Raw genomic sequence first — 72089 nt, 5'->3', positions numbered from 1 at the left:
TATTAGGTTTTAAACTTTCAATCAAAGCCGAATAGCTAAGGGCTACTGTTGGGGTGTATTTTATGTTGGTGACCCCACTATCATTTTTTGAGACCAATTACAGGGCATAGGGATTACAAAATAATGTTTGGGGCCCTTTGTAGCCTTTAATGGTATTTTTGTAAATACAAACCCCATCAGGGGTCCATTTGTAGCCCCTAGTGGCATTTCTGTAAATGCTAACCCCACCGGGGGTATAAAGAGAACCTCCTCTCCCACCTCCCCTTTAAAAGGGGGAGAAGGGGAGGTGGAGGGGGCGCGGGCTGATGTCTCGGCTCTTTTTCTCTTCCATTTGCTCTCTCACTTCGCTCTCCCAAGCTTTGTTGGCTAAACCAACACTAGTTTATCCAAATTCACCCATGACTAAGAAAATAAATTCTTTCCTACTTCACTTTCAAGGTCTTGGAATAGATGATGTTATATTAATTCAAAAAACTAGTTTTACTTTAGCATTTACATTTATGAACTCATGTTTTCTTCATTGACATTTTATTGAGAGGTTTCAAGGTTTAGTACACTCAATTTTAAAATCTTATGTCTGCCACTGCATTTTTTTTTAAAAAGGAAGCATTATATATTATCTTAACATATCGTTACAGAGGGTCTGAATTGCATCCGGAGCCTCATTACAACAAACTAAACTAGAGAACGGATCAGCTAGCCTAGCCATTACATGAGCTGCCTCATTGCAACTTCTCTGAATGTACATGAAAGAGACAGAAACTTCATGTACTAAGTTTTTGACATCACACACAATGGCTCCAACATGAGATCTATCTAGATGCGGTGATTGTATTTTTTTGATGATGTTTTGATAGTCAGAAGCCATAATGATATGCTGAAGATTTCGTTCTTTTGCAAACAAAACACCACATCTAATTGCTAAAATTTCAGCCAACTCAGGATCTTCAACTCTGTGCATCTTCTTACAAAATGCCATTTTGAAATCCCCGAGATGATCACGAATCACTCCACCTATTTCGATTTGAGAGGATCTTTAAAGGTGGCTACATCTACATTGAACATCAACCAGCCATCTGGCGGTGGAGTCCATTTAGGGACCAAGCAATTAGACTCGCACCTGTGGGGGTGGATTCTTTTATAGATTGCATCAATACCATCTCTATGTAAGCTTTTGTTCGTTCAGCAATGGAATGAGGATGCAACAATTTCTCTCCATTCCTAACTGCATTTCTTGCCTCCCAAATGTGCCACACAGTAATTGTAAATGCGGTGGCTTCATCATCCTTTACTCTATCTAAGAAATCAAAAAGGCATTGTTTGATGTGTAGAAAAGCATGAGTCTTGCCATTTATAACGAAACACTTTCTAATTTGATGCCATACCTCTAAAGCATATTGGCACATTAAAATGGCATGCTCCACTATTTCTTCTCTTCCACAATAGCAAAAAGCATCAGATGCATGAACATGTCTGTACTTTAGTTGTGCTCCTGTTGGCAAACAATCATGAACCATTCTCCGTAGGATTATTTTCATTTTTGGTGGTGCTTTAATTGCCCATAGTCGCTTCCATAATTTAGATGTCTCATGTTGATCTGAAGATTCACCTCTGCCATTTTTGCTTAAAAAGTGATGAAGGCTTTCCAATCTTATGAGTGAGTTTGTTGATTTGATAGCTGTCGGGGACCTAATACCGGGGTACCCAATGAGGTGGGACTAATAACCATCGAACGTTGACACTTCCGGACAGATAAGAATGCTACAACGCTTCTTGCTCGAACGACAGAAGATTGGTTCCGCCTTGCCCGACCCCCAAGGGCTGGCTCCTCCTCACCCAACCCCCGAGGGTTGTTTCCGCCTTGTCCGACCCCCGAGGGCGGGCTTCGCCTCGCCCGATGGCTGAGGGCCGGCTCCACATCGCCCAAACGTCCGAGGGTGGGCTTCGCCTCGCTCGACGACTGAGGGTTGGCTCTGCCTCACCTAATGACTGCACCCTGCTCCTTCATGCTGACAAGCACAGGGTACGATAGGACATTCGAGTCAACCACCATACCGAGGACCATGTCCTGCACGCCTATGGGAAGGTACCGTCAGGATATGATGGGATGGGCGCTTTAAGCCCTATCTAACCTAATAGTACTTGAATAGTATTATAGGCGCTGACTTTTGTCCCACAGTGTTGTAGGCGCCGCCACCAGCCCTCGGGCGCGGATACTAACATCGGCATACGACAACCACTACGGCCAGGAAGAGACTCGCGCCATCTATAGTGACAGACGTATTGTTACCGTGCTGCCTGCTCCCCATGGGGCCATAGGTCAACACCCTTGTCCGACACGCCGCCCAGAGGGGTGGGACATGACGTGGCCACTTGCTGATCTGGTAAGGGCATGGTGTTGCCAGGACATGGGCACCCGGTGAACGTACCAGGCCATGTCAGCAAGGCTGGCTCAGCAAAAAAGGAGGGCTCACACCTTTGGCAGAGCTTCTTGGCCTCTGGTTTTTCTCCTTTCTTCTATCTATAACCCCTGCTCCTCCCTTGGTCTATAAAAGGGAGGGCAGGGCCCCCCACTAAAGGGGAGGACTCTTGACAGATAAGTTGAACACACAATGCTTCACACACAACTGAGCAGCGACCAAGCTCTCGGCGACCTTTTCGATCATTCCATCAGAGACTTGGGACTCGTCCCTCTCTCGACTGTTTGTACCCCTACTACGAACCATTTTCGCTATTAATAACACGAGCAACAGCAACAAACTGGATGTAGGGATGTTCAGCCCGAACTAGTATAAACTTTGTGTCCTTTAGTGCACCATCCGGGCCTAACGCGCAATAATCATAAATTTACTAGCCGGTGTTTGTTCGAAACACCGACAATAGTATATATTCTTGATTTGGTGTGAGGCCAAGATGGAAAGTCCTCACATGAAGTATAGCATAATGGTATCTGTAGGATCTTTTCAGCATCATCTTCACTGAAATATGATCGGACGATGTCCTCATTCCATCTGCCAGCAACCTCATCTATAAGAGAACGCACCTTCAAATTTTCTGGCAAATGAACATCAGATTTAATAGTAGTTGTGCTTTGAATCCAATTATCCTTAATTATACGAATAGTTTTTCCATTTCCCACTCTCCATAGGATATCTTTCATCAAGATTTCCTTACCATACATAAGACTACACCATATGAACGAAGAGCTTCTAGGCAGAGGCGCATCCCAAAATGTGCAGTTTGGAAAATAGCGCCCTTTGAGTACTCTGGCACAAAGTGAATCAGGTATTGTAAGAATTATCCAACATTGCTTTCCTAACATTACCTGATTGAAGAGTTCCATATCTCAAAATCCCATACCTCCCATGGCTTTCGGTGTTGTTAACCATTCCTAGGATCGCCAATGCAATTTCTTCTTACCATCTTCAATTCCCCACCAGTGGTTCGATATTGTTGTTCTCATTCTATCACAAATTGCAACTGGTAAACGGAAGCAACTCATAACATACAATGGAATAGCTTGGATGACTGACTTTAACATTATTTCCTTACCAGCCCTTGAGAGGGGACGGTCACTCCATCCTCTTATTTTCTTCCACATACGGTCAGGTAGGAAATTAAAAGTATTTGTACGAGATCTTCCTACCCAAGATGGCATGCCCAAGTAATTGGTTTGTATGGCCACACACCGGACATTGAGGCATGTCATTATTCTATCCTTGATATGCTTTAGGCAATGATCACTAAAGAAAACTGAAGATTTTTCAAAATTAATTCGCTGCCCCGATCCTTCACTATAAGTGTGCAGCACCTCATTTAGAGCTTGAAGGTTCTTGGCATCCCCTCGGGTGAAGAAAATACTATCATCCGCAAATAGAAGATGGGATATGGCTGGTCCACTATTGCCATTTTTTACACCTTTAATTTTACCTTCATCTTATTTTTTTTCAATAGGCAAGATAACCCCTCGGTACATAGAAGAAAAAGGTATGGACTGATAGGATCACCTTGCCTTAGGTGGTTAGGCCCCTGGTTGGAACAAAAGGTTGGGAGAGCTCTCCCTTAATCTTTACAGCATACTGCACATTTGTCACGCATCTCATTATAGTTTTGATCCAATCGTCAGAGAAGCCCATCTTGTTCATAACCCCTTCAAGGTATTTCCACTCAACTCGATCATAAGCCTTCATCATGTCTATTTTCAAAGCAAAAAAAGGTGTTTTAGATTTTTGTCTTCTGATGGTATGCATACATTCATACGCAACTAGCACATTATCTGTTATAAGCCTGCCAGGAACAAAAGCACTTTGCTCATTGAAAATAATGTCAGGAAGGAGAGTTTTCAATCTATTTGCTAGGACCTTTGATGCAATTTTATAAAGCACATTGCATAAGCTGATTGGATGGAAAATAAGCAGCCTCTCGGGCTTGGAGGTCTTAGGAATTAAGACAATAGTTGTATGACAAAGACCATCTGAAATAGTGTCACCTTGTAAAAAGCCCCTAACTGCAGAGCAAATATCAGCCTTAAAAAATCCCAATGACACTGATAAAAGAGTGCTGGGAAACCATCCGGGCCAGGCGCTTTGGTCGGACCCATTTGGAATAAGGCTTCATGGATCTCCTCATCTGTGTAGGGCTTACATAACATTATATTGGTATTTTCATCTATCTTGCATGGGATGGCTTCAAGAATACTGTCAATCTGGTCAGTTGGCTCACTAGAATATAAGTTAACAAAGAAATCACAAGCCATACCTTTAATGTCATCTTTATTTTCACACCTTGTACCATCGTCTTTCAATAGATACGTTATTTTATTTGTTTTTCGCCTGGCAGATGCTCTGCCATGGAAAAAAGAAGTATTTTGGTCACCCTCTTGTAGCCAATCCACTCTAGAACGTTGACGAGCCATAATTTCTTCACATTCAAACAAGTGACATAGTTGTCGTTCAATCGCTCTCTCCTCAATTGAGTAGGCTGGAACGGAGCTTGAGGATCGAAGCATTGCTAGTTGTTGTTCCAGTTTTTTTATCTTCTTCTGGATTGATCCAAAAGTACTTTTACTCCACTATTTTAGCGAAGTGGCCATTTTGTTCAGATTAGTCCAATAGAATGAAGATTTCTTGCACCTTCGAAACCATCGTTCCAAATCTTTTCAACAACCTCATTATAATCTGGTGCTCTTGCCCACATTGCTTCATACTTAAATCCAATTTTGAAATAATTTTTCTCACTGTGCCATGCTTTTTTATTAATTGATATTAAAATGGCATAGTGATCTGATGAAGATGTAATGACATTCTCCACGTGACATTCATCAAAAAGCTGGTTAAATTTTCCATTTGCCACCGCTTGGTCCAAGTGTACCTTCACATTATCATTTCCTTCCTGCCTATTATTCCAAGTAAACTTTGGGCCTGAAAATCCTAGATCAACCAAATCACAAAACTCAAGGCATTCCCTAAATAATCTTATTTGTTGTTCACCTCTTTCCCTCCTGCTCAAATGTTCATCTCTGCTCAAGATTTCATTGAAGTCACCAGCACATATCCAAGGTCCAGACCACTCTGTGCGTACCAAACGTAGAAGATCCCATAAATTGTAAATTGTGACGCAATCCCACTTTGGGCTCACCATAAACAAAAGAAAGCTATCCGCATATGCTCTGGGACTGAACCTATTGTCACATCAATAATATTGGAATTATAATGTTTCAAAGAAACTGGGCAATCATGAACCCAAAATCTGCCACTGCATTGAGTTGACTACCCTAATATAATATATTTTTGTGAAGTCAAAGGATATTGAATATGAGCTCTTCTCGAAGTTGCGGCAGAGCTTCGAAATCTGTGGTTGTCATATAAGCCAAGGAATGATCCTTGTGCCTTTTGTAGTGGCTGTGTTTTACTCAACAGTAAGGTTGTCGGTAGAGCTGGTAGAACTCCGGGTGATATATGCCCAACACCATTTATCAATGAGCGCAATTGAATGTTGCAGGTGTGCTTCTTTGATGGGAAGAAGTTACCTTCTGTTTGCTCAGTATACCAAGACACAATGTCTGTGTTGGCATTACTTGGTCGCAGGAGGCTCTTGATCCTAAAAGTGTTTTCATGTTTGTTCCTAAGTCGTCGGATAAGAATGAGCGTAAAGATGCTTATCTCGCTGTTGAATCAGTTGAGGCATATTTATATGACGAGGTGGAGTTTATGGAGATTGGTTCCAATGATTACTTTATGGTATTGTATGATTATTTTATGAAGAATGTTGATGGTGTTAATCGACTTGCCGCTACACCAGTCTTCACGACGTCGGGCAATGCACTTGGTCTCGTACTTAAAAATTGTCGTGCGGAGAAGTCAGGAGTTGAGATGAAGGTTATAATGAAGGCAACCACTGTGAATACAATTCTCCATTTGCTTAACCCATTATTGAGCTAGTTTGAAACCAGATACGGGGGTTGTAATTGAGTTACTCTTAAATATAGTTTATGAATAGTTGGATGTGTATTTTGAAAAAATTGTGAGATGTATGCAACCATTTAGTTTATGAATGGATGGATGTTTATTTATTAATTCAGTGCAGTATCTCCCTCTGACGTGTTTTTCCCTCACGTCAAGTAGTATTATTTTCCTTTTGTGAGTATATTATACTGTTCCCATTTCATTTCTCTCTGACATGGGCTTGAGTGACACGGTGTTGATCAGGTATTCATGTCCGTACGGTTGCGCCGACATTCATTAACTCTTATGAGCAGGGGCGTACCTGCTCGCATGGAAGTGGATGCGGCAGCCACGCCTTTTACAGGCCGCCGGACCTACCACTTTCTCCATAAATCATTTTTTGAGAAATAAAAGCGGTTATAAAATAGCAAAAAAAATCTTGAGAAAAGCCCACTCACTACCGAAATTCATAGGTTTGTTGTGTGCCCAAGACACACGACGAAGGGGAAAAAACACTCGGCAAAAAAAATACTCGGCAAAGCGTTTGCCGAGTGTTATACTTGGCAAATGGCACCTGGCAAAAGAGAACTTGGCAAAGCTGTCTTTGTCGAGTGTTTTTTGTCGAGCACACGGTAAAAACATTGCCGAGTGCTAAACCGACACTCGGCAAAAAATATTTTGAAAAATATATATAAAAAAACACCGCCACCACCACGCCGCCGCCGCCACACTATTGGCCCAAAGAGCAAAAGAACCAAATGCTCACCTAGTACTGAAACCTACGCACAGACAGAGTTTCAAAAGAAAAACACTTTAATTGTGTATAAAGAAAAAAAGTTGGATTCTATTGGTTGGGAGTCTCAGATGCACATGTAGAAAGCATTGCAGCACTTACTATTGGGACTGAAATTCTGAAGACCAAATTTGTACCTTTACTACTAAAGGAACGAACTCGGCTCGATCCACCCGTAATTTCAACCACACCCTTTTCTTCCCCTGCAGCACCAACACCGCAGCAAATCAGCAAATTGATACTACCTTCGTTCAGCACTGAACTGAAACCTTCCGAAGGTTTGTCGATTGGATGGACGAGATGAGAAATGGGGGCCCAGACGTACCACAGACTTCCAGTGAGAGAGCGACGCCGTGAGCGAGCGTGCAAGGCCGGCCTTGTCGGTAGGCAGCCTGTCGGCGTCGATGACGACCCCGCCGTACTCGACGTCGGTGGGCTCCAGCATGAAGTTGTTCTCGAGGGCCATGGATGACAGCAGTAGCGCAGCGGTCAACAGCCACCCGGTGAGAAATCCAAACACAGGGGAGGTCAAATCAAATCTAGAAAGAGAGCAAGACCCAAACCTCCAGTCAGATCAAGAACTTGGAGCTGCGGCCATGGCGGTGCGACGGGAGAGGGAGGGAGGGGAGGGGCGGCGGCGCCGGGAAAGGGAGGGGAGGGTGGGAGGGACAGGGCGGCGACCGGGTGACTTTTATAAGGTGCCTAGTTTGCCGAGTGTCGAACCTAGGACACTTGGCAAACTTATCTTTGTCGAGTGTCTGCACTCGACAAACTTTTTTTTCCCTATTTCTTTCTTTTCCATAGAGTGTCTTTCTCCTTCTTCCCGACGTACTTTGAAAATACCTTGTCAAATTGACTTAACAATATATATATGATTTTTCTACGAATATTACTCCATTATTTTATGCAGTTACAGCTCAAATTTAATTTATATCAATTAAAATTCTATGATTGCACTTAATAAATTAAAATTATCAAACGGATCCATAAAATTACCAAAATTTCACATGAAATAATCTATGTTCTCTATTGCCTATACAAAAAAGTTTTGAAGTCAAACCCCAATTCGACCGTCACTTTGACTCCAAATCTTACCGAATCCTTTTCAACACTACGATTTTTCTTCTGAGATGCTTCGGTTTATAAACATCGTACATGACAAATTGTGCGAAACCTTCTCAGTTTTTTACCACAATCTCCACAGATGATATCATCACATCATGACAAATCTCATGATTTTTAGACTTCGTTTGCTTTTTTTAGAATTTAAAAACCATTCGGCCACACGGTCGTGGTCGTGTTTTCTGAACAAGATGTTCGAAATTTCTTTTCATTTTCCGAGTAAGGCCTCACACTACTCAATAACATGAATATCATTTTTCTACTCATTTTATTCTATTATTTGAATCACTTGCAGTTCAAATTTGACTTATACAAAGAAAAGGTAATTGTTGAAGGAGGGTGTTCTTTTTTCTTCCAATAGCTTTTGAAAGCATCCTAAATATCTTTTAGGCTTTGTGGATTGAACATGTGCATAAAAAGACTTAGGTGTAAGTTTTACCAACTAACTCTATGAATGTGGAAACTGTCTAGAAGTCTCCCGTACTATATATGACATGTGCACACAGATAATAAGATAACCTGGATAGCTGCGAATACTAATCCAAATAGATCCCTTGGATCCTAAACAATCTGAATAGCAATCCTACTTCAAATAAAAAAGGATAAAAATAGAAATTAGTCAAAGCTTATCATAATATGAAAGCACGATGAGTTTTGGGTTTTGGGCCTTTTTATTTATTTTTCCTGTTTTCTTATTAGCGTGAAAAGTTTCTTTGTATTTACCTTTTTTTTTGTCCGCTTTATGGTATGCGATTGGCTTCTGTTTTTCACGGTCCACTTTTTCCACATCCGATTGCATCTGTCCTTAACTTCCTATTGATTTTTGCCATCTTTTTTTCTTTTTTATCATATAAATATTAAAAACAAATATATTTTCCTTGTTTTCTTATTAGCGTCAAAAGATTCTTTGTATTTATCTTTTTTCTGTCCGCTTTACCATATCCGATTGGCTTTTGTTTTTTTAAGGTCTTCTTTTTCCACATCCGACTGCCCAAACAATGAGAGTTGTAGATGAATATTTAAATTTTATAATTTTCAAACGATCTTAGATGTCGATATGGTTAATACCAAAGTTGTAGTGGTCAAGTACAACTTTATAGTTAACAAGTTTTTTATTTGATAAAGTCTTTTAGTGTCTCAAATATTCATCTACAACTCTCATTTTTTGAGATTCAAAATTTTGAAATTTCCGAACAACCTCGAATGAAGACATGGCCTACACCAAAATTGTAGTTCTGCTTGACAATCAGCATGTTCTCCTTATCTAGTCTCAGCTTGTTTTAACTTATTCTCTTTCACAGAACACAATTGAATTAGCCGAAATCAGCCGTCCACATCTTCCAAACTGGATCAGCCGAACTCCCCCAATATCTAAAACTTTGTAGTGGAAGTTTTTCTTTCATTTTAGATATTTTTATGACCAAATTATTCAATATGATATTACTTAATGCTGAAATTTTTGGGCTATGCTGAAATTTTTGTTCTTCCTTGAGGTTTGGTCTGAGTTGCATGTACTTTGTGAAACCAGGTGTTGCGGCACTACACATTATTGGATCGCAGTTAATCTGCGAAGGCCTAACTTGTCAGTTGTCACAGACCAACCAAACGAGGCGGTCGTCGTCATAATCAACGCGTGAGCCCGGTGATAAGCTTTTTGTCCTGAAGGATTATATAAGAATTATTCCAGAGAAGACTGATGAGTTGTTTCGATCAGTGGAGTAGCATGGCTGAAAGAGCCTACAAGAACATGCCTTTCTGAAACTGCTAGTACAAGATTAGTGTCAATACAATGCAAGTGTCGTTAAATACAGCTATTATTTGCGTGCATGTTGTGTGTATAAAAAACTGATCCTGCCATCGTTGGATCGAAGCTGCACAAGTTATTGCTGTAGTCTTTATAATAGGAAGGGTCGCGAATGAAAAGAATAGTCCAAGTACAACATAGAGAAAGTGACAGTGTTAACTGTTAAGTGATTTGTCAACAAGGAATTCTTCTTCCAGTCATAGCAAATATTCGTAAATATAAATAAATGCAGGGATCTCATGTTGAGGTGGCGCGCAACCCGAAATGTTTTTTTTTTGTATGAATGAAAATGAAAATATATTGAAACGCCAGCATTTGAGGCTTCGCATGGTGGGCCGCAGGTTTCGGTCATATTTTGTTGGGTCGGACACCTCCGTATGGGCCGAGGCCTTGGGTTGGGTTCACAAAAGCTATCGGCTATCCCAACGATCCGAACTTCGCTGCAACTGTATTTGATTTTGATTTGAACAGGTTTATTAGAGCCAAATACAGTACAAAGTAGGCAAACAGCCGGTGTCTCCACAAAAGAACATGCATTGTGGTGGCAAAAGGAGGCTTTTGGTGCAGCCTTTGGGGCCGCCCCGGATGGTGAAGAATTCAGCCGGATTTCACTGTTTGAGACTAAAAATCACTGTTTATTCTCTCACAAATTCCTTCATATTCATTCAGATTCCTCCAAATTCCTCCCAACGAACAGGCCCTTTCTTTTTTGATCAAACACGCTCAGTCTTTCATTCAATAATATGAGGTTCAGCAATGTCGCGAACCAACAGATTCAATACAAAACTTGAAAGAGGATCAAGCCAAACATACGACTGATCCGGGTCCTAACCAAGACTCAAGCGAGCTAATTCATGTGCACATATATTACAAGACCGTGGAACATGAACTACGTTGACCGACTCTAAAGACAGGTTAATCAATTCTCGTGCTTCCTTGTAGATAACTGAGGCCCTGTTTGTTTCCGCTTCTCCCAGACACGCTTGGATTATAATCTAAGCGAAGATTTTCTCGCTTCTCGCTTTTCGCTTCTCGTAGTTTAAATCTCTGAAGCGGCTTACAACATAAGCGAGAATCGGTGGAAATAAGCAAAGCGTTTGGTGGGATTCTCGCTTATTTCCACCGATAAGCCGCTTATAAGCTGAAACAAACAAGGCCTGAAGCTGGGCTCCGATCAAGGGCTTCAGAGCATAAGGCCTTCACCATGGTCATAGAATCAGACTCCAGGATTAACCTGTCGATGCCTTGATTTGACGCTGCTTGCAGCGCAGCGAGACAAGCTTGAGCTTCTGCACATTCAGGGGGTGTTTGGCACGGCTCCTCTTGAGAGGCTTCTCCAAAGGAGCCAGAGCCGTTTTAGAGAAGCTACAGTTGCTTTTTCTGGAAAAACAGCTCTTCCAGAAAAACGTTTAGCAGGGCTCCAAATTTGCATGTATATATTCCCATCTATTTTATAGCATTGAAATATCACGACATTCGAAAAATACCATCGAAAGAATGAAATGTTACCTTCAGATAGCATTCACTCATGAAAGACACTGATGCCCGTGAATCCGTCACATAAAATACCATTGAAAAAGTGGAATGTTACCTTCAAATAGCATTCACTCACGGTAGACACTGATGCCCGTGAATCCCTCCGTCAAGCCCTCTTCTTTCTCAGTCCAGCAGCTTCTCCGTTCGCATGCAGGAGGTATAGCAGCTCCGTGCCCCTTGGTCTGGCAAAAGGGTGAGCGCCGTGCCTGTACCCAACACCGCGTGAGAGCGCTGCGTCGCCGACGCGACCAGGGTGATCGAGGCCTGGGACCTGCCCATCGAAGTGCCACAGCGAAGCAGTGCCAGGTCGACGGGGAAGAGGCAGACGACAGCCGCGGGCACAGCGATGGCAAGGAGGACGAAGACGACCTAGGAGCTCATCACCTAGCTAGGAGCGCGCGGCGACTCAGCCATTGGGATTTTCCATGAACCGCTGCAGCGATGCCTACCTCACCATGAATATGGACATGTCTGTGCCATGCATCAGAGGGAGTACCGCCACCGTGCCCGTAGACTATGCCTCCACCGCCACCGTACGCGTACCAGCATGGCAGCATCTGTGCCGTAGTAGTTAGTAACCGCGTGTAGTGATAAATGCCGACATGAACACAAGCACCTTGAACGATTGGTCGCTCATGGTCTGCAAGCACATCCTTGCAGAAGAGTAGTAAAAAAGTAGTGAAAATCAAGGTTTTAAATCTCCGGCTATAGCTGTTTGAGAAGAATTTAACTAAGTTTTTCTATGTATAAGTTAGCCCTTAGCTGCCGCTATAGCCGACTATAGCCTGTTTTCGGCAATGTTTTAAATAGCGGGCTAAGGTGTTTAGCGGTATATCTCTAAAACAACTAATAGCGGGGCTATATCGGGATATAGCGGCTAAATTGTACATAAACACAAATAGCGACACCCCGCATCAAAAGGCTATAGCGGGCTATAGCTGCAGCTATAGCGGGAGATTTAAAACTATGGTTTTCGGACACAAAGCTAAATGGCATAGCCGACTATTTAAAACCTCGGTGAAAATCACGGAGGCCAGTGCAGCCACCATCACCAGCACCGCCGCTTGCATGTTGATTATTTAGCTGTGTTCGTGCGGGATGAAAAATAGTGAAAATCACGCTGGCCGGGGTCTTCACGGTGATGAAGTGTTCCTAGGTTCCGCGGTGACGTAGTCCAGGTTCCTTGCCATGTCCACGGCAAGCAGCATGAAGGAACAGCTGATGCCGGCTGCGGCGGTAAGCAGGACGCAGTGGTCAATTACGATGCCGCCGCCGAGTAGCCCGTGGTAGGGTCCCGCCCAATGTCCGGTGCGGCGAGGAGGGGAGGAAGGTTCGATTCAACATGGCTGCGGTATCGGTGCATGCTACGATCTCCCACACTATGTAAAAAATAATTTTTAGCAATGGGTCGAATTTTTTTGTAGGGACAGCTGGTGATGGAGCCGCCCCTACAGTGCCGTGCTTGGGTGCCCAGACATCAGCCGCCCCTACAAATAGAATAGCAGGGGCGGCTGGTGATACGAGTCGCCCCTACAAATGGGTTTGATTTGTAGGGGCGGCTCACTCACCAGCCGCCCCCGGCGTTGCTATTTGTAGGGGTGGCTGGTGATTGAGCCGCCCCTACAAATGCCCCGTATAAATAGTTCCGATTTGTAGGGGCGGCTCAATCACCAGCCGCCCCTACAAATGACTCACATATAAAACAGCAGCATCGCATTCTTTCTCTTCGGGTCACTCACTACAACCCGTGAAAGAAAGGTGGAGAGACCTTGAGCATCTCCCAAAAATTGCTCTACTAAGGGAGAGAAAGGTTTTGATCTTAAATCATTTGGTGGAGAGGTTGTAGAAGGTAAGAAAGTGTTATTCCACATTTTTTTTAAAGTTTAAATGGTTGATTAGTGAGTAATTAGAGTTTTGTTTTTCTCTCTCTTCTATAGTGCTTGAGCTACTTATGAAGCAAATTAGACCTAAGTTTTAAATGTACTAGGGTAAATTAGGGAGGGGAACAAGATCATACCCTTATTTGATCCATATTTCTTGATTTTAGTGAACAATTAGTTAGTTTTATGGATGTTTCATGTGCATGTGGATCTAGATCTAGGGTTTGGTTTTTTTATTAATTTTGTTTTTGTAAATTTATGTTTGATGAAATTGGACTAGGGTTTATATGAAAGATATTGGGTAAAGTATAATTGTTCTTAATTGTTGTCTTTGAAATTATTTATTGTAATCAATAAATATATATTTTAATTATTTATGGATAAATATGTCATTAATTAATTTTCCTCTACCATAGTGTGTTTGTATGCTTCATGTAATTATATTAGATTATATATTCATATATATCTGAAGTATATACAATTATTCTCAAGTAATTATTAATTTGATTTATTTTTATATATATCTGAATAAGTAGTCCTTTAATGTTTGTTTTGTTGTTGTTGTAAAAGATGGAGTACAGGAACTCTTGAATGTATGGTTCGTTAAGGTTCAAGGAAGGTTTTCGTGAAGAGGTGGATAAATTTATTAAAGCAGCAAAGAAGCATGCAACGACATTGAAAGAGAATAAGGATATAATTATTTGCCCTTGTAAAGATTGTAAGAACCGTATGGCATGGATAAAGATGGCAATGGGGACCCGCGACCCGATACCCGACGGGTATTTACTCCATTAGGGTCTAAATATGGACTAAGCACACTACCCACGGGTACGTAAATGGACCAAACCCTTCACCCATCGGGTACGCGGGTATGGGTATGTTCCAGCAATCCCCGTACCCGTTTACCCATGGGTGAAAATACCCGGCCCAAAACTAAATAAGCCCACCAGCCCATGTTAAACCCTAGGTTCACCCGCCGGTCCCGCCTGGCAACTTGGCCGCTGGAGCCCTTGACCGCCGAAAAAATAGGCGCGTGAGTAAAGCACGTTGTTACCTCGTCTCGGCGCTGGCAGTCTGGCACCGCAATCACCACTTGCCAAAAAAACACAGCCGCCATCGGAAAAAAAAACTACGCTGCCCGCCCGTCCCTCGTGACCTCGTCTTGGCGTCTCGTGTATTCGCATCGCACCGAAGCACCAGGAACTCGCCACGCCATGCCAGCGACGGAGCAACTCGAGCAAGAACGGTGATTGCCCTGTTCCCCTTTCCCTAATCCCCTTCATATCATATTCTTTGCACTTGCAAGCGAGCATCATGTTTGTTGAATTGTTGTCTACATATGTTCACTGCAATGAACTTAGAGATTTATTTATGTACCCATTTTGGCTATGTAATATACTGATTTATGACAGAATGACTTTGTGTGATGGTGTAATGTGACTGTTGGTTGCAGAAGATATTATTATATGTTATTATTTGTCTAATTTTATGTGCTCTGGTTAGTGATGGTTGCTGATGAATTGTTGATTTTCATGTGCGTGAATAAATTATTGGCGGGTATGGGTGACCCACCGGGTATGATTTACCCAGCCAGGTATGGGTCTGGGGAAAATTCCCCACCCATGGCGGGTATGGGTATTCTGGCGGTACCAAATTTTTATGGCGGGGATGGGTCTGGGGTGGCCATACCCGATGGGGATTTACCCATTGCCATCCTTAGGCATGGACAGATGTGACTATCATCATATCACATTTGATTATGCGAGAATTTGTTGAGGACTACACAGTGTGGATTCATTATGGTAAAACGGTTATTGTTAACGATGAGGATAAGAAGGAATACGACGACGAAACTATAGAATCCATGTCCCAATATTCAGCAGAGCTTGTAGGGGCGGCTCTACAAACATGTATTTGTAGGAGCGGCTGGTACTACAGCCGCCCCTACAAATAGATTTGTAGAGGCGGCTGGTAAGACGAGCCGCCCCTACAAATCAATTTGTAGGGGCGGCTTTGGAACCGCCCCTACAAATGCATGCACTAGTACAGAAACAAGCTGTACTCCTGGTTGGGAAACCCCTTTAGTCCTAGTTTCTCAACCGGAAGCACGAATCCGGGACTAAAGAGCCCCTCCTTTAGTCTCGGTTTCTCGCCCGAGACTAAGGGTCCACCTTTAGTCCCGGTTGGTAATACCAACCGAGGCTAAAGAGGCCTCCCGGTCTGGCCACGTGGGCCGGCCCTTTAATCCCAGTTGGTATTACCAACTAGGACTAAAGGTTTTCTTTTTTTTCTTTTTTTGTTTCTATTTTCAATTGATGATTCATTTTGGTTTTTGAATATGCATTCTATGCTGCTAATAATATACGTATTCTATACGCTTATAATGTTCGAACATTTTGTACAAACTAAAGTATGAAACTAACGTATATATTACATACATATACATATATTGTACGTTATTTTATGTACATATTATATATATATATATATATATATATATATATATTACAAATAAAGCTTACATTGTATATTCTATCATATACTTGGGATAACAAATTCACTCCATCTGGTTTGGCTTTCACGTTTCGTTCATGTCATTGTAGAACTCGTTGGCGGGGTTTAAGACCTGGTTATTAAGAAATCCTGCTATGGTCTCTTGAATTGCTTTCAGTTGGTTACGTCGTATGACTTTTTCCTTCAACCATAGAGTCTTCAATAAAAGTTAAAGGGAAAGTATTAATATATATATATATAGGGAGAGGCTATTCATTAGTCGGCTACAAAATAAGTTATTCTGTAGCCACCTCCATTTACGATAATTTTATATACTAATTTACGATAATGTCAATACATATTTACGATAGTTGGGTTACTATAACACATGGGGATATTTACCATAACGTTATAGTAAACCACTTAGTAAGGAGTTACTATAATCTCGTAAATTAACATAGTAATTATCGTAACTCAAAGTGGCTACAGAATAAGTTATTTTATAGCCAGCTATAGGATAGTAGTTATATATATATATATATATATATATATATATATATATATATATATATATATATATATATATATATATATATATATATATATATATATAGGGAGAGGCTATTCAGTAGCCGGCTACAAAATAAGTTATTCTGTAGCCACCTCTATTTACTATAATTTTATATACTAATTTACCGTAATGTCAATACATATTTACGACAGTTGGGTTACTATAACACATAGGGATATTTACCATAACATTATATTAAACCACTTAGTAAGGAGTTACTATAATCTCGTAAATTAACATAGTAATTATCGTAACTCAAAGTGGCTACAGAATAAGTTATTCTGTAGCCAGCTACAGGATAGTAGTTATATATATATATATATATATATATATATATATATATATATATATATATATTGGTCACGTGATTACTTATATATATGAGCAATAAAAGAAATTGTGAATATATGAATATATTTATATAACGTACTTTGATGATCTCTTCAGGAGTTCTTTTTGAGTACGCCATGATGAACTCGCAAACATAGTATCCGCAGTAGTTGGTCCACTGTTCTTGCCTCAGAACCCACTTTTATGAGAAAAAAGATCCGGTGAATTGAAAGCATGCATGGTGTTAATTGAATTATATATATATAAATGTAGCTAGTACTTACTTTATGTGCGATTACATCCAGTGGCGCTTTACAATGTTTCATGTGGTGTTCCTCAATGAAACTTTTCCAAACACTGCGCCCAATAAAATAAAAAATTAATTTGGCCTTTAATAATTGTTGCAGTTAAGAGATCAGGGTATATATAGTTGCTAGAGAGACCAAATTACCCTTGAATAATATCTATCATATCTTGGTACTCTGTTTGCTCTTTTCTTAACGAGTCTAAAATGCTCAACCGACTATTGGCCATATCGATGACCATCAATATCCAGTGATTGCTGTATATATTTTTATACACAAATATGATCGACATTAACTAGAGTCAACATATATATATGGGAGAAGCTTAGCTAGTAAGCAAATAATTGAACAAATGTCCATATGATCGACATTAATTATTTAACACTCACTTGAAGTTGTAGAAGAAGAGTATGTCCTTGTTTTGTTGGTTCACTAAGAACCTCATGAGATTTTTCTCGAGTTCAGCTTTCCATTCAGGCGGAGGATTAGGGTGTTTGAATATGACATTTGGATCAACGAAACCAACATCATTATCCTTTCTCTTTCTGTGTTCTGTCATCTCATATCTGCATATATAAAAATATAGTGTGAGAATATATAATTTATTTATATACATGTAGCTTTATATATATACACTTTAATAGTAGAAAATAATCACACTTATAGACAATAGCAGCTAATGAGATTTTTGTCGAGAGAGTCCGGGTGGCATAGTTGGTGTAATTCTAAAAACTCGACATATATAACGTCATCGTCACGGAAGTAATATTGGTTTATAACTCTGACAGAAACAAAGGTCGTCTCTCCCCATTCACATGCCGCCATGTACCACTTGTTTAGCAAGTACATTTGTGTACCCAGTTCACCTAAGGCCTTAGGGTTGTATAGACTCTTTCCATGTTCAAATTTCTTCCAAGGATCCACTTTCGAAACAGATGGTCCTTCAGCGAGCACTTGGGCAAGGTTCAAACCAGTATCCTCGTAAAACCGAACCAGGTCCTCAAAATCGACGTCCAGTAAGTCTAAGTATGAACCATATTCATTATGAATGACAAGAGGGAGGGCTGGTTATTGCGATTGTTGTCCGAGTTGTGCAATACCTTTTCCTGCTCTAGTCTTTTTCTGCGCCGCTTCAAATGACTTGGTGAGAGAGCGATCGTAGTTCGATTATGGTAGGGTCTTTTGAGATTCCCGCTTTTTCTGGTCCACCTTCTTTCTTAGAAGATCTAGAGGTAGGTAGAAGTATAGTTTCTCCGGGTTCTCCCTTGCTTCTCGTTGCTTTTTTACTTTTTTGAAGAAATTGTTCACATCTTTTTGTACTGTAGCATTTAATTCCTTTTCACTTTTCTCGTAAGACAGTTTTTTGGGAATAACTAGATTAGAGGAGGCTTTCTTCTTTGCCGGCTGGAGGGGCAACAGCTTTATTTGCGGGGCGGACCTCTTAGGAGCTGGCTGCTTCTTGGTCATCAAGGGAGGCGGGGCAGCCGTTGGAGACCTCCTTGGAGGCGTTGGAGACCTCCTTGGAGGTGGCGGCGGTGGCGGTGTTGCATAATCATTGCCCGGAGCACTATGATGATCTGGAGATTGAATAATTGGACTTAGGTTGGCAGAGGCCCTACTGTGTGAGTACAAAAAAGAATAATTAGGTATAAAAAATTGTTATTATTAATCATGCATGTCAATAGCAAATTAATAAAAAATTGTTTCGTTCACTTTTGTCCGCACCTATTGTCTGGTAGTTGAGGAAGCGACGGTGGACTAGAGACCCCGGGAATAATGATGTAGCGCTTGCGCCATAGTCTGAATGTCTTCTCTGCTTCTCCTAGAGTCTTCTCCCCATCACCTCCTAAAATGTCAAGAGCCAGATCACTGAAACCTTTGTTAACTCTATCCACTGAGACGCTAACATATCCAGGTGGTATTATTACCCCATGGATTCTTGGTGTCTTGGTAGGATCTGGAGGAGAAAAAACACCGAGAGCCACTATGATTGTGGCATTCCCTTTTAGAATATGTAGCTCACATGATGTAAATGGTGCAGTGATGTCATCCATGGGGAAACGTAGCATTACGTCATCTTGATTTGGCAACTCTATGGAAGCGCAGCTGCTTTTCAACTAATCAGGGGGGCTAATATTAATGTTGATTCCTGGATCTGATGCCTGCCTTTGGGCACTCATTGCTATTTGCACTTGCTTTATGATTTCCTCCTGCATTCTAGCTTGCATGTCTTTTTTGTGCTCCTATGCTTGAAGCAACGCCTCCCGTGACTCACGAACATATTTCTCCAACCTGTTGATCCACGCTGCTTCCTCATCCTTCCTTCTCTACCGGCTTCTGTAGGTATCTCTGTCGTTAGGGAAACCATGCTCCCAAGAAATGTTTTGTCTTATACCTCTCATTCGACCACTGTGTTCAGCAGTCCCGATGGCATACGTTAGTTTATCCTTCTCTCTATTGGGCCTGAACGCACCAATAGCTTTAGCTTGTAGAGCATAAGAAAATCTTTGTGCTGCTCTTTCGAGTTTTGGGCTATGAACTAGCTTTTCGGTCTCGAGGTCCGGTCTTCCCCCATGAGCGAAAAACCAATTCTTCACGTGTTTGGGCCAATTGAGTGATTCTGGTGTGATACCCTTGACAAGAATGTCCGCTTCTATTTTTTCCCACTTGGGAATGACAGTCGCGTAGCCACCTGATCCCATGCCATGGTGGTATACCTTTTGTCGGGCATTCTCTTGGTTCCTTCTCACCCGTTCCTCACCCTCTTTCGATGTCTTGTACTGTACAAAATCATTCCAGTAGGGCCTCAACTTTGCGAGTGGGCTCCTAGTATTGAAATTGGGCGTTAGGTTCTTCTTGACGTATTTCGTGTGTAGGGATTTCTTCAAAGTCTGGAATTGTGTGGCCATCTTCTTCATAGCCCACTTTCGAACTAGCTCCTTCAATTCATCATCGTTGATATCATCGTAATCATCCGCTTACAACGTGAAATGTTGAAGGATATCATTCCAAATTAAATTTTTATCAAGATTAGAGACAAAACTAACATGAGGCTCGTTGATCTTTTGCTTCCATTCACGGGCACTAATCGGAAGTCTGTCCCTTACAAGGTATCCACAGTGTTGCACGAATTTCCTTGCATGTGGACTAAGTGGTTCACCTGTCTCGATATTGAATTCCGATATTATGTAGCGCCCCTCCAATGGCTTTTTCGGGCCTCGGATATTTTTGCTTTTCGCCGTTGTGGTCATCGATCCAGAGGGCTACGTATAAAAAAGAATAAATAAATATCATGTGTACACATAATAGATGATAGATATTCAAATATATATATAATATTCAAATATATATATATAAATATATATACCTCGCCAGTATTTTCTTGCACAATATTTTTGTAACAACCCAGAAATCCACACACCAAAAATCACAACTACAAAATTTTTCTTAAAACTCCCATGTGATGATGAGTGACATTGTAGGATCCAACCCTAAGAGTTGCATTAGAAGTAACCCAACCTAAATCAACACATAAGCATGGCATATCATTTGTTAATTATGATTATTAAATTTCCAACAAATAACATGTTGCATACAATGTTAACTTAAATTGTGATTTGGGTTTTCATTTGCTTTATGCTATGTTTAACAATTCCATTAAAGTAATAACCCATAAAGTTATTATTAAATGAAATTCCCTAAATTCAACGAATAAGTTACCTCAGTTTTGAATTCAAATTCTAAACCAAATTTGAATTCAAATAATGGAAAAGAAAAGAAAAATGGAAAAAGGCAAAGGAAAAGGAGAAGGCCTCGCAGCCCAGGCCTGCTCGGCTTCTCGGCCTGCCAGCGCGCAGCAGCCCAGCCAGCCCAACCACACCTGTTTTCGCCCGGCACGTGCGCGGCCCAGCTTGCGGCCCAGCATCGCCCGCGCGCCCTCAGCTCGCCAGCAGTGGCTGCCACCTTGGCCCCGCGCGTCAGCCGCGCGCTGCTCACCCGCGCGCCTCTCTTTCCTTCGCTCGCAGCCACTGCCACACGGGCCCCGCATGTCAGCCACCCCGTCCACAGTGTCATCTTCTCCACGCCAACGCCTCAACCGCCCGCCGACCGAACGCCAACAGCGGTGACAGGGGTGGGCTAGGGGGGGTCACGCCTAGAGCATGACCTTGTCCCCTTGTGCCGTGCCCATGCAACCACTAGCAACCGTCAGATGCAAGCTTGTGCTCTGATCACCCTTAATCCCCATCCACCGCTCGTCCATGCCGTGGCCGAAGCTCCAGCTACAAAAGCCTTGGCCGGGAGCCCTAGCGCTTGTCCCGTTGCCCGCCGCCACCTCAGTGGCCATCCACTGCGCACCCAAACCAAGAGAGAAGAGGGAGAAGGGAAAGAAGAGGGGGAAACGCTGAAGTCGCTGTAGGAGGGGAGATCGCCAGAGCCGAGAACGACGCCATCGTCTACATCACCGACGCGGTTCGGCACGGCACTGCACGGCTTCTGGAGCTACACGGCCTCGAATTGACACGGCATCGCCATCCATTCTTCCACGCCACCCACGGTGAGCCCCCTTCTAGTCTCTCTCTGTCGCCGAACCTCACCGTCGGCCATGGCACTCTATACCATGGGCGCATAGGCCAGTGCCTTGTCTCCAGCCACTAGGAACACACGCACCACATGCACAACCGCAACCATGCTGTGACTACCCCACTGGAGCTCCATAGATCACCCGCACGCCTCGCCGTCGTCACCGTTGCCATGGCCGCTGGAGCCCCTACCGGCCACCGGGAAACCGAAGCCCTGCCTTGAGCTCGGGACGCCCTTGCCATGTCCACGCGAATCTGTAGGAGCCAACACACCCCACCGTGATGCTTCACCGTGGCCGTAGCACACCCGCGTGCCTCGCCGTCGTCTTCACCGTCGCTGTGGCCACTAGGATGTCTCTACCGGCCACCTAGGAACCCGTAGCCTCACCATGAGCCTAGGACGCCTTCGTCGTGCACCCACGAAACCATAGAAGCCCCATCTGCCTAGCACTAGCCACCAGAGAGCCAGCATGCACGACCTCACCACCGGCAAGCACTGCCGAGCCACCGCTCTCCATGGCCAGCACCTTGGGAAGCTCTGGTCGCCACCTTGACCCCGCAGACGCAGTCGTCGTGGCTCGAGGAAGCTTTTCCCTACACCAATCGGACACCAGCGCCACCGCGGGGGCTCACGGCAAGATCATCGCCGATAGGAGTACCGCCGCGGGAGAAACAGAGGGCCTCTTCCCTCACTGGCCACCCATGCGTGAACTCAGAGCACGTAAGCCGAGCCAAGGTGAAGAGACGGTGGACTTGGTCCACCATGCGCCTCGCCGTAGGTCCATGAACCATGAACGTTGGTCCACCGTAAGCCACACGGTGTGAGCCGCGCTATGGACACAGCCCAATAGAGGCCCACGGCCATGACATGGCAGCGTCGCAGCGTGCCACGTGTCCGGCCCGGCCCGGCCTAGACCGGCCCAACCCGAAGCCCAACCAGAGCCCAGTACGGACCTAGCCCGTATTGATCGTTGACCGGTCAATGTTGACCGGTCAACGTTGACCATTGACCTGGCCCCACATGTTAGTGACACGGACATTTTGGACCCACACGTCAGGCGCTGACATCATGCTGACGTCACATGGGACCCACATGTTAGCAGCCCCCGCAGCCAGGGTGACATCATGCTGACGTCATGTTAACATCAGCTGCTGACGTCAGTAGCCCAGGCCCCACATGTCAGTTACCCTGACTGTTGACTGTTGACCGTTGACTTTGACCGGACCCACCTGTCAGTGACCCAATGGCCTCTGGCCCCACCTATCGATGTGTATGACGCTGATGACGTCATGCTGACGTCAGTTGGGCCCCACCTATCAGCTCGGAACCGCGATGCTGACATCATGCTGACGTCAGCAAGCCACGTGGACCAACCACAGCGTGACATGTGTCAGCCCAGGATTAATTCAGCCTTTTTCCATTTTCAGAAATAATTTAAACTTCAGAAATTCATAACTAATTCATACGACCTCAGAAAAATATGAAACTAGGACCAAAATTCATCTAAAATCAAGCTCTACGTAATGAACCCATGTTTGAGTGCATTTGGCTCTTTTGAATTTTCATTGCTTCTTTGTGCTATTCTATAGACGTCGTTAACGCGACTATAATGCGATTATTTGCAGACTCAGAGGAGAACCAGACGGACGAGGATCATGAGTACCATGAGGAGTACGGAGACGACTGCACTGAAGGTGCCACATCCCACCCAATCTCATAGCACCTATTACGCATGGCTAACATAGAACTGCTATGGCTTTACTTCATTGATGTAATCACACTGTGATAGGACTTGCATGGTAGTATGCTTGCTTGATGGCCTCTACCTTGACGCAACCTTACCCCTGCTCACCCAGCTGTTAGGCTAGTCACACGCTTGCTACTATACTTCATTGCTTATTACTTCTACTATGCTTGCACTATATTGATGCGTGGTGGAAATTGGTGTTATCTGGAGTATGGGGAGAGTGCTGCGTGTGTGACTTGGGTGCGTGGAGGGTGATGGTTGTGTCGACCAAGTTGGAGTATACAAGAGCCTGGGGCAAGTCTTGCCGTGTGGTGCTACCTGGGCACCCCTAGAATGGATACCTGTGGTGGGTAAATGGTATATGAGGTGGTCCCAAGTGTGAACCTGTGATGGGAGGAGCCTAGGATGGAGGTGCTATGGTGGCACGATAAATGGAAACCCTGATGAAGACATTCTGGCTTGGTCACCCCTAAGGACTTACTAGTACTCAGATTCACTGGGAAGCCTTACGTACCACTCGCCCTATATGATACGGGACGGACGGACTACTTGGTAGGATATTGCCACTACTGCTAGGTTGATAGCAGATAGTGCGAGGGAGGTACAGGGTGCGGAGGATTCCCCACACCCTTCTAAGACTTCATGGAGACCTTGTGGACCCAGCTCATGACTCACAGTTTCAACCATCCCAGACTAGACTTGGGGTGTACCAGGGCTAAATGGTAGAGTGGCATTATCCTAGGCTAGCAAGCGGCCGGAATCAGCCCAGTTGACGACGGTCAGCGAGGAAGGCAGATCTTGTGGTTATGTAAAACCTCTGCAGAGTGTATGGTTGATCGATCGATACATATGCCGACTTGTTGGCTATGGACCTTTCCTAGGTTTCGCTTAAACTAGATAGTGAGATGAGTCCTTCTTTCCCCCCTGGAAGTGAGTGTTCGGTCATAGCCAGGGGCTATGGGCCTTGAGATAGTGCTGAGAGGGAGTTGGCCTATTGACTGAGTGATGGTATGGTTATGGTATAGTGATGGTGTGGAGATGGTGGTATGTCGATCCCAGGATCGAAACCTAGCCCTGGAATGGGAATGGAGTGGAATGTGTGTAGAAATGGTGTTAAAACTTGACTATACTATTATATACTTGATATGCTAAATGCATAGGAAACCCCAGCCTTATAGGTTCCTCTTGACTATATCCAACTTGCATCCAATTTCCACAAAGCAATGCTCATAGGGTTGGGAGTGGCCAGTATAAATCATACTGATAAATTTTGGCATATAGGTTCTGCTGAGGAGTATAGCTCCGAGGAGTTTGACGGTTGAGGGGTTCGTACCTACACTCAAGTTTGGCGATCTTATCATCAAGCTGTTCTAAATGAATGCTACTTTTGATTCTGCCAATGCGGCGATGTGATAATTTATATAATTCCGCACTATTTGTACTCTGATATTATCGTTGTATGGATGTGATATTCGACTGGAATTTGGGTAATATGATCTACCATGGTCTTACTACACTTCAACTCTGTGGATTTCCCTTTGCGGAAATTGGGGTTGTTTTAGTTGGTATCAGAGCTAGACTTGACCATAGGACGAAACCCTCAGATATGGACGATAGAATAGGACGTGGACAACCCTTCCTTCGGTTATATACCGACCCTGCATTTACTTTTATGCAAGGCTTATCTATTTATTGACCTGCTAACACCTGTCCCCTTGAAACATGCAGATGGCAATGAACGTCGACTGGCCGCCTCTAGGACCGCTACCTCTGGACCACGCCAAGCTTGCCTTTGACCTACGTGAGCTCGGGGGTTTTGCACAGACCCTCTGCCGAGTTCTTGTCATGTTAGGAGTCCCTAACGAGCTTGTCAAGGTCACCTGCACCGGGAAGCCAGCTCAGGAAGGAGGAATCGAAGGACCGATTGTCACCTCAGTTGAGTTCCCAGCTAGCACTACCTTACCTTCAGTCCCAGCTTTCACCGAGTTGACTATAGAGGACACAGTCAAGGAGGGACTACAAGCTATCTCACACAAGGCACTTCGTAGAGTGATGAGGGACCACTACGAGCACCTAAAGATGATAGAGTTCCATCTACTTCCCTAGGACCTCGACCTCATCCTTACCCCTAGTGAGTAGAGTTTCGTAGCCGGTAGAGTTATCCTTGCCGAGGAGGATAGATGCCTTCGTGTCTTAGCTATCCACCTACTGGAGCAGGACAGGTACGTGACCCAGCTAGAGCAGAGGAGATGTCAGGACCAGGCCCTCCGGTGGGAGTACCAGGAGCGAGACTCATAGGGAGCACAGGAGTGAGCTAGTCTACTGGAGACAATTGCCAAGCTATAGGATGAGCTCAATCATCGTGAGGAGGACCACAGAGCCAAGGTCGCTGACTTATAGGACAAAGCAGCCGACCTAGGCAATAGGAACTGCTACCTTGACAGCAAGGTCTTGGAGTTGTAGAGAGAGTTGGACGACAAGAAGGCCGAGTTCAACCGTAGAGGAGACAGAGAGAGATCCAAGGGGATTGACATGCTAAAGATCCAATCTTGGAACAAGACCCTGACTCAGGAGCTAGAGGAGTTTAGGAAGAAGGCCGTTTGCAACCAGGGTCACCTAATCAAGGCACTCAGGCAAACCGAGTACCTATAGGACAAGTGTGAGAGGACATGGCAAGCTTAGCAGAAGTCTGACAGGAAGCACCTCAGGGAGATGAAGGGTATGTGGGATCAGCTACCCAAGGAGATTCACAGCAAGACGAAGCCTAGGATAGAGGAGTTTGAGTTAGCCTTGACTCGCCTCAACCTAGACGCCTGCCCTACCCTACCTGGAGCCAAGCCTACTGAGGAGCTTGCCAAGGCCTTAAAGTATGTGTCCCGACTTCACAAGTTTGATGAGGAGATCGAGATCGAGAACAGTAGTATCCCAGCTGCGGTATACGAGTTAGAGTAGAATGACCCTGTGTGGTCATGAGTCATGTCAGTAGCTTCCGTAAGTTGTACCCCATGATGTACCCCTTATGAGATGTATTATGAGACACTATGCATAGTAAGATTCTCACACGTCTTTAAGTGTAGCTACTGGAGATGATGCTATGTAATAAAACCCATGTAATGAATGTTTTGGATCTTATTGCATCTTATGGATCTTATTGCTTCTTTGTAATGAGTGTTGGATAGTGTAAATGTTTTTCTTTAAATCGTCAAAAATCATGTAATCATATGGAATTATAAGCACTTTTGGCACAAGCACTAAAAATCCCTATGACCCGTGTTGCAGATGCTGAACCGCCGTTCTAATCGCCTAATGAATCGAGGATGTGCGCCCACCCCTAAACCAGTTGAACCAAATGGGGGATGTGGTGGCAACAACCATGGCCGTGGCTATGGCCGTGGATGTGGAGGGATACCCTTCCACCTAGAGAACACCCCGCCGCTTGAGGAGAACATTCCTCCACCACCACCACCAAACCTGGTAGAAGTGATGGCACAGCAGACCCAGCTTCTTGCAGCTCTTGTTGAAGGAGCAAACCATCGCTAGGGAGGTCAGCAGAATGACTTCCAAAGGAAGCTGGAGGGATTCCTGAAGCTAAGGCCACCTACCTATGATGGCACTGACCCTGACCCACTTGTAGCTGATGACTGGCTCAAGGAGATGGAGAAGAAGCTTGACCTCACTACTTTCACCGACGATGAGTGTGTTGGAGCAGCCACACACCAGCTCATAGGTGCAGCACGCGCCTGGTGGGACAGTTTCAGTGATTCCCATGAGGACCCTGCCCACATCTCATGGGATGAGTTTGCTGAAGCATTCACTGAGTACCACATTCCCAAGGGTATCATGGAGGCCAAAGTCGAGGAGTTCTGCAACATCAAGATGGGGAAGGACAGGGTGACCGAGTACACTACTCATTTCACTAACCTTCTGCGCTATGTGCCTCCCTATGTTGTGAACTCTGAGAAGGAGAAGCTATACTATTACCGCAAGGGACTTAACCCGCACATCAAGCTGAAGTTTGGTGATATTGAGAGCAACACATTGCGTGCTCTGGTGGATCGCTGCATCCAGATTGAGAAAGACCATGCTGAAGCTAGAGAAGAGTACAGGGAGAGGAAGCATAAGCCTGAGGAGTCCTTCTGTGGCCATGATCGCAAGAGGTTCCACAGAGATGCACCATCCAGGGAACGCTCTCGTCACAACAGGGATGACAACCCTAGATCGAGTAGGGGTAGTGGAGGCTACATCGCCAAATACTCCCGCCCTGCTCAGGATCGTTACACCTGGGACCGTTATACGCAGGACCACAACACTCAAGACCGTTCCAACCATCCCTGCTCAGCAAGTGAATGCCCAGCACAGAACCGCTCTGCACCAAGCACAGGAAACTGGAAGGCACCCGCACCAACCCCTACAGGTGGTATGCCTTTCACCTGCTTTGCTTGTGGCCAACTAGGTCACAAAGCCGCTGAGTGCCCTCAGAACTGAGCTACTTAGAAGTCTCAGTTCAAGGGATTTGCTACCCATGGTCATCTCAACCATCTGGACATCGAGGAAGCACAGGCTGCCCCTGACATGGTCGTCACAAAGCCGCTAATGTTTTTAGTTAATGGCAATACTGCCTCAGTTTTATTCGACTCTGGAGCAACTTGTTCTTACATATCATCCAAGTTTGCACGGGAGCATGACCTGCCTGTAACCCCATGTGAAAAGTCTATCATCACCAGTTCACCTTTAGGAGATCTAAAATGCACCCACATCTATAAGGGAGTGAGTCTCACCATTGAGGGTCTTGTCTTTAAAGCCGACCAAACCCTTTTACCTTCCACTAGCCTAGATATCATCCTAGGTATGGATTGGTTAACCATTCACCAAGGTATCATATCATGTTCACCTAAATACATCCAAGTGACCCACCCATCAGGCCAAGTCATTAGATGTGAACCCCAGTCTGGAAAGTCCACCTCTATCCTATGTGCCCTTAAAGCAAGTTCAGAATCACAAAAAGAGGAGAAGATAGTTCATGATGTGCCAGTAGTCAGAGACTATCCCAATGTATTCCCTGAAGAATTACCGGTTATGCCACCAGACCGTGATGTAGAGTTCATCATTGATCTGTTGTCGGGAACAGGACCCATTGCCAAGAGACCCTATCGCATGTTAGTTGATGAACTGGCCGAGCTCAAGAAATAGCTTGATGAGCTCATCTCGAAGGGATATATCAGACCCAGTGCTTCACCCTAGGGATCCCCTGTTCTGGCAGCGAGACGAGCCATTTAAATAGGTGTCAAGTGGAAGTGCAGTGATGTATGCAGCTGAGGCATCCTAACGAACGAACGATTTGAACCTTGTTCCTACACGACCTGATCAAATCGATCAGGCACTTGCCATCTATCTTCATTGTTCAACTCTTTGATGAAAAGAAAAGATTTGTTAAGAAGAAGGATGGTTCAATGAGAATATGCATTGATTACCAAAACTTGAACGCAGTCACCATCAAGAACAAGTACCCCCTGCCAAGAATTGATGATCTGCTTGATCAGCTTCGAGGTGCCAAGTATTTCTCCAAGATTGATCTCAGATCCAGCTATCACCAGATGAAGATTCGAGAGAGTGACATCCCAAAAACAGCCTTCATGACTAGGTATGGACAGTTTGAGTTCACTGTGGTGTCCTTTGGACTCACGAATGCTCCCGCATACTTCATGAATATGATCAACAAGGTTTTCATGGATGAACTGGATAAGTTCGTGGTAGTATTCATTGATGACATTCTTGTCTATTCACCCACCGCTAAAGAACATGAACATCATGTGAGAACTGTGCTCGAGAAATTAGCCCAACATCAGCTCTACGCAAAGTTCAGTAAATGTGAGTTTTGGCTATAGGAAGTTGCCTTCCTAGGCATGTACTATCAGCTGAAGGTGTCGCAGTTGACCCAGCCAAGGTTGAAGCTATAAAAGAGTGGGATCAACCCCGTAATGTGACAGAAGTCAGAAGTTTCTTGGGATTGGCTGGATATTATCATCGATTTATCGAAAACTTCTCCAAGATAGCCCGTCCAATGACCAATCTTCTGAAGAAGACCAAGGAGTTTGAATGGACACCCGAGTGCGAACAAAGCTTCTAGGAATTGAAACAGAAGCTTACCATAACTCATGTGCTAGCATTGCCTAATATCAGCAAAGATTTTGTGGTCTATTGTGATGCATCCCATCAAGGACTTGGCTGTGTATTGATGCAAGATGGAAAAGTAATAGCTTATGCTTCTCGATAGTTGAAAGAACACGAGAACCGATACCCTACTCATGATCTTGAGTTAGCAGCAGTTGTGCATGCCTTGAAGATCTAGAGGCACTACTTGATAGGCAACAAGTGTGATATCTACACCGACCACAAGAACTTGAAGTACTTTTTCACCCAAGAAGATTTGAATATGAGGCAATGCCATTGGCTAGAGTTGATCAAGGACTATGACCTGGAAATTCACTATCATCTAGGAAAAGCTAATGTAGTCGCAGATGCTCTCAGTCGCAAGAGTTACTATCACACTTTGATCACAGAATTCATACCACCTGAACTTAAGGAGGAGATTGATGATTTCCAACTAGAGATACTACCACATGGCTTGTTGAATGAGCTCCGCATACAGTATGATCTCACAGATCGCATCCGTCAAGCTCAGAAAAATTGTGAAGAGATCGAATATCTCCGTGGTCTGATGAAACTAGGCTACAAGACCAACCACCATGAAGATGAACAAGGAACCATTTGGTTCAAGGACAGAATCTGTGTACCTTCTGATCCAACCCTACAAGAGGAAATTCTGTCAGAAGCCCATGATTCTAAGTACTGTATTCACCCTAGAAATTCAAAGATGTATCAAGACTTGAAGAAACACTTTTAGTGGAAAGGCATGAAGATGGACATTGCAGGACATGTGGCACAATGTGACACTTGTAATAGGGTCAAAGCTGAACATCAAAGGCCTGCAGGGTTGCTAAAGCCTCTTGATGTTCCTGAGTGGAAATGGGAGAGCATATCCATGGATTTCATAGTTGGATTGCCCCATTCACAGAAAGGCAATGATTCCATCTGGGTGATTATTGATCGCTTGACCAAAGTTGCTCACTTTGTACCAGTTAAGACCAAGACCAACGCCGAAAAACTAGCAGATCTATACATTGAACATATTCTCAAATTGCATGGAGCTCCCTCTAGTATTGTATCCGATCGTGGCCCTCAGTTTGTGTCTCGATTTTGGGAAGCCCTACACAGGTCCATTGGAACCAAACTTGACTTCAGTACCACTTATCATCCATAGACAGATGGACAGAGTGAATGAGTAAATCAGATCTTAGAAGACATGCTTTGCGCTAGTGTACTAAATTATGGCTCGGATTGGGAGAAATGCCTACCCTATGTAGAGTTCTCTTACAACAACAGCTATCAAGCCAGTATCAAGATGTCGCCATTTGAAGCTCTGTATGGTAGACCTTGTAAGACACCTTTGATGTGGTCCCAACCAGGAGAAAGATCGTTCTTTGACTCCGCTAAGATTCAAGATGCAGATGAAGGAGTTGCTCAAGTAAGAGAGAATTTGAGAATTGCTCAAAGTCGATACAAGAGCTATGTTGACAAAAGGAGAAGAGAACTTGAGTTTAATGTGGGGGACTTCGTCTATCTTAAGGTATCTCCGCTACGTGGGACTGTCAGATTCCATGTGAAAGGCAAGCTTGCCCCTAGATTTGTTGGCCCATACAAGATTTGCAAGAGAATTGGAAAGCTCGCCTACAAACTTGAGTTACCTGAGGAATTGACGGGTGTACATCTCGTATTTCATGTATCCCAGCTACGCAAATGTTTGAGAGTGCCCGATGAAGTGATCCCGACTAATACACTTGACATTCAAGATACACTTGAGTATAGAGAACATCCTATCAGAATTCTGGGCAGAGATACCAAAGAAACCCGAAGCAAGACTATTCCTATGTGCAAGATCCAATGGAGTAATCACACTGAGAGAGAAGCAACATGGGAGAAAGAGTCGGACCTCTGGCTACAATATCCTTACCTCTTTAAAGAGTACGTTACACTTTAATCTCGGGGATGAGATTCTATTAAGGGGGTAGGACTGTAACAACCCAGAAATCCACACACCAAAAATCACAACTATAAAATTTTTCTTAAAACTCCCATGTGATGATGAGTGACATTGTAGGAGCCAACCCTAAGAGTCGCATTAGAAGTAACCCAACCTAAGTCAACACATAAGCATGGCATATCATTTGTTAATTATGATTATTAAATTTCCAACAAATAACATGTTGCATACAATGTTAACTTAAATTGTGATTTGGGTTTTCATTTGCTTTATGCCATGTTTAACAATTCCATTAAAGTAATAACCCATAAAGTTATTATTAAACAAAATTCCCTAAATTCCAACGAATAAGTTACCTCAGTTTTGAATTCAAATTCTAAACCAAATTTGAATTCAAATAATGGAAAAGAAAAGAAAAATGGAAAAAGGAAAAGGAGAAGGCCTCGCAGCCTAGGCTTGCTCGGCTTCTTGGCCCGCCAGCGCGCAGCAGCCCAGCTAGCCCAACCACACCCGCATTCACCCAGCGCGCGCGCGCGGCCCAGCGTCGCCCGTGCGCCCTCAGCTCGCCAGCAGTCGCTGCCACCTTGGCCCCACGCGTCAGCCGCGCGCTGCTCACCCACACGCCTCTCTTTCCTTTGCTCGTAGCCATTGCCACGTGGGCCCCGCACATCAGCCACCCTGTCCACAGTGTCATCTTCTCCACGCCAACGCCTCAACCGCCCGCCAACCGAACGCCGACAGCGGTGACAGGGGCCGGCCAGGGGGGTCACGCCCGGGGCATGACCTTGTCCCCTTGCGCCACGCCCACGCAACCACTAGCAACCGTCAGATGCAAGCTCGCGCTCCGATCACCCTTAATCCCCATCCGCCGCTCGTCCATGCCATGGCCGAAGCTCTGGCTACAAAAGCCTCGACCGGGAGCCCTAGCGCTTGTCCCGTTGCCCGCCGCCACCTCGGTGGCCATCCACTGCGCACCCGAACCAAGAGAGAAGAGGGAGAAGGGAAAGAAGAGGGGGAAACGCCAAAGCCGCTGTAGGAGGGGAGATCGCCGGAGCCGAGAACGACGCTGTCGTCTACATCACCGACGTGGTTCGGCACGGCACTACACGGCTTCCGGAGCTACACGGCCTTGAATCGACATGGCATCACCATCCATTCTTCCACGCCACCCATGGTGAGACCCTTCCGGTCTCTCTCTGCCGCCGAACCTCACCGTCGGCCATGGCGCTCTATACCGTGGGCGCGTAGGCCAGTGCCTTGTCTCCGACCACTAGGAACACATGCACCATGTGCACAACCGCAACCATGCCGTGACTACCCCGCTGGAGCTCCATAGATCACCCACGCGCCTCGCCGTTGTCACCGTCGCCATGGCCGCTGGAGCCCCTACCGACCACCGAGAAACCGAAGCCCTGCCTTGAGCTCGGGACGCCCTCGCCACGTCCACGCGAATCCGTAGGAGCCAACACACCCCACTATGATGCTTCACTATGGCCGTAGCACACCCGCGTGCCTCGCCATCGTCTTCACCATCGCCGTGGCCGTTGGGATGTCTCTACCGGCCACCTAGGAACTCGTAGCCTCGCCATGAGCCCAGGACGCCTTCGCCATGCACCCACAAAACCGTAGAAGCCCCATCTGCCTAGCACTAGCCACCGGAGAGCCGCCATGCGCGACCTCGCCACCGGTGAGCACTGCCGAGCCGCCGCTCGCCATGGCCAGCACCTTGGGAAGCTCTGGTCGCCACCTTGACCCTGCAGACGCAGTCGTCATGGCCCGAGGAAGCTTTTCCCCACACCAACCGGACACCAGCGCCACCGCGGGGGCTCACAGCAAGATCACCGCCGGCAGGAGCACTACCGCGGGAGAAACAGAGGGCCTCTTCCCTCACCGGCCACCCGTGCGTGAACTCGGAGCACGTAATCCGAGCCAACGAGAAGAGACAGTGGACTTCGTCCACCATGCGCCCCGCCATAGGTCCATGAACCATGAACGCTGGTCCACCGTAAGCCACATGGTGTGAGCCGCGCTGTGGACACAGCCCAATAGAGGCCCACGGCCGTGACGTGGCAGCGTCGCAGCGTGCCACATGTCCGGCCCGGCCCGGCCCAGACCGGCCCAACCCGAAGCCCAACCAGAGCCTAGTTCGGACCCAGCCCGTATTGAACGTTGACTGGTCAACGTTGACCATTGACCTGGCCCCACATGTCAGTGACACGGACATTTTGGACCCACACGTCAGGCGTTGACATCATGTTGACGTCACATGGGACCCACATGTCAGCAGCCCCCGTAGCCAGGGTGACGTCATGCTGATGTCACATTGACATCAGCTGCTGACGTTAGCAGCCCAGGCCCCACATGTCAGTTACCCTGACTGTTGACCATTGACCGTTGACTTTGACTAGACCCACCTGTCAGTGACCCAATGGCCTCTGGCCCCACCTATCGGTGTGTATGACGCTGATGACGTCATGCTGACGTTAGCTGGGCCCCACCGGTCAGCTCGAAACCGTGATGCTGACGTCATGCTGACATCAGCAAGCCACGTGGACCAACCACAGCGTGACACGTGTCAGCCCAGGATTAATTCAGCCTTTTTCCATTTTCAGAAATGATTTAAACTTCGGAAATTCATAACTAATTCATACGACCTCAGAAAAATATGAAACTAGGACCAAAATTCATCTAAAATCAAGCTCTACGCAATGAACCCATGTTTGAGTGTATTTGGCTCTTTTGAATTTTCATTGCTTCTTTGTGCTATTCTATAGACGTCGTTAACGTGATTATAATGCGATCGTTTGCAGACTCGGAGGAGAACCAGATGGACGAGGATCATGAGTACCGTGAGGAGTATAGAGATGACTGCACTGAAGGTGTCACATCCCACCCAATCTCATAGCACCTATTACGCATGGCTAACATAGAACTGCTATGGCTTTACTTCATTGATGTAATCACACTGTGATAGGACTTGCATGGTAGTATGCTTGCTTGATGGCCTCTACCTTGATGCAACCTTACCCCTGCTCACCCAGCTGTTAGGCTAGTCACACGCTTGCTACTATACTTCATTGCTTATTACTTCTACTACGCTTACACTATATTGATGTGTGGTGGAAATTGGTGTTATCTGGACTATGGGGAGAGTGTTGCATGTGTGACTTGGGTGCATGGAGGGTGAGGGTTGTGTTGACCAAGTTGGAGTATACGACGAGCCTGGGGCAAGTCTTGCCATGTGGTGCTACCTAGGCACCCCTAGAATGGATACCTATGGTGGGTAAATGGTATATGAGGTGGTCCCGGGTGTGAACCTATGATGGGAGGAGCCCGGGATGGAGGTGTTGTGGTGGCACGATAAATGGAAACCTTGATAAAGACATTCTGGCTTGGTCACCCCTAAGGACTTACTAGTACTCAGATTCACCGGGAAGCCTTATGTACCACTCGCCCTATATGGTACGGGACGGCCGGACTACTTGGTAGGATATTGCCACTACTGCTAGGTTGATAGCAGACAGTGCGAGGGAGGTACGAGGTGCGGAGGATTCCCCACACCCTTCCGAGACTTCATGGAGACCTTGTGGACCCGGCTCATGACTCACAGTTTCAGCCATCCCAGACTAGACATGGGGTGTACCAGGGCTGAATATTAGAGTGGCATTATCCTAGGCTAGCAAGCGGCCGAAATCAGCCCAGTTGACGACGGTCAGCGAGGAAGGCAGATCTTGTGGTTATGTAAAACTTCTACAAAGTGTATGGTTGATCGATCGATACATGTGCCGACTTGTCGGCTATGGACCTTTCCTGGGTTTCGCTTAAACTAGATAGTGAGATGAGTCCTTCTTCCCCCCTAGAAGTGAGTGTTCGGTCGTAGCCAGGGGCTACGGGCCTTGAGACAGTGCTGAGAGGGAGTTGTCTATCAACTGAGTGATGGTATGGTTATGGTATGGTGATGGTGTGGAGATGGTGGTATGTCGATCCCAGGATCAAAACCTAGCCCTGGAATGGGAATGGAGTGGAATGTGTGTAGAAATGATGTTAAAACTTGACTATACTATTATATACTTGATATGCGAAATGCATAGGAAACCCTAGCCTTATAGGTTGCTCTTGACTATATCCAACTTGCATCCAATTTCCACAAAGCAATGCTCATAGGGTTGGGAGTGGCCAGTACAAATCGTACTGATAAATTTTGGCATACAGGTTCTGCTGAGGAGTATAGCTCCGAGGAGTTTGACGGTTGAGGGGTTCATGCCTACGCTCGAGTTTGGCGATCTTATCATCAAGCTGTTCTAAATGAATGCTACTTTTGATTCTGCCAATGCGGCGATATAATAATTTATATAATTCCGCACTATTTGTACTCTGATATTATCGTTGTATGGATGTGAAATTCGACTGGAATTTGGGTAATATGATCTACCACGGCCTTACTACACTTCAACTCTGTGGATTTCCCTTCACGGAAATTGGGGTTGTTTCAATTTTTTTGCTTATTTTCAAGAGCCAGGTATTGACTCCCGTCATCTACATCCTGCTGGTCACCATCGGCAAATTGAGTGTCGGTGTTGATAATATCCATCATTTCTTCATCCATGTTGTCTCTCGGGGTAGCCATCTAACTTTTACACCACTAGATATATCTATAAAAAATAAAAACCATATATCTATAAAATGGATCGAGTCATGTGCTTAAAATTAATTAAATAACTACCCTCGAAATTCAAGTCTCCAAAGCATAACTTTGATTTCTTATTTTCTAGAAATATTTATTGGCAAGTGATATATATAACAAATTTATATATATAACAATATAAATTTAAAACTCTCTAATATGTATAACAAATATATATATATATATAACAATACAAATTTATAACTCTCTAATATGTATGTATAACAAATTTATATATATAACAATATAAATTTATAACTCTAATATATATGTATAACAAATTTAGCTATATAACAATATAAATTTATAACTCTCTAATATAGATGTATAACAAATTTATAACTCTCTAATATATATATATATATAACAAATATATATATATATATAACAATACAAATTTATAACTCTCTAATATATATATATATATAACAAATTTATATATATCAATACACAGTACGTTAGGGCCAGCGGCGTTGGTGGCACGCGGGGCGGCCAGCGTTGGGGTTCTAGTCGAGGCTGTGCACCTCCCGCGCGTCCTCACGGAGGAGGCGCACGGGGTTCTGCGGCAGCGGCGGCTCATGGAAGCGGCGCACGGAGCCGTCTCCGGAGACGAGGGTGGTGGGTCCGGCAACGGCGAGGTCAAGGACGATGAGATGGCCACGGGCGACGGTGACGAGGGCAGCGGCGGTGGCAGTGGCGATGGGCAACGAAGACGAAGAGTGAGAAGGAAGAAGAAACGACAGCCTTATATAGGGGAGGGACCTTTAGTCCCGGCTCCTGTAAACGCCCGGGACAAAAAGACCTTTAGTCCCGGCTGGTATTATCAGCCAGGAGCTGGTAATACCAGCCGGGACTAGAGGTTACCTTTAGTTTCGGCTAGGTATTACGAGCCGGGACTAAAGGTGTATTTTGGCAGGCCGCAAAAAATATAGCCCACCTTTAGTCCCGGGTGGTAGATCTACCCGAGACTAAAGTTGGGCTGTAGTTTCACTTCCCGCCCGTTTCAAGCTCAATTTGTTTTTTTATATATTTCTTTCTATAAAATGTTAAAGTCTTGTTAATTGCACAGTAATTAATACAAGGCATAAATTGTTTTAAAAGAATATGGATTTACTTTTGCTTTATTGCACACAGGAAAATTGTGTGACCTAAAGTTTTTTGTATTTTCTTATAAATATTGAAACATAATGTCATTAATAATTACTATTTCATTAATGCAAAAATATAGTGTTTAATTTAAATCATTAAACTTTTGTTTTCGATTGGAAATTTGTTTTCACATCATTTTAACGTAAATCTTTTCATTTTTTTCATCACTCATTGTCCAAAAGCGACATGGAAATCCCACCATCAAACACAAATTTAATCTGAACAAAGAAAAAAGGAAGCACCTAATAAACATATATGAATTCACAATTATTATATAATACCTCTAATACACACTATTAAACATCACTATATATATCAAGCGGGTACAGTAGTGAACTTCTTAACTTATATCCCTTGGTTATGATCGCGCCATAACCATGGACTGTCCTCATCATTTAGCTGGATGCTTGGGTCTTTGTTCACTGTGAAGGGTGGAATTCGGTCATCCTTTTCATAATCTTCTGATATATCTGACTTGTCTTCAATTCTGACGATGTTTATTTTCCCTGAAAGAACTATGTGGCGCTTTGGCTCATTGATTGGGTCGTTATTGTTTTTCCCTCTCTTCGGTTTTGTAGACATGTCCTTAACATAGAACACCTGATTCATATCCTTGGCAAGGACCAACAGTTCGTCTTTGTACCCAATATTGTTGAGTTCTCATATTGTCTTTGTACCCCGCCTCCAGTTGTCTTTACCTATTAGCACTTGAACAAAGGTACCTTAAAAGTAGGTGCATAGTTTAGTTCTCATATCTCTTCTATACGGCCATAATATGTTTGCTTATTTCCATTAGGGTCGGTGGCATCTATATGGACACCACTGTTTTGGTTGGTCCTCCTTTTATCTTGGGCTACTGTGTAAAATGTATTCCCATTTATCTCGTATCCTTTGTATGTGAGGATATGCCATGATGGCTGCCTAGCCAACAAATACAGTTGCTCATCAATACTCTCATCACTCTGACATTCTTTTCGCAACCAGTCGCTGAAAGTTTCCATGTGCTGACACGTAATCCAAGCTTCAGACTTCCCTAGAAACTTAGATCGGAGCAACTCTTTATGTGTCTCGATATACGGATCCACCAAGGAGGAGTTTTGTAGAACTGTGTAGTGAGCTTTATTAAAATAATTATCCTACGTACCAATATATGATTTCTTCTCTAGTGTCCCCTTTCACTTAGTCTCCCCTCGTGTCATGATTTAGGAACACCAATCGGGTCAAGGTCGAGAATAAAGTCAACACAAAACTCAATGACCTCCTCTGTTCCATAGCCCTTGGTGATGCTTCCTTCTGGCCAAGCACTGTTGTGAACATATTTCTTTAGGACTCCCATGAACCTCTCAAAGGGGAACATGTTGTGCAGGAACACAGGACCGAGAATTCTAATCTCCTTGACCAGGTGAACTAGGAGGTGTGTCATGATATTAAAGAAGGAAGGAGGGAACACCAACTCAAAGCTGACAAGACATTGAACCACATAATTCTATAGTTTAGCTAGATCCATTAGATCGATTGCCTTCTGAGAAATTGCATTGAAGAATGCACATAGCTTCACGGTGGCTAGATGTACATTTGGAGGTAGAATTCCTCTTAATGCAACTGGAGCAATTGCGTCATGAGCACGTGGCAGTCATGGGACTTTAAGTTTAGGAATTTCTTCTCTGGCACATTTATTATACCCTTTATATTCTAGGAGAATCCAGATGGTACCTTGATGCTTGCTAGGCATTCAAACATGCTTTCCTTCTCTTCTTTGCTAAGAGTGTAGCTGGCAGGACTTAAGTAATGGCATCTATTATCTTTCTTCTCTGGATGCAGGTTGTCTTGTTCTTTCAAACACCGTAGGTCCTGTCATGCTTCAAGTGTGTCCTTAGACTTCCCATACACACCCATGAAACCTAGCAGGTTCACACAAAGATTCTTCGTCAGGTGCATCACGTCGATCGCGCTATGGACCTCTAGGACTTGCCAATAGAGTAGCTCCCAAAATATGGACTTCTTCTTCCACATGGGTACGTGATCGTCGGCGTTGTTTGGAACAGGTTCGCTGCCATGTGCCTTTCCAAATACTACTTTCACATCCTTGACCATATTGAGTACATCCTCACCAGTTCGGTTGCCCGGCTTGGTCTGGTGGTCTGCCTTACCTTTAAAATGCTTGCCTTTCTTTCATAGGGGGTGATTCGCAGGAAGAAATCGACGATGGCCAAGGTACACGACCTTTCGACGTTTTTTCAAGAATATACCTTTAATGTCATCAAAATAGTGCGTGCATGCATTATATCCCTTGTTTGATTGTTCTGAAAGATTACTTAGAGCAGGCCAATCATTGATTGTTATGAACAACAATGCTCACAGGTCAAAGTGCTCATGTTTGTGCTCATCCCACACACGTACACCTGCTATGTTCCACAAAAGTAGAAGTTCTTCAACTAGTGGCCTCAGGTACACATCGATGTCGTTGCCACATTGCCTTGGGCCTTGGATGAGCACTGGCATCATAATAAACTTATGCTTCATGCATAACCAGGGAGGAAGGTTGTAGATACATAGGGTAACAGGCCAAGTGCTATGACTACTGCTCTGCTCCCCGAAAGGATTCATACCATCCGTACTTAAAGCAAACCTTAAGTTTCTTGCGTTATTTGCAAACTCTGGGAATTCTCTATCGATTGCTTTTCACTGGGACCCATCAGCAGGGTGTCTCAACATATTGTCTACCTTACGATCTTCTTTGTGCCATCACAACAACTTTGCATGGTCTTTATTTCTGAACAGACATTTCAAGCGTGGTATTATAGGAGCATACCATATAATCTTGATAGGGATTTTCTTCATGGGACGTTCGCCCTCAACATCACTAGGGTCATCTCGCATGATCTTATACCACGATGCATGACATACCGGGCATGCATCTAACTTTTCGTACCCCTCGCCACGGTAGAGGATGCAGTCATTAGGACATGCATGTATCTTCTGGATTTCTAATCCCAAAGGGCAGACTACATGTTTTGCTTCGTACGTAGTGGCGGGCAATTCGTTATCCTTAGAAAGCATCTTCTTTTGGATTTTCAGTACTCCCCAAATCCCTTGTCAGATACATCATTCTTTGACTTCCATTGCAGCAATTCCAGTGTGGTACCCAACTTTTTTTGCCCCGCATCACAAGTTGGGTATAGCAATTTCTTGTGATCCTCTAGCATGCGCTCGAACTTGATCTTCTCCTTTTCACTTTCACATTCTCTTTGTGCATCACGAATGGCCTAACCAAGATCATCAGCGGGCTCATCTTCTGCCCCTACCTCTTCTTCAGCTTCCCCCATTGTAGTATCATTGAAGGCACCATATTCAGCAATAATGTCATCATCGTCCCATTGTTCTTCTTCACCTTCTTCCATTACAACCCCGGTTTCTCCATGCTTCGTCCAACAAATATAGTTTGGCATGAAATCCGACTTCAACAAGTGTGAATGAAGACTCCTTAAGCTAGCATATTCCTTCAAATTCTTACATATGGCACATGGACAGCACATGAAACCATCGTGTTTGTTTGCCTCGACCACACGTAAGAAAGAATGTACGTCCTTAATGAACTCTTGGGAGCGGCGATCAGCATTGTACATCTAATGTTGGCTCATCTGCATTACATGACATGCATGCCACCACACAAGGTATTAATTTATGAAAGTCTCGCTACAATATAGACAATCCCAACTATCACTAAAAAACTAAAGCTAAAATACACTTCAGCAGCATAAGGATTTCACGACCAATCCCAACTAAAATAGACAGATCATGCGTTTGTTCAACATCTATGGGCTTCTTCCGCAGGATCACTGCCTCATCAGCCGCCGTAACCGCATGTGCAAGAGAGTTTTGCACGTGTTCAACATACTCTTCCTCCCAGTATTAGTCTGAACATCCAGTGCCATCCCGCTGAAATTAAAACAAAAAATTAGAACTTTAATCACAATCATCATAAAAATAAGTATAAATTAACTATAATTATCAAATGCGACAAAATAACTCACATTGCGATCCGAACACTTGTAGAAGATACGGCCCTTGTTGGGATACTTCTTCCTCACCCGATACTCCATTGCAATCTTCTCCTCACACTTGCCGCATGCAATGAGAGAGAGGTCCGGCCTCAGTCGCTTTGGAACCCGATGAGAGGCTGAGGACCCCCGAAAGCAGTTGTCATCTACTTTCTATACTCATTTTTAATATAATATAAATTTCTCATTTTATAAACAAATAAAATTAAAAAAACTCTAAAATTCTCTATATCTCTAAACCATGAAGTGTGTTATGCATGCTAGAAATGAAAGCTGAATACTAGTTTTTAATAACTACTTTAACCTTCATTCATCTAAATATGCAAACTTTAAAGTGATTTTGAGCTTAAATGGCTTACAAATATAAAAAAAATCCACCATAAAAAATCACATATATCTAGTCCACAAAATAAGATATGCTACTGATGAAACATGAGAGTATAAAGTTGGTAACATTTAGAACCGAAGAATCGATGGAGGAATCGAAGAAATCTTGTGATTACCGGCGATGAGGAAGAAGAGAGGCCGGCGATGAAGCAAGAACACTAAGCTCGAAGTGGCTCGGGCTCGGAGAGGAAGACGAGGTATATAGGAGGGGATCTTTAGTCCCGGTTGGAGACAACAACCGGGACTAAAGGTCCCTTTCTAGTCCCGGACGGAGCCTCCAGCCGGGAGTAGACTTTTACTCCCGGTCGGAGGGACCAACCGAGAGTAAAAGTTAACCTTTAGTCCCGGTTGGTAGCTCCAACCGGGACTAAAGGTTCCCTGTAGCAAAAATCTGCCGCAGTAGCTGTTGGGTAGAGATCTTTAGTCCCGGTTGGAGCTATCAACCGAGACTAAAGGTTTCTCTAGTCCCGGACGCGAAAAATACCGAAACTAAAGCTAAATTTCAAAGTGGATCAAAAGTCGTTTCTCTACTAGTGATGATTTATAGAAACAGTTCGGTAAAGGCGGCTGGCCAAACCACCCCTACAAAAGATTACAAGACACCCCTAAAAATCGATTCTGTACTGGTGTAGGTTCACTGGGAGCTTTGGAGCCGGTGGTGCGCACGTTCAGCAAGGCTTGCGTGCGGGGGTTGTTCGCTTATACGTGAGGTCCTTCATCCTCGGCGGTGTTGCCTCGCGGGGACATAAGAATGGCCAACAGATAAGATTTTAGCACGACTGCTGGGTGACTGTCCCCTGAAAGTTCCGTTTCATAGATTGTTTCAAATAACTTCTAAACCTGATATAGAGGTAGCGCAAGCTTTTAGTAATGGTCAATGGGAGAGCCAATTTACAAGACAACTTAATGAAGATCTTAGTGCAGACTGGACACAACTTCATGATTTGTTAAATGAGGTTACATTATCAGAAGCAGAGATAGGGTGGTATGGGCACTTGAGAAATCTAAAAAGTATTCTACAAGTTCTTTGTACAAGCTTTTAACATCAGGGGGTGTTAGAGATAGCCAGATGATGTTAATATGGAAGTGCAATATCCCATTAAAAGTTAAAATTTTCATTTGGATGGCAGTCCATGACATAATCCAATCAGGTGTGCAATTGAAGAAGAAATGGTCTGGCCCGGTGGAATGCGCCACCTGTGACAAAATTGAAACTTCTGATCACATTCTATCCCAATGTCCTGTTGCTGTTTTCATGTGGGCCTTTCTTAGGGATTCTTTTGGTTGGCAAAGCTCACCAGCCAATTGCTCAAAGTTTTTTGTAGAGTTTGTTGACAGATGTAGAGGAAAAAGACAACAAGTGTTAATATTCATATGTGCGGGTGCTCCTTTTGGACAATTTGGAAGACTCGAAATGATGTGGCGATTAACAAGAAGGTGCTGACGTCTCCATTGGTGATCATTCACAAGACCTTGATGCTGATCAAGTCCTGGCGTCCAATGCTGAAGACGAAGCTACAACCTATTGCAGACGAGATGATCAACCTGATGGCTTCTAAGGCGCAAGTGATGGCATCTGATGCGTACTGAGAGGAAGTGCTCAGGTGATAGGGGTTGACGCTAAATTTCTTTTGCTTTTGCAATGTAATCTGGGAGGTTTCTTAACTGTGGTAGTTGTGAGTTCTTTTGATGGTTTAGGGAGAAAGTCGATGGTCGTTAATTTTCTCTCTGTTGTAATGCTTAAACTGTAAACTGGTATTCCAGCTCAGGATCTTTGGCGTTCGATACGCTTTCTAATAAAGCCGGACGAATGTCATTGATCAAATATTCCCATCTGTAGAAGAAAGCCGTTCACATCCATACATCCGTATGGATTTTCCTTTGTCGGCTGTCAAAACGCTATCAAAGATTCGCAGTTATTTAAGAAGCCCTGGTAGTCTGGAGGTTTAGAAACGAAGTTGGGCTCTTGATCGGGTCGAGATGCACTACGCTTTGTTCCTCACCAGCTGATTCTTCTCTTAATTTATTTTTATTAACATCTATTTATGGTGTGAGAGAGGGTTCCTTATTTGACAATTATTAGAAGTTGGGAGAACGTGGACAGCTCCTTCCACTGTCACTCATTGTGTACGACATATATACTGTATGTTTCTGATCTGAATAAAAAACTCTGATGATTAGCTGAGTCATCTGGAAGCCATATCGATCTCGTTTTGATCAATGGAAGAAATGTCCTGGCCGGGCATATATATGAACCACTAAGTCTTTGTTTATTTATTTATTAATTCATTACAGTATCTCACTCTGACGTGTTTTTCCCTCACGTCACATATTATTTTCCTTTTGTGAGTGTACTATTATACTGTTCTCATTTCATTTCTCTCGGACGTGGACTTTTTTTATTGCCTCAACCTTTGTAGTATCTGAACTCACGTACCAACTCACACCACATGCACGCACCCCAACACACTCACACCCCTAGTGTGTAAGCTAGACCTACCATCGATATCTAAGGTTAGAAGTACACGGCTGAAAGGTATGACAGTGGTGTCACATCCGTGCGAGCCAACTGAAACTTATTATGGGAAAACCCCCGGTGAGGAAACACGGACGATCCATGGATCGAACCCACGCCCGGCCGCTCGCCCACTGCGAAAGCATACCAACCGAGCCAGTGGATGTGGCAGCCACGCCTTTTACTTTAGGGTTAATTGGAGAAACACCATTATAATTTTCACGGTTCGGAGAAACACCATTACTATTCGTCTATTTTGAAGCATGACATTATAATTCTCCGTTTTCCACAAAAATGCCACTGAATACGTATGGACACAATCTGGGTCTAGCTACAAACGTATACGAAGACGTATACTTCATCTCCCCTGTCACTGACACGCGGACCCCACATGTCATCTTCTTCCTCCTCTTCTCCTCCTCTCTCTCTCTCTCTCCATCCCGACGAGCAACAGCAGCACGCCGAGCAGCACGCCAGCAGCAGCACGAGGCCGAGCAGCAGCAGCATGCTGCGGGAGAGCAACTTGCTTTGGGGGACGAGCTCGCCATGGCGGGGGCAAGCTCCCCATGGCGAAGACAGAGCAGTCAGCGCCTCCTCCTCCCAAGACAAGTTGGAATCGGAATCGAAACGAAGAATCATCTAGGATCAGAAAATTCCATGGTATTTTTCGGAATGAACTCCTTTTGTCGCCATGGCCGTGGCCGTCTTGGATCAGAAAATTATGTGGTATTTTTCGGCACCAACTCTTCCCCCTTTTCTTTGTTGAAGCTAAAATTGATAGTTGTCAATCAAGCTCCTGATTTCACAATCGAGTATGTTGTGAAGGAGCTAGCATTTTACTATGAGTTATGTTGCATGGATCTGTGGTAGTTGCAGTTGAGTTATGTTTTTGTTTGTTTGTTTTTTTGTTTTTGTTTTTTTTTGTTTTTTTTGCTGTTTTTTACAGAAAATGGATCATAGCGTTGAATAAAGCACTTTTGAGGATTCTGATGATGGGCCCTTAAAGGAATCAAAATGTTATGAACTGTATTTGTTGGAATCAGGTATAATGGTAAATGTTGATGCAATTCCTTCAGCTACATCACCAACCATAGAGACATTATCTTTAGTTTCTGAATTGGTAGATAATCAGATGAGTGAAGAAAATGTTTCAGAGACATTATCTTCAGTTTCTGAATCGGTAGATAAGTAGATGGGTGAAGAAAAGCTTTTATCGAATAATGATAAACAACTAGAAGAACATAAACAGACCAATGTTGGTGAAACGTATGACTATCTCCCACAAGGTTCTTTTTCATTTATGTGTACTTTTGCATGTAGTATTTTCACTATAATACCAATGATATAAAGCTAATCTGTATTGAATTTTATTCAGATTATGCATTGACCAATATGGACTTATGTGCTCAAATAATAATAGAAACATCTTTGGAAAACGATTTACTGGTGAGGATGGATGGAAGTAGACAATGAAATGGTTATTGAAGAGGACGCTGGAGATGAGGTGTAAAATGTGAAAGACTTACAAATGCTTGAGCGATTACATTTAGACAATGACAATGGCAACATTGCTCATTCGGATAATGTTGATTATTTCGACATGATTGATAGTGATGATGAGACTTATGATGCAGCTAATCCCAATCATGAAGATTATTTCTAATACATGTAATACTATTTTATTTTGTAATTACGTTTTGTTTATTTTGCATCTCTTTCTAAGTACTTTTTGTTTATCTGTGTTTATTGGTTTACTCTTTTTAATTGCAGATGATTAAATAAAGATGGTGGGCGATGGGATGAGGAAGCTAACGTCCTTACCGAAGGACAATATATATTTGTGATATATTGTGAGACATGTGACGTTTGTGATATATATGTGACGTTTGTGATATATATGTGGTGTTGGTGATATATATGTGCTGTTGATGATATATCTGTGATGTTGGTGATGTTTGTTATATATATATCTTCTGTTTGTTTGGATGGGATGTAAAAAACAAATAAAAAATGGCTGTTTTCAGTCACTTTGTCGAGTGCAATGGCCATGACATTCAGCGAAGTGACTATCTAGGAACTACATGGGAACATGCTTTGCCGAGTGCAATGGCCATTGCACTCGGTAAACATTACATAGTGCAATGGCCACGGGCAGGTACTCGGCAAAGGTGGCCTGTTTGCCGAGTGTCTTGTCGGTAGCACTCGGCAAAGTGACCACCTTTGCCGAGTGTCTAAGTCAACGGCGCTCGGCAAAGCGGGTACCTTTGCCGAGTGCTTGACCTTGACACTCGGCAAAGCCGCCGTCATGGTGGCGCTCGCCGTCACGGCCACTTTTCTTTGCCGAGTGTCGGATTGGCACTCGGCAAAGCCTTTGCTGAGTGCCTGATAAAGTACACTCGGCAAAGAGGTCTTTACCGATAAACTATTTACCGAGCGCCCTTTGCCGAGTATAACACTTAGCAAAGGCTTTGCCGAGTGTATATCGGCCTTTATCGAGTGTCTCAGGCATTCGATAAAGAAGGCGTCTCCGGCAGTGATACGGACTAGTACAACTACTGGTGCGTGCCAAACTTTACTGATCAACCAAACAGTAGACTTGATAGGTGCGGCAGCTTTACTCGTGGGCACCAAGCAGTCTCTTTATGCTTACTATTTTGAATTTGATTATATACACTAGTGACATGTATATATGTGATTGAGACTTTGCGGAAGTCATTTCACCTGAAATACCTTATACTTTAAGACAAATTTTAAATATTTCAATGCATTATATTTTAGGTTGGGGGGGAGCACTATCGTACGTTTTCTATTCCTCACCAACTGATTCTTCTATTGATTTATTTTAATTGACATTTATTTATGATGGTTTGATGAGAGAGGGTTCCTTATTTGACAATTATTAGACTGTCTCCAACAGCCCGCACCTAAAAACGAGAGGCATTTCATAGTTTGCATAGTGCACAGCGAAAAGATCATAGACCCAAAACTTTTCTTTTCCAACAACCGCCACAAAAGAGAAGCCTGGAACGCCGCATCGGGCAGCTCCCGTCCCCACCGCGCATCCATGGCTTCCTCGTCGATCCACATCCACCATCCCCGGCTCGCCAACGACGAGATCCACCGGACCCTGGAGTCCTCCTACTCCCCCAGCGCGTCCTACTGCTCCGACGACGCCTTCGTCCCCGTCTTCCGCCCGGATCCATCCGCCCCATCCGCGTCCGCGTCGGCGGCGGTGGCCGCGGCGGCCGACCGCGTCCGCAGCCTCTTCATCTCCGTCGACGTCGCCCTCTTCCGCAACGCGCTCTTCGCGCCCGGGTGCGACGGCGACGGCCTCGGGTTCACGAACGCAGACGCGAAAGCGGCCGAGTACGACGGCGATCTCACCTCCATCTGCTAGGACTGCCTCGAGATCGAGGACGCCGACGACCCGCTCGTCGCCTCCCCACCGCCGAGGAGTTCGAGTGGGAGAAGGTCGCGTCGCCCTCAGGCGCCGCCGCCGGGGAAGCCCCGGACCCCGAGTGGGAGGTGCTCACCGACGTGCTCCCGCCGCCCGCTGACGCTGAGGAGGGGTTTCTGTACACCTCTCACCACAGGGAGGAGGCGGCGGCGTACGAGGTGCTCGTGGCAGGCGGGGAGGGGATGTTCCTCAAGAACCAAGCCCCGGCCACCAGCGCCGTCGTCGCGGCCAGCCAGGAAGGCGAGGGGGATGAGCGCGCTGTCTGCAAGGACGGGGTAGCCGCCGGTGGCATGAATAGCACCTGTTCTTCTTTCTTCTTGTCCTTGGCAGTAGGAGTCGCCGGTGTCACGCCGTGGGATGAAGGGCGCTGGAGCTCGCAGGCGCGGCGAGGCGACGGGACGGATGCGGGTGGCCCCGAGGCCTCACCGGAGCCGGGTGCGCGCGGCCATGGCGGTGGAAGAGGAGGCGCTCATGGGGGGCAGCGCATGGCTGCAGCTCGCGTGGCCGCAGCTCGCAGCCTCGCCGGGCGTGGTCACGATAGTCGCCGCGGGGTGGCGGATGCAGCGACAGGCGACACAAGAGAGATTGGGGCCGAGCGCAGAGCAGAGGACGGCGGAAGGCCAGCGCGTGGAGACGCAGAAGGACGGAGAGATGACGTTTTTTGCGTCCCGCGTCGGCTCTCACCCAAAATGCGTTACTCGTTTCCCTACTCTGTTGGAGCTCATTTGATGCGGATAAAACACTGTAAACAACCTATTTTGAGTATGGGTCATATGATACCTACTCTGTTGGAGTTAGTCTTAGAAGTTGGGAGAATGTGGACGGCTCCTTCCTCTGTCACTCGTACCACATATACTTATTTCTGAATATAATAATTCTGATGATTAGCTGAGTCATCTGGAAGCCATATCGATCTCGTTTTGATGAATGGAACGAAGAAATGTCCTGGGCATATTTATGACCACTAAACCTTTGTTTATTTATTAATGTATCTCCCTTTGATGTGTTTTCCCCTCACGTCACGTATTATTTTCCTTTTGTGAGTATACTATACTGTTCCCATTTCATTTCTCTCTGACGTGGACTTCAACGACACGGTGTGGATCAGCTATTGGTGGTATCTAAATGTGGTGTTTTTACTAAAAAAAATGTTTTTCCATTTTTTTGAATATATAAAACATTTGCACGGTCTGCAATCGGAGACTTTTTTACATATTTTAAATTTGTTTTTGCAATTTTTTCTTACGTAAGCAACGAGAAGTACCTACTAGTCGGTTGAACTAGCGGAATATTGGTTACACCGTTAAATTAGAGGAATTTTCTTCTTCTTCCGACTCACTTAAAAAAATCATAACTTATATATATATTTATCCGGATGTATTTTTCCTTTTCCACTTAAAGATATTTTAGTATCTAAATATTGTACAAGATTTAGATCTATATTTATAAATCTAAATATTACAATGATTATTTGGTATCAAAATGGATTCAAACAATATTGTAGTCTTAGTACCAAAATAATTGATACATGTTTAGATATACAAATATAGATCTAAGTAGACTATTAATTTTGTAGTAATCAAAATGACCTCCAATAAAGAATGACATAGACTATAAAGTTGCATATCTTTTTTTCTTCTCTACAATTTTCATATAAATTTAATCTTCATTTGAGCTTATATATAAAAGTTATAATTTATTCTCGAGATAAGCTGGGGAAATTTCGCTAATTCCACCGGCGTTTTCTACTTTCCACCGCTTCAATCGGGTGTGGTAGTATAGTCTTGCAATTTTTAAACAAATATTTTTGCAAAAATATTTTAAACAAAAAATATAAAAATAAAAAGGATTCCACAATGAGGTACGGGCCACGATGCTGGCCCTTCACCCGATTGGGCTTTGGCCCATCAGCATAGCTTATAAGAGCGAACTGCGGAACGTTTCTCCCAGCTCCACCCACACCTCCACCCACATCTCCCGTTATTGAGAAAAGAAGATGCTTAACTATCTGTTATTAGTCCACTGAACAAATAAAGTTTACACAGAAGGTGTTCAGCTATCTTTTATTATTTATAAATGTCTAGTGCTATTACACTCGCATCGTTGCATTTTATGCGGACAGAGATTTAATTAAGATTATCAATAAACATTAGTTAACAAATGCATATAGAGCACCCCAGATAGCAGGTTTGTGTGTTTCAAAAGGGTTGAACACCTAATTCTGGGTTCATGTTGCCAGTTCTTTGGAATTGGTTTTCTTGTCTTTAGGAAATTGAAGTTGACATACTACCTACGTGAGTTCATTGAGTTGACTACCCTAATATAATATATTTTTGCGTAGTCAAAAGATATTGAATATGAGCTCTTCTCGAAGTTGCGATACTGCTTCGAAATATGTGGTTATCATATCCCCAAGGAATTATCCTCGTGCCTTTTGTAATGGCTGTGTTTTAGTCAATAGTAAGACTGTCGTTATAGTTCCGGTGATATGCCCAACACATTTTATCAATGAGCACAGGCGAATGTTGTAGGTGTGCATCTTTGATGGGGACGAGGACATCACTCCGTTACATACAAGTCAAGGAGAGGAGGAGGTCCAGTATGGGCATCCAATTCATCTTTCTCATGGTGGAGGCCCAGTCCAACTGAAGTTGGAGCCAATCTCGAGTTCCAGGACCAGTATGTCATAAAACTGGTCACACGGGTGCGTTCGGGCTCCGTTTTCGACGATCCATATATGGATGGAAAGCTAATTATATAAGAAAGCCAATGCAAGTGGTCTCACGTCAAAAGCCCTTTGAAATCAACGGGAATCATCGAAACAAGTAAGCGTCCAGAATCTGCCAGGATGCTACGACACCGTCTTTTGGTCCGTTGGACCGTGTATCGTGTTTGGGCCCATTAGGGGCGCGTCCAGGGGGTGACGCCCAAGACTCTATAATTAGCAGCCGTCGCTCTTCTTAGGGTTTTAGTTTTGTTTAGTTCTTGATTTCCTCGTGAAACAGACGTCGTTTTGCTGCAACTGTGCCCCCAAGGCCGCTTGCTGTGAACCAGGCCCTCTGTTCTTGATCTTGTTCGCCTGTGGCGATTAATCCTTTTGAATAAAGACTTGAACTCCTTCTCGTTATCATAAGCCTTATATTTATTTGCAATTTCAGATTATGTTCATCCCATTCTTGCTTGTGTTCTCGATTCGCTTATAGGGAAGCCTTCTCGGCGAGGTTAATCGTGTTCGCGTGGTTGATAACCAATGGAGCAGTGGTGTAATGGTTGAGGGGGTCCGAATCAGTCTTGGTTCGAAGCCTAGATCGTGAACGTCGAGTCTCCACCAATCGATGTTATCGTACCTATCGAAAGATCGGGCCTTGTCTATATCAAGTGATATTAGAGACCTTGTTGTCCGTTAGGTATACTTTTATTTTCCTTTTTAGATTGTTATTGTTTTTGCTTTACCTATAGTCCACGAAAAGCCAAAAAAATATACACCGCCTCATATTCCCTGTCCTATAGCCTCGTTGTGCCGTGCAATTCCATCTCTGTTTCGTGTTGTTGAGTTTGTGTCCTAGGGCAAGTTCTAGTTGCTGGTTTTAGATCATTTTTTAGTCCAGTTTGTGTCTTTCCCTTTGTTTTTTATCATAACCCGTGAACACCTTCAAATCTTGCTATGTTTCCTTTGTATCCATCAAACCCTAGTCCATGTCATCTAATTTATTATACTTGTCTTCACTGTTTGCATCTATCCATAGTAGCCGCAACAACTTTTGCGCACATTGTTCCTGTTTTGTCCTCTAATTCGGAGTCAGTTCTCAAAACTGGTCTAGTTTTCGCATACGAACTCCGATTTCAACGTACCATACATCAAAATCGATCAAAAAAATTTTCAGATCCATTCGTCCCCCGCTTTGTTGGGTTCAAAAAATTTTATTTTAGCCAAAAACTAGTCACAAGATCATCTTTTCGTGGTCATAAGCTTTTTGTCAATTTTGAGCATGACTTCTGAATTTTCCACAAGCCACGCCTTTCACTTGTTTAAGCTCATATTTTCTGTGGTTACTTCTTTTGTGCTCCTAAGTGAAGAAAAAATATTAAAAAAAGAAAAAGAAAAAGTCAAAGAATCCCAAAAAACAACGACAGCCCAAAAATAGATAAAAAAAAGAGGGGCAAAAGTAGAACAATATATAGAGGAGCGCATAGAGAGCGTCATTTGAGTTGTGTTTGCGTGTGCTGATTTCTGCCTTGTTCCTAATCATATTCATGCTGTTCACATCACTTGATACATCTGGTACTTTGGCCAGAAACTAGGACAAGTACTCGGAATACTTATTCAGCTTTGTTATTCAGTTGCGAATATTTCTATTCCTTGCTACTATATTATGCCTGTCCAAGCCCCACTTTCTTCTAACCAAGTACAGGTTCGCCTTACAACTGTTACACTCAAGCTACAACGGTATCACAGTCACCGACCGATTGCACCGCCTGTTGCTTTGGTAAGAACACTTATAAGACCATAGTAAGACGCTTGAGAGTTGAGTGCCTTGTTTTTCTTTATCCACAACCTAAGTAGTTGGTAGGGATAATACTATTTGTGTTGTCTTCTCCTTTCTACTAACTATGTCAGGAAAAGCCGGAGGCAGTGGCAAAGGAAACGAGGACACACCTACATATATCAATGACTGTGTTTCCAAGAATGAGCTTCACGTCGTTATTAATGACAAGTTTAATGAGATCATTCAACAAATCACCAATTTGGCCAAGAGGATTGAAGATGTTGAACAACGACATCCTGAACCACATCCTGAAGATGCTGATGATGATAATCTCAAAGGCGAGGATGCTGAGGACGATGATAGCGACGTAGAGGCTGAAGTTGAAGCCGAAGCTCGACGACGTGCTGAGGATGCACGTAACCGTAATCGGTTGAACTTTAACCGACGCGGTATGGGAGGTAATACCAAGGTAATAATGATCCTTTCTCTAAAACCAAGTTTAAGATACCTTCTTTTTCTGGTTCTACTGATCCTGAAGCATATTTGATTGGAAGATGGCTGTAGATCAAAAATTTAGCTCTCATCAAGTACCTGAAGAATATAGAGTTAGACTTGCTATTAGTGAGTTTACTAGTTTTCCTCTTTTCTGGTGGAATGATATTTGCAATAATGTTAATGTGCTCAAATACCTCAAACTTGGACTGTACTTAAACGACGAATGAAATCGAGATTTGTTCCTCCATATTATTAGCGTGATCTGTGATTAAAACTACAACGTTTAAATCAAGGTAGTAAGACTGTTGAGGAATATTATCAGGAGCTTTTAATTGGTCTAGCACGTAGTAACATACAGGAGGATGAAAATGGATAAGTGTTCTAGATTTTTTTTGGAGGTTTGCATCGTGAAATACATGATGTTCTTGACTATAAAGAATGGACTAGATTTTCCTAATTATATCATTATGCTCTTAAAGCTGAAAGGGAAGTACAGGGACGACAACCTAGGCGTTCCACGACTCCATCCACTCCTTCACGTCCAACAGACGTGAGTAAATTTTCTAATGTGCAGACACCACCAGCACCTATAAAGAAGAGTTCTCCTATCACACCTTCTTCTAGTAGATCTGCTACACCTTCCTCTAGCAGCTCTTCTAAAGTTGTTTGCCACCACTGTAAGGGCATGGGACATATTGCTAAAGAATACCTCAGCAAACGTGCATATATTGCTACTGATATGGTGGGTATATTAGTGCTAGTGATGAAGAAAATGAATTTGCACTTGCAACTAATCTTTATGCAGATAAATTTGCGGATAGTGCTGAAGATCCTGATGAGGTAATTGATAGAGTGGCATGCACTACAGACTACAAATCAATCCTTGTTCAGTGTGTTTTGAGTACATAAGTTGAGCCAGTAGACAAGCTACAACGCCATAATTTGTTTCAAATGTTCCTCATTGTTAATAATTTCCGTGTTCGTGCTATAATTGATGGAGGGAGCAACAATAACTTGGTAAGTTCTGAGCTTATCAAGACCCTTGGTTTATCTACACGTGCTCTTCCATATTCATACCATGTTCAGTGGTTCAACAATAGTGGCAAGGCAAAGGTAACACAAGTTGCTCGTGTGTGTTTTTCTATCGGATCATACCATGATTATGCTAATTTTGATGTCATGCCTATGCAAGCTTGTTCACTTTTGTTAGGCCGTCCTTGGCAATATGATAATAATATTGTACATCATGGTAGGTAAAATAGATATACTTTTATGTTTAAAGGAAAGACCATTGCTTTACTTCCTTTAACTCCTGCTGAAATTGTGCGATATGAAAAGGAACTTGCTAAAAATAAAAAGAAAGGTCATGATAAAGACTCTAGCAAACCAGCAAATAAACCATCAAGTAACATGAAAGAAGTTTTATTTGCTCTTAAATCTGCTCTTGCTGATCATGATGAACCATGTTATGCTTTAACTTATACATCGCCTATATGTCCACTTGATCCTGCTTCTAGTGCTATGCCTCTTATTGGTACTAACCTTTTGCAAGAGAAGAATGATGATTTCCCAGCAGGGAGGCCACCATGGTAGCCACCTTTGCGAAGGATTGGGCATCAAGATGAACGTCTTCTTTCGGAGCCAATGTTGCTGTCATCCACTGGATGAGATGATCTACTTCAGTCGAGGACGACTTCAATTCAAGAAAGGGAGGATGATGAGGACATCACTCCGTCACATACAAGCCAAGGAGAGGAGGAGGTCCAGCATGATCGTCCAATTCATCTTTCTCATGGTGGAGGCCCAGTCCAACTGAAGTTGGAGCCTATCTCGGGTTCCAGAACCAGTCTATCATAAAACTGGTCACACGGGCGCGTCCGAACTCCGTTTTCGATGATCCACATATGGATGGAAAGCTAATTAGATAAGGAAGCCAATGCAGGTGGTATCATGTCAAAAGTCCTTTGAAATCAACGGGAATCGTCGAAATAAATCAGCATCCAGAATCTGTTAGGGTGCTACGACACCGCCTTTTGGTCCGTTGGACCGTGTATCGTGTTTGGGCCCATTAGGAGCGCGTCCAGGGGTGGTGACGCCCAAGACTCTATAATTAGCTGCCGGCGCTCTCCTTAGGGTTTTAGTTTTGTTTAGTTCTTGATTTCCTCGTGAAACAGACGTCGTTTTGCTGCAACTGTGCCGCCAAGGCCGCTTGCTAAGGTCCCTGTTCTTGATCTTGTTTGCCTGTGACGATTAGTCCTTTCGAATAAAGACTTGAACTCCTTCTTGTTATCATAAGCCTCATATTTATTTGTAATTTCAGATTGTGTTCATCCCGTTCTTGCTTGTGTTATCGATTCGCTTGCAGGAAAGCCTTCTCGGCGAGGTCAATCGCGTTCGCGTGGTTGATAACCAACGGAGCAGTGGTGTAACGGTTGCGGGGGTCCGAATCAGCCTTGGTTCGAAGCCTAGATCGTGAACGTCGAGTCTCCACCAATCGACGCTATCGTACCTATCGAAAGATCGGGCCTTGTCTACATCAGATGGGGTGAAGTTACCAGCTACAGTTTTGAGAGTACATGGTACTTTATGTTTGCTCAGCACACCAAGACACAATGGTTGTGTTGATATTACATGTTTGTTCCTAAGTCGCCGAACAAGAATGAGCGTAAAGATGTTTATCTCGCCGTTGAATCAGTTGAGTCATATTTATATGACGCAGTGGAGTTTACGGAGATTGGTTCCAATGATTACTTGGTATTGTGTGATTATTTTATGAAGAATGTTGATGGTGTTAATCGACTTGCCGCTACACCAATCTTCACCACCTCGGGGAATGCATTTGGCCTCGTACTACAGAATTGTCGTGCGAAGAAATCAGGAGTTGAGATGAAGATTGTAATGAAGGCAAGCGCTGTGAAACCAATTCTCCATTTGCTTAACCCATGATTGAGCTAGTTTGAAACCAGATACGAGGGTTGTAATTGAGTTACTCTTAAATAAGAGAAGACTATGGAAGAATGTAGTTTATGAATGGTTGGATGTGTATTTTGAGAAATTTATGAGATGTATGCAAGCATTTAGTTTATGAATGGATGGATGTTTATTAATTAATTCATTGCACTCACGCCACGTAGTATTATTTTCCTTTTCTGAGTATACTATATTGTTCCCATTTCATTTCTCTCTGACGTGGACTTGAACGACACGGTGTAGATCATGTATTCAGGTCCGTACGGTTGCACCGACATTCATTGACTCTCATGAGCAGGGGCGCGCCTGCTCGCATGGAAGTCGACGCGCTGGAGCAGGAGGGCTTCACGTTGCCGTCGCCGGCGCCCATCGTCCCCGCCGAGCTCGAGCTCAGCTGGGTCCTCATCGACCCGGACTCCGGTCGCGCCGTCAACGCCTCCAGCCGCCGCCCCGTGTCCGTGGACCGGCGGTGGCTCACGGGGGAGACCGTGGTGCGGTTCGCGCTCGTCCTCGGCGGCGTCGTGCTGGACGCCGCCGTCACGTGCGACGAGCGGTACGGCCACGTCAGTGGCCGGGATGGGCTGGCCGTGGTGGCCGCGGCCATGGCGGGCGCCAGGCGGGGACGTGGCGCTGAAGATGAGGCCAAGGCGCGGTATGAAGAGTTCGTGAAAGGGAGGGCGGACAGGAAGGAGCGGAAGGCCAGGCGGGAGGGCATCATCTACCTCTGCTGCTCCGGCGTTGGAGCGGCGGCGCTCCTGGGGTTCCTCGTCATGCTCACATTCCGGTGACCACCACGAGAGTGTACAGCACAACTGCACGAGCAATGTAAATAGTGGAAAAAGGGAAAGGGAGCTATCCTTGACGCGGAGACTCCGCACAATCAGCCCGATTGTTTCGGCTGAATGGGCTTATAAGCCACGGCTGAAAGTACTGCGCGCTGGTTTAGTGTGAGAAAAAAACACTGTTTAAATCGTGGATTATAAATCAGATATAAGCGAATAAGCCAAAACAAACAGGCTAATTAATACTTGTAAATAGCACGTACATAGTGCAATTTACAGGATACTACTGCATGTTTTAACAAGAATAGCATTTTAGACATGGGTCATCCGAGCTTACAACTTAGTCAGATGACTCATTAGTCGTTTCACTAATGCTGATGATAATGATAGTTCCTACGCTATCCTTACAAGTTCATATATTTACGAAATGGAAGCTGAGCTCAAAAAAATAACCAATGGCTCGCTCCATGCGAGACTGCCACATGCATCTGTGCAAACTGATACTGTATGAAATTCCGTCGATTTTCAAACTCTAAAAAAAAATGTTGATTTTGAAAATCTTCCATGCAAAATGTCAGACGGCACAGCCATCAGCTAATGTCCAGGAACCACCAAGGTAATGCACACGAAAAATATGGCATTTAAATTCCCTGCACAAGTCCTGTTTTACAAAATCCAGATGCCCCAGAACGGGCATCACGGAATCTAACATTCTTGGTACCCAGTTACATGAATACTATATGGCAATACAGTTATTTGGAAACCAGCAGGATAAATGCTTACAAGCACTGCTATAAGCACTCTACATTTGACAAGCTATACACAAGTTTCAAGAAATAAATAAATCATACAAAACTCAAAGAACAAAAACAAGGGGGCAATCTTTGTCGCGGCGAGCAGCTCCATAAGACTATCGTTGGTTTTTGATAAACTCCATACAGACTAGTGAGCAGTCTACATGTGTGCATTTTGCAACTCACGGTATACCAAATCGATGAACTCGTCATTCTACATGTTGGACACAACAAGAGTTAAATCATATAGCAAATAAATATGTTAAATTGCACAGTTTTATGCGAGGCATACCTGAACAAGTCTCTGGAGGGCATCCTTAACTTTATCCCTCGAAATAACAAGTGCATTGTGTGCAGGGGTCAGGGAAGGAGGTGGAGACGGTGGGGGGAAAGGTTGGAGTAAGGGAGTGCCATATGGAGGACGTTGAGCAGCTGTTGAAGTTGGATGAAGAGGCGGTGCTGTAGGCATCATGGATGAAGCCGGTGGTGCCACAGATGTTGAAGAAGGTGATGGAGGTGCAAAGAAAGCTGGTGTTAGAAGATTTGCAGAATGGCTGGCATGCGGATTTGTGTCATGGAGGGGAAGCGGTGGAGCTGATGAACCCCCTAAAGGATGAGGTATTTGATGTGTTGGAGTAGCGGATGGAACAATCAGCGGCACATGGGAAGATGCGATGGCCTCCGTCGATGGATGTGCTCTGGCAGCCATTTGTGCACTTGATACACTCCCAATGCTAGCAGCAGCCTGTGGATTGTTTAAAACAAAAGGTAAGTAGGCATCACGCCGTGGAAGAAATAAACTAATAGCCCAAACTATATACAATCATGACAAGCAAGAAGCAGTCTATGAACTATACTGGTAAACATGTATCAATCAGGATGAGGCAATGACCATCATCTTGAGACTCCAGATACATGAAGAATATTTACTATTGACCACAACTTAAGCTACTGCAAAAATATATCAAATGAACTGAAAGGCATCATATAAGGAAACAGAGCTTCACGAGGCTGGAAGAGAACATACGTTGAAGTAATTAACCAGTGATTGTTCAGGTGTATCAGAAACTAGAGCAGTGGATGACAGCGGAGGTTCGAGGGGGCCATCTATAGCAGCAGATGTCGGAACAGCCTCCAGTTCTTCAAACTCACTGTTGCACATTAGAAGATACTACATAGGTAAATCCAATATATTGATCACAACAGAACTTAATGTGGACAAATATTGCCCAGTGGATCCAGAAAGTCCAACAAAAATACCTTTTTGTGGCAGGCACTTTTGGTTTTGGAGGCACTTTTGCATACGCATTCAGTATTCTGCAAGAAAATGTACCAAACAAAATTTGAGCAAAAGGGAAAAGCTTCTGTACTTACACAGGTCATACCAGAGTCTCCTATAATAACTCTGACCCTAATGTATCAAATGAGGATTATTTACTAGTAAAAAAGTACCCCTTGAGCCAACTGCAAGGTATTTTGATTTGAACCGGACAAAGTTTACAAGTTTTGACCATGGATTAGTCAAATTATATGCATGTCTAACATATATAAGTTGCACCAACAGATTTGTATACTACAAAAATGCACCTTAAAGGATGGACAGAGGGAGTACTAGTTAATAGCGACACCAATTGATGTGATTAAGTTAAGTCTTTGCAAGAAATCTTAAGTTATTCCCAACATCAAAGTTCTATCATACAGCATATGTATGTATTGAAAGAAATAAGCATATATATGTACCGAAAGAAATACACTATCACATGAATTTCCTCAACATTTTGTGTCATTTTGGAATTTCACTTGTTAGGACCAAAAGACAAAGGAATTAATTTTCTTTTCAACCCCCTCCGGTTTTCTTTTGAGATGGGCATACCACCTGCTTTGAGGATTGGGGGAAAACTGATAGCTTGAATGGCATATAACAATATGCATTATTCTTGATTTACATATCAAATGTATTAACTCCTTCTAAATGAGTGAATAACCTTACATAATAACTATTTATTCACGAATCAGTGAATGCACAGAAAAAAAAAATTAGAGAGGCTTAATATTGCAGTAAATGAAACTATAAAACTGAGTAGTGATCAATTTCCAGTTATGAAGTTACAGAAACACCCCCATCCCAAGTTAGGTCCTACAACCTGTATATACACACTGTAGTTCCACCTAGAGAAACTGCCTTTTGTTGGCATTGTTCAGTCCTATCATAGATAGTTAAGACTTAAGATCCATCCCTTTTCTCGCGCGATAACAGTATATCCACTTTTGAGTTAAAGTTCACTTGAATTAGACATAACGGCTCTATACCCACCAGCATAAGTGGAACAAGAAAGAGAGAAGCTTTACCTTCCAAAAGGCTTGCGACAGCTTCACAGTCATGTTGGTTATAAAACCAAATACCATTTACTTCTTGGGCAGCATTTCGGTACAACAAATATGGTGGCTGAAGTTCGTATTCAAAATCGCTTAATAGATCCTCCACCAAATTATCTGTTGAGATGACACTAATAAGCTTTTCAAATGAGGAATCTGGCACAATGATCAGTTTGCCTCTAAATGTACCACTTTAACAGCACAATATGAAGAATTGAAGATTGAAGAACTCAGGGGAAAAAAAGGTGAGACGCTAAGCACTAACCCACAAAGAATTAAATATCATAATCACAGAGCTTCATTCTTATCGTGCAGAATAAATAGAGTTTGGATTAAAGAATATCAGCATTCTGCTACTCAGAGGTCAAAGCACCTAGATCCCAGTACTGTTTTCTTTTGTTTTTGCCAAGAGTACACATCTCTGTGCTTAATGTTAACATCTACTTGCCAAAAAAGAAAGGAATTGATGCACAGGTATCTGGAGTACTTATTGAAAAGTTTCTCAAATGGATCAACTTTTTAAAAAAAGAAAGAGTTACTTGCCCTATTCATTGTTGTCCCTAGTGCCATTTTGTCGCCTTTCCTATTTGTACAAATTTAACAGCACAAAATAAAGAACTAAGAAATAGAGCTGAGGTGGTAAGTACTAGCCCACAAAAAATTAAAGATTATACTCAAGGTCAAAGCACCTAGATCCCAGTACCCTTTTCTTTTGTTTTTGCCAACAGTGCACATTTCTGTGCTGAAATGTGCACTTCTACTAGCTAAAAAGGAATTGATGCGCTGGTATCTGTCTATCTGGAGTAGTTATTAAAAAAGTTCCTCAAATGGATCATTTATTAAATTTTTTAAGAGTTACTTGCCCTACGTCATTTTGTCACCTTTCCTATTTGTACATGTTAGTGGCAATGATTTTATGGCGTCGCCTGGGGCGGTATGGCGTCGCCTCGCGGCGTTCGCGCAGGAAAAAAGGGCGCGGCCCGATGCGCGCGCGCGCGGGAAGGGAGAGGCGCGGGAAAGGAGATACGCGCGCGCCTGTACCCCCACGCGGGCACGCCCCATCCCTGCAGCGCACCAATTGAGAGAGAGGAGGAAAGAGAGGAGAGAGGGGGAAGAGAAGAGGGCGGCACCTGGAGTCTGTCCGCCGGCAGCCCGGCACCTGGAGTCCGCCCGCCGGCACCTGGAGTCCGCCTGCTGCCTGGAATCCGCCGAGGAGGAAGTCCTCCTCTGCTCTGCTCCTCTGCGCCTCCTCTGCTCTGCTGTCTGCTCCTCTGCGACGCCCTCAGCCCCTCAGGTATATGCATATCTCCTCTCCTCTGCTCCTCCTCTTCTTTGCTCTTCCTTTCACCTCCTTTGTGCTATATAGCCATAAGCCATGTGCTCAGTCAGTGACCTGTGTAGTGCCTAGTGACCTAGTGCCTAGTCATAAGCCATCTGCTAATAATTTTTTGCTACTTGCATGTGCCTACTTGATAGTTGATACTGTTGATCTTTGCATGTAGTACCAGCCAAAAGGAAAGAATGGCTAGTCCGCCTTCTATCAACAATGGCAACTATGACCCAAAGACTGATAAAGCAAGGAAGGCCAAGTCAAATGATCCAGGCTGGAAGTATGGTTATTGGGCAAACCTTCAAAACCGAAATCAGGTGACATGTACCCTTTGTGACGTTGAGGTTTGTGGAGGGATAAAAAGGTTGAAGCAACATCTGGCAGGTGGCTATGGAGATGTCAAAATGCGTCTGAAGACGACTACTGCTATTAGAAAGGAGATGAGAGATTATTTGGAATCCAAGAGGAGGAGAAGGCCATTGTTCTTAGAAGAGGGTGATGAACAGCAAGAGGAAGCAGATGTGGTGGTGCTGGAAGCAGGCGCAGCTGAATTGACTGAAGTTGGAGAAAGTGCACCTGAAGGATCCCAAACCTCCAGGGTGCAGCCAAGTTCAGGGACTGCAGCCAAACAAAGGCGTGCAGCCTATTTGTTCAAGGCTCCTGCAGCAAAGAAGACCAAGGAAGTGCCAAAGGGGAATAAGTCAATTATTCAAATGCTTCGCCCAACACCTGAAGACATAGTTGATCAAAGGCGTCAAGGCTGTTCTCAACCCACAATTCCAGCTAAGACTAAGTCCAAAGAGCAGCAGCATTACATGGATATGCAGTGGGCATTGTGGTTTTATGAATGTGGCATACCCTTTAATTCAGCAGCAGCACGACAGTTTCAGATTGCAATTGAGGCAACAGCACAGTTTGGTTCTGGGTATGTGCCACCTTCTCCCCACCTGCTTGGAGAACCATTGCTTAATGATGCTGTGAAATTGACTAGCAATGGACCTTCAGGGCTGGTTGAAGAAGACTCAGGTTCAGCCAATGAAGAAGAGGAAGATGACCATGATTCACATGATGATGCTGATGTGAGCGATTGTGAGGATGCTCCAAGTGGCACCAATGGTGATGGAGAGAATGTGGATGCTACAAATGTCCATGATGAGTTTGATGATGGGTATTAGGAGTTGATTGCTTAGTTGGAATGTTTGTGTTAAGACTCTAGTTTATGTTTGTGGCTGTTATTTTGTTAAGACTCTAGTTTAATGTGGCTGTTATTCTGTTAAGACTCTAGTTTATCTTTGTGGAATGTTTGTAAACTGTAATGTGATTGTGGAGTGTGGACTGCTATTATTTTGGGCTTGTGTCCTAGTGTTGCTGAATTTCTTATTGCATTTGCAGCTTGCTGCTTGGGAAAAGAAAAGAGACTTCAGATCATTAAAAGGTATTTCACTTGAATGTTTGATCCTCATTTCATTTCATTGATGATTACAAAGTATTTCTGTTACCTTATTACATTCATCACATGTTGAAACCTGCAAGGGAATGCATGCTACTTGGAACAAGCCAACAAGGGCAACTGGAAAGAGGAGGATCAATGGTACATGTGCTCCAGAATTGGCAGCAAAAAGGTATGTATCAGTGTATGTTTGTGCTACCCTATTGTAGGTTAGGCTATGTGTATGGCGTCGCCTCGCCGCGCGCCTTATTCGCCTAGGCGTCTCGAAGGGGGTGGGTCGCCGCGCGTCGCCTTACCGCCGTAAGAACATTGGTTAGTGGTAGCATCATGGATGGTTTGTAAAACATAATGTTGGAAGATCCCATGTAGTCAATAATACGAGAAGCTGCAGCAGTCAGCCAATCAACGAAACCTTACATTTCTGAATTGCAGCAAAATTATTTAGTCCGCTGTAACATTTAGAGTTCTTATTAGGATGCCCTGAAGGAATGTTTAATCGTGATCCATACTCCATAGCCTAAAGGTCCCAATGCACTTATGATGGATCCTACAAGCACAAAATGTACTAACCAGCACACAAGCTAACGACCAAAGCAACAGGCGAGGAAATCAGTGCAGATCGCAATGTGCTTACCAGTGTTGCGCCTGTTCATGACAATGAACTGGAACCTCGGCTGGGAGTTCCTACATGCGATCCAACAGGTTCCAGAAGCAATTAGATCACAGACGCACCGATGGAAACCCTAGAGTAGACCCGTCGATTCCCAGATCCCCGTGACTCACCTCTTGACGACGAACAGCGACCCTTCCACGTCCTTGCGGCTCTGCACAGCGCAAGCAAAAGAAAAACAAACCCCCGCATCAGATCGGGGTCGGATGGGATCAGAGGAGAGGGGGAGAATCGCTGGCTCACCCACTGGTTGAGGTCGATGTTGAAGTCGTAGAGCGTGACGTGCGCGGCGGTGATGAGGATGTCCTCGACGGCGGGGTCGAGGCGCTGGAGGACTGTGAGGTTGAGCATGCGCGTGGCCTCGGCGTCCATCGCCAGGTTCGGGGTCACCTTCGCCCCGTTCGCCTGCGGCGGCGGCATCGCTGGGCTGGGCTCGGTCTCCGCGTGTTGGGGTGGATCTGAGAGTGGGTCTAGCTCTAGCAGGGAGAGAGGAATTGGGGGAGTGAGTGAGCAGAGACACAGCACAGGAGGACAAAATTTACAGCACCGTACACGGGACACCTCGGTCCTCACTCCTCGTGCGTGGATCCTGGATAGACGTGGCAATGGATTAGTAAATCCAAAACAAATCCAATTAAAATTAGACGAAAAAACATTCAGGTCTAATCTAACTCCAATACAAAATGACTAATGTCCAATCCGACATAATTTAATTGCGATTGAGTCCAAATTCATCTAATGGCCCCGTTCGCTGAAACTTGGTTGTGGCTGAAAAACACTGTTCCAATTAAATTGTTGTGAGGGAAAAATACTCTTCCGGCTAAAAAAAAGTCGAACAAGTCGAATATGGGGTAAGCCGAACAGGGCCAATATATCAATAATAACAAAATTAGTGTAAGTACATATTAATCCTATGTCAAAAGGTAGACGCTAAAACTAAAAAACCCGTGTCCACAACTTAAATTTTAGCAAAATTGACTAAAAACTTATTGGAGATCACTCAATACAATTGCTTCCTGCTTTATGCAAACTAGCAAGCATGTCCATGTTGCAACGGGGCTCGGTATATATATAGGAACCAAACTTTGTATCATCGTTGGATGCGAGTTGTTCTAACTCGTATGAGCATGGGACATGAGTTCAGGAAATACATGAGATACGTATGTAGGACGGGGCCCAATACGTATTTGTTGGTGCTTTGTAAACCGGACTAGTAAACTTATATGATTGTCGCGCTGCTCTAGGAAGACAATGGTAGTATCAAAAATGACACGATGATTTTATATTGGGTCAGGCCGGAACCCTACGTCCAGTCTCAGAGATGATCGAGTGCGTGTTCCTCGCTTGAATGCTCTGAAGTTCTTACAATTGGGGTACAAGAAAGGTGGAAGAGATGGAAGGACCTATGCTAGGCGAAGGGTTGCCCGAAGAAAAGCTCCAGGAGCCCTACTACAGTGGTGAATGAATGGAATGATAGAGAATGTGAATCGTCCCCCGAGATAGGTGCCCTAGCTGCTCTTATATAAAGTTCGGGGCCAGGGCTTGTACAAAGAGGAGTTTCTCCCGACCAAAGGGTCGAGAGCCTAAGGGAGGGTCTAGCTAACTTGGTTTACAAGCTACGTCGTCTTCTAGTGCACATCCGGTCGTGGCTATCGTCATGGTCTTCTGGCCATGTTGCGGTAAGATGTGATGTGGCACTACCGTGCCGCCCTTGGCAGCACTGTAGCCTCGATGGCGGTTCATCAACTGTCCTGTGCAACGCTGTGTCCGTCGTGGCCTTCGTCATCGTCTCCTGGATCCCAGGGGTGTCATACCCAAAGTAGGTAGCTGCCCTAGGTCGTCGATCGCTTGGTCGCTTTGCAGGGCCAAGGGCCACGACCCCGATCGTCGGGGTCAGGGCACTCTGCCGGTGTGGATGGCCTTTTCATCGAGCCCTTTGTCTTGTATCCCCATCCCATAGTGGGTGGGATCATACAAGCGTCTAGTCGGTCCGTATTTGGACGGTGGGTGTCGTACCCATTATCATCGTGGTGTGGTGTTGTCTCCTCGATACGGCATGGCATAGGGACGGTGTCTGACTAGGCTGAGGTGACTACCGTCCCCTCAGTCCTTGCGGGTCAGTGCGGCATGCTTGCTCTTGTCGGAGCAGGCACGCCTAGCTGCGCTCGGCCTCCCCCTATCCCTCCCGGGGGTTGTGACGGGGAGAGGTTGTGCGTCTTGCGAGCGCTGTGTGCTAAGGCGGATGGAAGGGGTAGGGGATGACCTCGGCTTTGGCACCTTGCCCGCTCCGCTCGGCTTTCACTGGGCCTCGGTCGTTCGGGCCTTTGTTAGCCATTGTGTTGCGGACCGCGCGGCCTACTAACTAATCGATGTCTTGAGACACCCTGGGGTTATAACCCCGACAGTAGCCCCCGAGCGTTTTTGCGATCATGAAGTGATCGTGAAAGCGCTGGTATGCGCGTGCATTAGGGTGTGGGCTCGTGATTGTGGCTTTTTCGAGCTTCGCTGCTCGACCCCTTGCGGGCTTGGTGTATTCAGGATGGTAGGTGGACATTGTGCCCCATTCTGTCCTATCGAAGTGGTACGTGATTATTGAGCCTCGTCGTGTCAGCGTGCCGCTCATCGGGGTCCGTGACCCAGGCAGGGCTGTGTGGTCTCGTCGATGCTACATCAGTCCTACCTTCGGGGAGGTCTTGTGGGGGGTACGACCCAAGATACCCACGGCAAGCCACATGGGCTACGCCTCTAGGGGTGGCCCAGTCCACAAGAAGGAGTCTGCGGGGTACGATTCTGCTCGGTGACCCCCACAAGGTACGGGGAGGATATCCTAAAGATGTTACGAGATCTGTTAGGATACGTACGATCCCATGTTTCTTGTAATCTATTATTATTTTCCGGTTATCTCTCAGATCTAACCGACTTGTAACCTTGCCCCCCGGACTATATAAGGCGGGCAGGGACCCCCTACGAAATCATGACAAATCATATGATAGCCAATACAAACCAACAGACCATAGGAGTAAGGTATTACGTCATACTAATGGCCTGAACCTGTATAACTCTTGTGTCTCTGTTGCCTTCTTGTTCTTGATTACACGCTCCTCTGCCGATCAATCTACCATCGCGGGATACCCCTCGGTGGACTGTCGATGATATTTTGTCGACAATTGGCGCGCCAGGTAGGGGTGTGCGTGTTGTTTCCTTGTCGAACAAGATGGCTTTTTCTGCAGGCTCTTCGTCCCTCCCACAGCCCAGCCAGATCTTCACGGTCGGATCCATCACGTGGGTCATCAACGCCGACGGAGTTGGAGAGCTTCTTAAGACGGTGTAGATCCATTCTGCGCAGACCACCCTCACACCTACGACCGCAGATCCAATCTCGGAACCACTTCCAGGGTCGACTTCATCAGCCACTCGCCGCTCGCTTCCTTGCTACCGGAGGAGGCATGTCAACAATGACGATCTGATCGAGTCTATCGATCGGCTCGGCCTGAAACTCGTCGATTGCCTCTCCATTGCTGAGTCGACTCTGGACGCCCTTATTCAGCACCGACCACCTTTCGATCCTGATCTATCGGTGTTCAGTGCTTGGCAAACCTCAGGGCTCGCCGCCCTACCCTTCGGGCTCATCAACACCGCCGCTACGTATCAGGATGCCCTGAGGGGCAAATTCGCCGACCGGCTCACTGACCAGCTTCCACCAACCGTCAACATGTTGCATGCCAGCCGGGGCCCCGGAACATCCCTCCAAACTATCCTTGAGGAAAATCCAGACTCTGAGTCTCAAGGCTCCACAGAGCCCCTCGCCGAGACCTTCATCGAGCAACCCCCTCTCCCGCCTTTCCGGGGTGGCGCAATCTTCAACCTTAGCATCAACAGCCCCCCCCCCGGAACAGCGAAATAGATGAGGAACGCACCGCTCATGAAAACAGGAATGCCAACCGTGCACAATGTCGTGATAACGAACGCGCAATTGCGATGGCCGAGGCTGCTCACGATAACCAGTTCAACTCGTAGGGAAGGCCCCTCCATCGCAACCTCAATGAAGAATTCCTCCACGTTGATGGCCACGACGTCTTCAAAACTCCGAGCGCCAATCTAGCGGTGGCCGCCAATGAACTTGCACACCTCCCGCAGACGCCCGAGCTTGCCAAGGTCGCCGCTATGCTAAAAGCGGCACACTGTTAGGTCAATGAGATCCGAGAGGTTCAGAGACCTTCATGCTCCACAAGCGTGATTCGCCGATCAGCCGATCCTAGATCTAATCACCGCCCCAGTCAAAGCTATTTTGCCGACCAATCACTACCTCCCCTGGGGGGAGTTGGAGGCCACCACACCGAGCATCATAGCCAGCATGACCAAGAGGTTGAACAAGACACCCGAGTGCACCTCAGTAACCTTCGGGATGCACGATGGCATATCAATCAACGTCGCTTTGGGCGCCATGAAGATGAAGTGCGACGCCACCAAGAGTACGAGCAAGAGTACGGTAACCCGAACTCAGCTCTAGAGCCGATCATCGCCGGCAATACTGCTAATATCGGCCCCGACAACCCAGAAGGGCCCCCTGCGTTCACTAGGGCGCTCTGAACGCTCCAGTGGCCCCATGGTTTTAAAATCACTGGAGTCGAGCCCTATGAAGGAAGGATGAACCCAACTCAGTGGCTGTAGGCTTACGCCACCGTCATCCGTGCCGCCGGAGGAGACACCAACGTCATGGCGAATTATCTCCCCATCATGCTCACGCTAGCCACCATGAGCTGGTTCACAAGCCTTGTGCCGGACTCCATCGGATCTTGGGAAGATTTGAAGAGAGTCTTCACCGACAACTACATGGCCACATGCAGGTGGCCGGGCACCAAGCACGATCTCAACCGCATCAACCAAAAGTCGTCCAAACTACTCCATAGCTACATCAAGCACTTCTCCAAGATGAGGAATTCTATTCCCAACATCACGGAAGCCGAAGTCATCCCCGCCTTCATCCGAGGACTTCATCACCGTGAACTCCATTCTGAGTTCAACAGAAAGCCACCTACTGGCATCGGCGAGATGATCATAACCGCCAACTAGTACGCCGACGCCGAGGAAGCGGAGGTGCGTTTTAATGAAGATACGGGCACTAATCGCCTGCCTCACCGCCACGATGACTGTAACAACGACCAACAGCACAACATTCGCCGCCACGATGACCGCAACAACGATCGACAGTACAATGATCGCCGCTACGATGACCGTAGTTTCCATCGGGACAGCGGACGAGATCGGCTAGATGGATTTAAACCTGGTCAGAATCACCGCCACCGACCAGATCACTTTGTCGCCAACGTCAATGAGCCGCGTGCAAAGCGTAACTATGATGAGCAGTACAAGAAGATCCTCGATGGACCATGCCCCCTGCACAAGAACACCAAACACAAGATGAAAGATTGCCTTGGTTTGGCTAAGGAGTTCCAGGAGAAAAAGTACAACGACGACAATGGTGGGAACGGAGGACGCCGACCACCTAGGGATAATAACAATGCCTTCCAGGACCATGACAAGGTGGTCGCCACCATCTTTGGGGGTTTCACCTCTAACGAGAGCAGAAGGGAACGGAAGCTCGCCGCCCGACGAGTGCTCGCCGTCGCTTCAGAGGAAACTACCGCCAACCCCAGCTATCGCCCGTGGTCTGAAATCCCCGTCACCTTCAGCAGGGCCGACCAGTGGGCAGACATACCTTACATAGGGCATTTTCCCCTCGTCCTTAGCATGACTGTCCAGAAGGTGCTCTTTAGAAAAGTCCTTGTCGACGGTGGAAGCGCTTTGAATCTACTCTTCGCCGGGGCTCTAAGGGAGCTCGGCCTCAGGACAATAGATCTCACGCCCTCAGACTCCTCCTTTTAGGGTGTGGTACCTGGCAGGGCATCCAGACCACTTGGGGAAATAACCCTACCAGTATAGTTCATCACGGCAACCAACTACCGAGTGGAGCATATCAACTTTTATGTCGTCGACTTTGACACCACCTACCATGCCATACTAGGGCGTCCGACTCTGACCTAGTTCATGGTCGTTCCGCACTACGCGTATCTGGTGATGAAGATGCCTTCGCCTATAGGAGTCCTATCTCTGTGGGCCAACCTCTCTATCGCCTATGCCTGCGAGACAGAAAGTCTCGCCCTCGCCGAAGCCACCGACCCTCTCCATCCAGATGGCTAGCATGGTCGCTGAAGCCAAGATGGCATCTGCTGACAACATGGAGATCCTAGAGCCTCCTCGTGCCTCCGCCAAGTCCAAGGAAGTCAAGGAGATCGGCCTCAGCCTCGACGACCCTTCCAAGACGGTGAAAATTGGGGCTCACCTTGACCCCAAATAGGAAAGCGCGCTCGTCTCCTTCCTACATGTCAACGCTGATGTGTTTGCTTGGAAACCTGCAGACATGCTGGGGGTACCACGGGAGAAGATCGAGCACTCTTTGAATGTCTCACCGACCGCTAAACTGATCAAGCAAAAACTTCGCCGATTCGCACCAGACAAAAAGGAGGCTATTAGGGTAGAAATAAAACGGCTCTTAGCTGTCGGATTTATAAAAGAAGTGTATCATCCAGATTGGTTAGCTAATCCTATTCTTGTTAAGAAAAGAATAAAGAATGGAGAATATGTGTTGATTATACTGATCTTAACAAACACTGCCCTAAAGACCCCTTCGGCCTACCTCGGATAGACGAGGTTGTAGACTCCACCGCTGGCTGTGAGTTGCTCTCCTTTCTTGACTGTTACTCTGGCTACCATTAGATCTCCTTCAAAACGTCGTTCATCACGCCTTTCGATGCATACTGCTACACCACTATGTCCTTCGGACTAAAGAATGCCGGCGCGACCTACCAAAGGGCTATCCAGACGTGCCTCGACCAACAGATCGGCCGCAATGTCGAAGCCTACATTGATGACGTGGTTGTCAAAACTAGAACCACCGACAATCTTATCGCCGACCTTGAAGAAACTTTCTCCAACCTAAGCAAATACCGATGGAAGCTGAATCCTTCAAAGTGCATCTTTGGAGTTCCATCTGGTATCCTGCTAGGCTACATCATCAGCGCTCGAGGCATCAAACCAAACCCTAACAAGGTCTCTGCCATCACCAACATGAAATGGCCGACGTGTGTCAAAGATATACAGAAGCTTATAGGTTGCATGGCTACATTAAGCCGTTTTATCTCGCATCTCGGTGAAAAAGGGCTACCTTTCTTCAAGCTCCTCAAGGCCTCTGAGCTTTTTTCTTGGTCAGAGGAGGCAGACACAGCTTTCGAGCAGCTCAAGTTGTTTTTAATAAAGCCTCCAATCATGACAGCGCCACGACCAGATGAAACTCTATTGGTTTACATTGCCGCCACCTCTCGCGTTGTCAGTACGGCTATTGTCGTCGAACGCGAGGAAACTGGACACGCCTACAAGGTGCAACATCCGGTCTATTTCATCAGCGAGGTACTTAATGAGCCCAAAACTCGTTATCCTCAGGTGCAAAAGCTGTTATATGCAATTTTGATTACCTCACGCAAACTCTGACATTACTTCAAATACTACAAGATCACCATGGTCACAGAGTTGCCTCTGGGGGATATTCTCCGCAATAAAGAGGCCAACGGTCGTATCATCAAGTGGGCTATTGAGCTCGGCACTTACTCCATTGACTTCAAAAGCAGACTGACCGTTAAGTCATAGGCGCTCGCTGATTTCATCACCAAGTGGACCGAGATCCAAGAACCCATTGCCGCCACTTGCCTCAAGCACTGGGTGATGTACTTTGATGGCGCCCTTAACATCAATGGTGCTGGTGCGGGTATTCTGTTCATCATGCCGACAAAGGATAAACTCCGATATGTTCTTCACATACATTTTTCGGCCTCCAACAACGCCGTGGAGTACGAAGCATATCTCCATGGTCTCCGTATAGCCGTCGAGCTTGGCGTCAAACGCCTCATGGTATATGGGGATTCCGCATTGGTTATCAACCAACTCAATAAGGATTGGTCATGTTCCAGTGAGAAAATAGATGCATACTGCACCAAAATTAGGAAGCTTGAAGGGAAATTCTACAGTATCGAGTACCACCACGTGGTAAGGGATCAAAACCAACTAGCCGACCAGCTGTCAAAGATAGGATCTTCTCGCGCCGTGGCTCTGCCAGGGGTTTTCGTCCAAGACCTCCTGGCACTATCTATAAAAGAAGATAAGGAAGTTGTAGAAGTACCCCCCCGCCGAGCAGTTGGTACTCGCAGTACCTTCGTCAGTCGCCGATTAGAGGGAACAGTTCATCAAATACCTCTCCAGCGACGAAACACCCGCCAACAAAATCGAATCCGAACGACTAATTTGCCGAAGTAAGCATTACGTGCTGGTAGACAGTAGCCTGATGAGGAAAAGTGCCAAGGAAGGGATACTGCAAAAGTGCATCATCCAAGATGACGGTGCAAAACTACTTTATGAAATTCACTCTGGTTCCTGTGGCAATCACGCGGCTTCGAGAACACTGGTCGACAAAGCTTTCCAGGCAGGTTTTTACTGGCCCACGGCCATTACCGATGCAGAAGATCTAGTTCGACGATGTGAGGGGTGTCAGCTTTTTGCCAAGCATATATATGTACTGGCATAGGAACTACAGACCATTCTAGCTTCCTAGCCATTCTCATGCTGGGGACTGGATATGATCGGGCCTTTCAAACCAGCGCCAGGAGGTTTCCGATATGTGTACGTCACCATTGATAAGTTCTCCAAGTGGATTGAGTACAAACCA

General features: G+C 45.0%; 2 protein-coding genes and 1 long non-coding RNA gene across 3 annotated transcripts; 2 read left to right on the top strand and 1 right to left on the bottom strand.

The window, feature by feature from the left end:
• The first annotated feature begins 45077 nt into the window (after positions 1 to 45077).
• On the top strand, positions 45078 to 46057 carry LOC136506728 (uncharacterized). Its single transcript, XR_010771709.1, has 3 exons — positions 45078 to 45228; positions 45449 to 45545; positions 45878 to 46057. It is a non-coding gene; the product is annotated as an uncharacterized lncRNA (long non-coding RNA).
• Positions 46058 to 56201: 10144 nt separating this feature from the next.
• Positions 56202 to 56699, top strand: LOC136507218 (probable F-box protein At2g36090). The gene has a single exon (XM_066502011.1). It carries the CDS (start codon positions 56202 to 56204, stop codon positions 56697 to 56699), a length of 498 nt encoding a protein of 165 aa, XP_066358108.1.
• A 797-nt stretch (positions 56700 to 57496) lies between these two features.
• On the bottom strand, positions 57497 to 63828 carry LOC136508815 (mRNA-decapping enzyme-like protein). The gene is made up of 8 exons (XM_066503593.1): positions 63557 to 63828; positions 63427 to 63467; positions 63278 to 63327; positions 59840 to 59980; positions 58748 to 58808; positions 58515 to 58638; positions 57780 to 58232; positions 57497 to 57701 (listed from the first exon to the last, which is right to left on the bottom strand). The coding sequence occupies exons 1-8, from the start codon at positions 63731 to 63733 to the stop codon at positions 57648 to 57650; spliced, it is 1101 nt and encodes a 366-aa protein (XP_066359690.1). The 5' UTR covers positions 63734 to 63828; the 3' UTR covers positions 57497 to 57647.
• Between the last annotated feature and the right edge of the window lie 8261 nt (positions 63829 to 72089).

The sequence above is a fragment of the Miscanthus floridulus genome, chromosome 15 (assembly GCF_019320115.1).
Source record: "Miscanthus floridulus cultivar M001 chromosome 15, ASM1932011v1, whole genome shotgun sequence".
In the NCBI taxonomy this organism is placed as follows: Eukaryota; Viridiplantae; Streptophyta; class Magnoliopsida; order Poales; family Poaceae; genus Miscanthus; species Miscanthus floridulus.
The sequence above is the reverse complement of the archived record's forward strand: the minus strand, read 5'-3'. Positions and strand labels throughout refer to the sequence as shown.

What these genes read in the sequence shown, in the direction of transcription:
- LOC136507218 (XM_066502011.1), top strand. Translation starts at nt 56,202, where the DNA reads ATGAGCAGGGGCGCGCCTGCTCGCATGGAAGTCGACGCGCTGGAGCAG.
- LOC136508815 (XM_066503593.1), bottom strand. Translation starts at nt 63,733, where the DNA reads ATGCCGCCGCCGCAGGCGAACGGGGCGAAGGTGACCCCGAACCTGGCG. An exon ending in AGCTGTCGCAAGCCTTTTGG is followed by an intron (nt 58,809 to 59,839) that starts AAGGTAAAGCTT and finishes GTACATTTTCTT; the next exon opens with GCAGAATACTGAATGCGTAT. An exon ending in CACTGGTTAATTACTTCAAC is followed by an intron (nt 58,233 to 58,514) that starts GTATGTTCTCTT and finishes AACAATCCACAG; the next exon opens with GCTGCTGCTAGCATTGGGAG.